Source organism: Lathyrus oleraceus, chromosome 5, assembly GCF_024323335.1.
Source record: "Lathyrus oleraceus cultivar Zhongwan6 chromosome 5, CAAS_Psat_ZW6_1.0, whole genome shotgun sequence".
NCBI lineage: Eukaryota > Viridiplantae > Streptophyta > Magnoliopsida > Fabales > Fabaceae > Lathyrus > Lathyrus oleraceus.
The window spans coordinates 200,185,888-200,246,835 of NC_066583.1; the positions used below are offsets into that span (position 1 = coordinate 200,185,888).

General features: G+C 36.9%; 1 protein-coding gene across 1 annotated transcript; it reads right to left on the reverse strand.

Annotated features, from left to right (window-relative positions):
• Positions 1-49,480: 49,480 nt before the first annotated feature.
• LOC127082823 (aspartic proteinase Asp1) lies at positions 49,481-51,583 on the reverse strand. The gene is made up of 8 exons (XM_051023061.1): positions 51,379-51,583; positions 51,181-51,298; positions 50,862-51,085; positions 50,566-50,784; positions 50,314-50,452; positions 49,997-50,203; positions 49,827-49,884; positions 49,481-49,742 (listed from the first exon to the last, which is right to left on the reverse strand). Exons 1-8 carry the CDS (start codon positions 51,543-51,545, stop codon positions 49,651-49,653), a joined length of 1,224 nt encoding a protein of 407 aa, XP_050879018.1. The 5' UTR covers positions 51,546-51,583; the 3' UTR covers positions 49,481-49,650.
• Positions 51,584-60,948: the final 9,365 nt, after the last annotated feature.

Here is a 60,948-nt window from a genome sequence, read left to right on the forward strand (position 1 = left end):
AGCACAATTAAGATTATTTATCTCCTCTTCAAGTTTTGAAATCATTTTTTTAGAGAAATTTTCTCAAACGCTTTTATGGAATCAACATACATATCATTGGATGCATTCGACAATTCACTATAAGTATACTCATTTTTAGAATCATAATTATATATCTTTGAAGTTCCATATTTCTTATGTGCCATTAAGCAAAAGTTGGCACACTCCATTGACCATTGGAAGACTTTCCCCTTGTCTTATTTACAAAGATATAATAGTGTCTCTATACTCCATTAAATACTTTAGGAAAACCATGTGAAAGTTATCGCAAAACAAAGTTAGGAATCAATGACAATAAATACATAAATTTGCTTGCAGTTATCATACTCACTTTTAATTACGTAATACTATAAAAACTTATTATTAAGTATATAGTAAGAAGGAAGTGATTGATAGTATGAACATAGCAAGTAAGCATGGAAAAATGTAAGGGGAGGCGTGCGTACCTCATTCACGCTTCATAATTTTCCAAGTGACAGTCATGTGACAGACATTGTGATAGTGATGCTCAAGGTGTAGTAATCAATGACTTCAATTTAATTTTATTGGAATAATATATCAATATTCAAATATAGGGAGATGAATTTGAAAAAGTTCCTTGAGTCAAGTCCCATATTGTGTGTTACTTGAAAAAATTCCTTAGTCCTACGTTGCTTAGGTGAGATATATTTCATTCCTCACTTCATTATATAAGGGAATTCCTTGTTTCATTTCAAAATACACCAAAAACTTATTTTGAGTTTTTCCTTCCTCACTCGCATGACTTTGCGTCTTTCGAATTGTCGAAGCGCCAACTTCTCCCCCTTTCTTTCTACTAGTTGAATTTTCTGAATATTTTTTAAAATTTTCTTTGGAGAATTATGTTAATTTCTCCTCGTTTGAGTTGAGAAATTATCAAGTATAATTTTTGGATTCTCTTTAGAGAATTATTCGAATTTATCTTTGTTTGAGAAATCATTTTGAGTGGTCAAATGACCATTATTGAATTCTCTTTGGAGAATTATTTTAAATTCTCGTGGTTTGAGATATTATTACGACTGGTCGTCATGCCAGATACTATGGATGGTATTTATACCATATTTGAATGGTCTTTGTACCATCAAAGGGTGTATTTCTAGACAGACTATCTACCGTGTAAGTAGTAATCGTAGAGTATAGAACTGGGCTATTTTATCCTGGAAGCGGTGCAATAGTTTGATTGCTTTGCATAATTTTGGGCAGTGCCGTGAAATGTCTTAAAGAGAGCGACCTAGTCCGTGACTCGACCTGATAATTTCTTTTGTGGCTGATTTTCAAAAACCGTGAAACAATAATTTTAAGACGCTTCGAACTGCCATGGTTACGGAAGAAATTAATAGTAAAAAAAGTGGATTTAGATGGAACACATAGTAGTATTGAAGCTGAATATGCTGCACATTTTAAAGAGAAAATTTACAACTCAGAAAAGAAATCATGTTATGAAAAGAGAATGATTACAAAATCATATTCTGAATGGACTTGCAGATGATATGTGATTATTACAATAGTTACGATATTGCAAAATAGGTATGGGATGCTCTGGAAAACAAGTGTGACACGAAGAAGCTGGAACAAATGAGTATGCAAGTAGTCGTTATTTCAAGTATCAGATGGTATAGATGAAAAATCAGTGGAGACTCAATGTCACGAACTTCAAAAGATTGCTTATGAGATCATCCTAAAAGGTATGTGTATAGATGAACCATTTTAAATTTCCTTTATTATTGACAAACTGCCCCATAGTTTAAAATTTTTTAAAATTATGCTTTGCTGCAAAATAAAAACATTTTTAATTGAGAGTCTGATTATTCATCTGAAGAAGAATCGTAGAAACATGATCAAAGAGAAAAAATCTTGGTTGTTTTAAACAACAAAAATAAATTCGATGTAGTTCTGAATCCATTTGGCAAATAATTAAAGAATTAGAACCGCAATGTTGTGAATCAAATTAAGAATGAGAACCCTTTAAGGGCCCAAATTACTCCAATTGATAGACAACCACCACCACCATAACTAAATGACATTGATGTTTTCTCTTAATTCAATTGTGAAAAACTAGGTCATATGATTAAAAAATGTAAAATCATGCTTGAACCTCGTGTTGCCCCTAATGCACATGTTAACCTGACTGATGAATAATTTATTGCTTTGATCACTGAAACCAACGTGATTAGTAATTCTGATGTTGGTGGTTAGACATTGGCTCATCTTGTCATGTTTGTTATGATTGTGCAATGTTTAAAACATACATGAATAAGAAAGTGTTGTTGGGAGGTGCCCACATCACTAATATTGTGAGTATTGGAGAAGTGGAACATAGTCCACCTCTAAAAAGACTATAATCTTGAAGGATGTCAATTATACTTTAGAGATTATAAAGAATCTTGTTTCTGGTTTTCTTCCGAATAAGGCATGGTTTAGTCAGTCTATTGGGGTAGATTTGTACACAATCACTAAAAATGATATTTTGTGAAACTGCTATGTTTAAGACTTTTGCGAATGAAATTGAAATTCAATTTAGTAACAAGATTAAGAGAATTCCCAGTGATAAGGGAACTGAATATTATTTCAATTTATTTAATGAATTTTATAAACAACATTGAATTGTACATGAAACGACTGCACCATATTCTCCTGAAATGAATGGTAAAACAGATAGAAAGAATAAATCTTTTACTGAACTAGTTGTTGATATTATGTTGAATTCTGGTGTTGCATCTCACTGGTGGGGGGAAATTTTATTGACTGTTTGTTATGTCCTGAACAATGTTCCCAAGTCAAAAAGTAAGACCTCTCCTTATGATATATTAAAGAAAATACAACCAACCTTGTCTTATTTACAAACTTGGGACTGCTTGGCTTATGTCAGAATTTTGGATCCGAAGCGAGTCAAACTTGTTAATAGAGCCTATGAATGTTTATTCATTGGGTAATGTTGCAAACAATAAAGTGAAGGTGAGAAAAACAAGAAAGGGGGGGTTTGAATTGTTTGGAAAATAAGCGCTTTTTCAAAATAAAAATCACACAAGGAATTTATACTGGTTCGCTTATAACACAAAGCTACTCCAGTCCACCCGGCCAAGGTGATTTCGCCTTCAACAAGGACTTAATCCACTAATCTTGAAAGATTGATTACAAACAACGTCTAAGAGAAAGATCTCTTAGTCCTCTCAAGTATACAGACTGCGCAGAGTCACTTGAGGAAATAAAAACAAGGATAAAGACTTATGTAATCTAGAGTGCTTCTAAGATAAGCAAATATTACAACAGCAAGAACAAAGTGTTTCACGTTCTAAGCAAAAGCTTCGTGAAGATTGAGAGAATAAAACGTGTTTTTGTGTGTTGATGTTTCAGTAAATTCATGTGTGCTCAATGTTGATTTGCAGTCCTTTATATAAGAGTGAAGTAGTCGTTGAAGTTGATGGATAATAATTTGAATTAAAGCCATAACTTATATAGCTTCTTGCCAAGACAACTTTCTCTCCTCGAATGACTACTTTCCAAATATAGTTCCTTTTCATTTGAATTTGGAGTTTAACGTCTCTTTCTGTATTAGGAAATCCATTGCCAAGCCTTTATTTGAAGTTAACGTTATTCTTTCTTTATTAGGAAATCCATGATCAGAGTCTTCATGTTTCTTGGAATCTTGTTATTTAACTTCTGATGTTGATCTCTTTGAGTTCTGATGGTTTCTTCAGATAACGCTGAGAGCTTCTGGATTTTGACATACCGTTGTTCAGAGTCAGAACTTCTAGAGCGTACTTCTTGTTCAGATGCTTCTGATATTTTGCTGTTTTGCTCAGAGTTAGACTTTCTTGAACGTGTTTCTACTTCAGATGCTCCTGGTCTTCTGATAATTTGTATCTGATATGATTCTGTATCTGATGATTTCTTCCTTCTTTCCTTAGAACCCTGCACACTTAGAAACTTTTCGTTAGGGTGCCATTTTTGGTTTCATCCTTTGTTATCATCAAAATCATGGAATCTGTTGTAGAACAATTTTTGTTCTTACAATCTCCCCCTTTTTGATGATGACAAAACAAACTTATTTAGCAGATGAAACATAAACAATATCAGATTAGATAGACAAGAGCTCCCCCTGAGATAGGCTAGGGAGTTCAGAAGTTCTTACCAGAGCTTCCAAGCAATGAGGTTTCTTGATACCTTCTGCAATTTCTTAAGTCTAGTGTTAGATAAATTTATTTTTAAGAAAAATATGTTGCAGAGTGCTTAAGGTATTTAGACAGTATTTTCATCAGAGCTATTAATGACTTCTCCCCCTTTTTGTCAGAATCAAAAAGACATAGCAAAAAATAATTTAAGAGAAAAACATTGGATTCAGATAAAAAGGCAACAGAGACAAGGTCAAAAAGAACAAGTAAACATCAGAAACAAAGCAAGTAAACAAAATCCTAAGTGCCTAGGGGTTAGGAGGCGGAGGCATCCTCTAAAGCAATTGAGCTAGCATGTTCTGAATGTTGTCGTTGACAGTGTCTTGTTTATCCATTCTGGCACGGAGTTCCTTCTGATTTTTCTTCAGTTCTTCCAGCGTCTGGAGAACCATAGGAACAACTGATGAGGACTCCCCCTGAGTCAGAGCCTGCTGTGCTTCAGCAGCAGCCTTTGCTTCAGCTTCAGCAGCAGCCTGTGCTTCAGCTTTGGCAGCAGCCTGTGCTTCAGCTTCGGCAGCAGCAGCAGCATCGGCCAGAGCTTTAGCTTCAGCTTCCTTTGCCCTTAGGATTTCAGCTTCCCTTGCTCTTTCTTCCTCCAGCCTTCTGGCTTCCTCTTCAGCTTCTCTAGCAAGTCTCTCCTGTAGTCTTGCCTCAGCATCTCTGATGTAGCCATTTTTGACTTGCTCAGAGATGTTCTTCAGTTTAAAAGCCTCAGAGGTCATCCAGCCAATGACTCTGTTCCAGTGTGTCCTTACAGAGTCAGGATCATCACTGACTTCAGAGTTATTGGTCAGAGACTTGACTTTTTGTACTGAAGCCCCTGCGACCAGCATTATGGCTTCCTCAAGGGTAGGTACGGAAAGGTTAGTTTCAGAGGTTTGAGGTGAAGAGGTTAGAGGGCTGAGGTTTAATGTTAGAGGTTTAGGTTCAGCGGAGGTGTTTGGAGGGGTGATATCAGAGGTGTGGAGGTCAGAGGGTTGAGTTTCAGAAGGTTGGTCTTCAGAAGGGATGTTGGTTGTTTGTTCTGGGGGAGGTGAAGTTACTTCAGATTGTGTTGGTTGTTGTGAAGCGAGGTTTTGAGCCTGAATTTGGGCTAGGGTTGGAGAGTTAGGGTCAGAGTATTCTGGGTCAGAGGAGAGGTTAAGGTATGGAGGTGATTCTGGGGCTGAAGATGATGAAGAGGAAGTGGTAGTGTGAGCAAGATTAAAATTGGGTAGAGGTTGTGAGGTTCTGGTTGTAGAAGGTGGGGTTTCAGAGGATGTGTATATAGGTGGTGTTGGGAGAGGATTAGAAGAAGCCATAAGATGTTCAGAGGGAATAGAGGAAGCAGACGTACCAGTAGTTACTTGCAGAGGCGCTGGAGATCTGGTTCCAGAAGTTTCTCCTAGCCTTGCTCTCTTTGCCTTTGAAGACTTCTTTGAAGAGGGACCTCTTTTGAACCTAACAAAATCTTCTTCTGAATCTAGACAATCATCCAGTCTGAAGTCAGAGATGTCGACTCCTTCATCCTTCAGACGCTGCATATAGAAGAGGATAGCGTCTCTGGGTTCATTCTTGAAGAACCTTGCAAGACCATGGGGCAGCTTCCTCTGATCTTTCAATGCATCCCAGGAGGTGTCCAGCGTGGGTCTGACTTGAATCTTCTTCAAGATCCCATGCTCTTGAGATTTCTGGCGTTCAGAGGCTTTCCAGTATCTATTGCCAGATCTTCCATAAGCTTGTTCTTCTCCAGATGATCTACAAGCCCATTCTCGATGAAGACATCAGACAGAAGTCTTCCCAGAGGGATGTAGGATCTGGGTTTCATGTTGTTTCTTGTCTCCCTTACAGAGTCTCTGAGATATCTGAAGAGTAGTGCAGGAAGGCAGAGCTTCAAACCCTTGTGAATGCAATACAGAATGCACTTCTGATCTGTATTGATGTAGTCAGAGGAGTTTGATGCTGGGTGATGATGAATGGTTCCCAGAATGATCTTGAGCCATACTTTGAGGTTCTGATGAAGTTCTTTGTTCTTTGAAGGATTGCCTTCAGTGTTGAGTTTGAAAATGGTTGGATTTATTTCCTGAGCAACGCGCCTTGACCTAGGGTTGATGTTGTAGATCCTTATTCCTCCAGTTTTCTCCATGTTCAGTAAAGAAGCAATTGACTTTTCAGTAATCACTATCTTTACCCCCAAAACGTAGGAGACGATGAAATGGTCATCAGCGTCAGCAAATCTCCAGAATTCTTTGATGAGATTTGGGTAAACAGGGCCATAAAGCCTTTGGAAGTAGTTTTCCCACCCTTGTAGACGGAGTTCTTCAGTAAGATCTACTCCATTTCTCCTCATGTTGTCGAAGTCCACCAGTGTTTCACATAACACTTCCAGTCCCTCAAAGGGGGTTGCTAGGTTGATATGGGGTTGACGATCAAGAACATGGGGTTCCTTGTACACTGGAGTAATGGAAACGCCTGTAACTGTTGGAGTGGAAATGCTTGAACTTTGGGCAGTGGTGTTGGATTCCATTTGTTGAGAAAAGTTGAAAACTTGTTGTTGTTGAGCATCCATAGTTGATGAAGAAAAAGATGAAGATGAAGAGTTTGTAGAAATGCTTCAGAGAGGGTTTGAGAGTGAGTGAGAGTGATAAGTGTGTGAAATGTGAGAGGAGTGTTTAAATACCCTAAACGAAAACACATGCAAAACGACACACAATTCAGCGTTAGGACAGAACACAAGTTAGCACGCTTGGGGAAAAAATGATTAAGGCTCATTAATGAATGTCTAATCCCAACAGTATGCACACTGCTTGAGGAGATCTTAAACGTTTGCCCTTTGATTTTTCTTCTGGACAGCTGTCTAGAAGTTCTAGGGTTAGACGCTAAGTGCTCCACGTGTTTTGATGTATCTGATCTTCAGGAATACCAAAGGATTGGTTCCTGGAGATTTCTAACTCAGATATCTTCTTAACTTGGTAGAAGTATCAGAGGCAGAAGCACATTTGTTTATGTCAGAGTCTCATTTTACATCTTCAGAGCCACACTTCATTCGGGGCAATTTTGAATGTTCAGATTTTCTAAGATAAAAAGAAATCTATCTTCAGCTAGAGGCTTAGTAAAGATATCTGCCCATTGATGATCTGTATCAATGAACTTCAATGTTACTATCCCTTTCTGAACATAGTCTCTGATAAAATGATGTTTTATTTCAATGTGTTTAGCTCTGGAATGTAGAATGAGATTCTTACTTAGACAAATGGCAGCAGTATTATCACAGAAGATAGGAATGTTACTCTCGAAGATTTGCAGATCTTCTAACTGATTCTTCATCCAGAGCATCTGAGTTGTGCACAGTGATGCTGAGATATATTCTGCTTCTGCAGTAGATAGAGCAATAGTTGACTGTCTCTTGCTAGCCCAGGATATCAGATTGTTTCCCAGAAGCTGGCAATTTCCAGATGTGCTTTTTCGTTCTAATCTATCTCCTGCATAATCTGCATCACAGTAACCCGAAAGTCTATACTCTGATGTTTTCTCATACATCAGGCCCAGGTTAGGAGTTCCTTTCAGATACTTGAGAATTCTCTTAACTGCTGTTAAATGAGATTCTCTAGGATCTGATTGGAATCTGGCACAGAGACAGACACTAAAGAGAATATCAGGACGAGTAGCAGTCAGATAGAGAAGAGAGCCTATCATACCTCGATAGAGCTTCTGACAAACCTTTTTGCTTACTTCTTCCTTTTCAAGAATGCACGTCGGATGCATGGGAGTTTTTGCAGAGTTGCAGTCAGCCATATCAAATTTATTTAGAATATCTTTAATGTATTTGCTTTGATGAACGTATGTAACTTCTGAAGTTTGGTTAATTTGAATTCCCAGAAAGAACTTTAGTTCTTGCATTAAGCTCATTTCAAATTCTGCCTGCATTAACTCAGAGAATTCTTGACAAACAGAGGCGTTAACTGAACCAAAAATAATATCATCAACGTATATCTGGCATATCATGAGATCATTGTTAAGGTTCTTACAGAAGAGTGTGGAGTCAACTTTCCCTCTGATAAAATTGTGTTCCAGAAGAAAATTGCTTAAACGTTCATACCAAGCTCTAGGAGCTTGTTTAAGTCCATATAAAGATTTTTTAAGTTTAAAAACATGTTCTGAAAAATTTGGATTTTCAAAACCTGGAGGTTGGTTGACATACACTTCTTCTGAAATATAACCATTAAGGAATGCACTCTTGACATCCATTTGATATAATTTGATAGAGTGGTTAATAGCAAAAGATACCAGAAGACGAATAGATTTTAACCTTGCGACTGGAGCAAAGGTTTCATTATAGTCAATACCTTCTTGTTGACTATAACCTTGAGCTACCAGTCGAGCTTTATTTCTGACGACTTCTCCTTTCTCATTCAGCTTGTTTCTGAATACCCATCTGGTTCCAATAACGTGAGTGCCTCTGGGCTTTGGAACAAGATCCCAGACATCATTCTTTGTGAATTGATCTAATTCTTCTTGCATGGCTGAAACCCAGTCGTTATCTTGAAGTGCTTCATCACAGGACGTAGGCTCAATCAGAGACACTAGTCCCAGAGGAGTATCTTCAGAGGTCCTGAAGGTAGATCTGGTTCTGACAGGTTCGTCCTTGTTTCCCAGAATCAAATCTTCAGATACGTTGATACGACTTTTGACTTTCTTTGAGATTTCTGGAGATTTAATTTCTTCAGAGTTCTGAGTGACAATTGCTTCTGGAGTTTTATCAGATCCTGCAAGAGTGATTTCTAAATCTGCAAAATTTTCAACTAGCTTTGACTTTTCAGGGTCAAGCTTATCATCAAATCTGACATGAATTGATTCTTCCACAATTTTGGTTTCTGTGTTGTATACTCTGTAGCCTTTAGAGCGTTCTGAGTATCCTAACATAATACCTTTCTGTGCTTTGGAATCGAACTTGTTCAGATGTTCTTTAGTGTTTAAGATAAAGCAAGAACATCCAAAAGGATGAAAATATGAAATGTTTGGTTTTCTTCCTTTACACAGTTCATAGGGAGTCTTTTCCAGAATAGGTCTTATAGAGATTCTATTCTGAATGTAACACGCTGTATTTACAGCTTCTGCCCAAAAGTGCTTTGCCACATTAGTTTCATTGATCATGGTTCTGGCCATCTCTTGGAGTGTCCTATTCTTCCTTTCTACAACTCCATTTTGTTGTGGAGTTCTAGGACAGGAGAAATCATGGGATATTCCATTAGAGTCAAATAATTCCTCAAAATCTTTGTTTTCAAATTCCCCACCATGATCACTTCTGACTCTAATAATTTTAGAGTCAAATTCTTTTTGCACTTTGGAGCAGAAACTAGTGAATACAGAGTGAGACTCACTCTTGTGCTTTAGGAATTTCACCCATGTCCAGCGGCTATAATCATCAACAATGACTAGTCCATACTTCTTTCCATTGACTGATGGTGTTTTCACAGGACCAAATAAGTCAATGTGGAGAAGTTCCAGAGGCTTAGAGGTAGAAACAACATTTTTCTTTTTGAAAGACGTTTTTGAAAATTTTCCTTTCTGACATGCCTCACATAGAGCATCTGAAGAAAACTTTAGTTTAGGTAGGCCTTTGACTAACTCGAGTTTATTTAGCTGAGAAAGTTTCCTCATGCTAATGTGGCTCAAGCGTCTATGCCATACCCATCGCTCTTTATGAACCGACATCAGACATTTAACATTTTGTTCTTTTAAATCAGAAAGATTAATTTTATAAATGTTGTTTTTCCTCTTGCCAGTGAAAAGGACAGAGCCATCATTCTGATTAATGGCTTTACATGTTTTTTGATTAAAGATTACATCATAACCGTTATCACTTAATTGACTTATGGATAACAAGTTATGCATTAATCCTTCTACGTAAAGGACATCAGATATAGAGGGAAGAGTACCATTACCAATAGTTCTGGAGCCTCTGATCCTTCCTTTCTGATCTCCTCCGAAGCCTACAAACCCAGCGTCTTTAAGTTCCAGACTTTGGAACATAGACTTTCTTCCCGTCATGTGTCGCGAGCATCCAGAGTCCAGGTACCATGACTGGTGTCTGAACTTTGCTGCATAGGATATCTGCAACATAAACAATCTTATCTTTCGGTACCCAGAATCTCTTGGGTCCTTTCTGATTAGTTTTCCCAGAGTTTCTTATAACTTTGGGTTTTTTAGCATTTTCAAATTTTTGTTCTTGTGTGTGTGTATAGTGATACGAAAATGGAGATTTAAGTTGGTCACTAGTAGAAGTTTTATCTTCCTTAGGATCATACCCAATTCCCTTTTTATTGTTCTGACTGACTCCATAAATCATGGATGCCATAATACTCCTACCTATTTCATTTTTCAGAAATTCTTGAAAGGCTTCTTCGTATTCATAAATTAATTTATTTGAAGTTTGTGGTGCTTGAGACAACGCTTCTTCTAATTCTAAGCTTTTTCTTTTTGCTCCATCTCTTTCTAATGTTAAAGATCTGATTGTATCTTCCCGTGCTAGAATTGTCATCTCAAGCTTGCCACATTCTTCAAATTTTGCTTTAAGACAGCCTTTTATGTTTTTAAGCTTTTGTTTTAATTTCTGATATGAGCTAAGAGTTTCTGACAAGCATGATTCTAGATCAGATCGAGAGAGTTCAGAAAATACCTCTTCAGATTCTTCATCTGAGCTGCTCCTGGATGTGGTAGCCATAAGTGCCACGTTGGCCTGTTCATCAGAGTCAGATTCTGATGACCCGGATTCACTATCATCCCAGGTAGCCATTAATCCTTTCTTTGTCCTGAAGGTATTTTTCTTGAAGCTTTCTTTTCTAGAATTGTCTTTCTTTAGCTTGGGGCATTCATTCCTGTAGTGACCTGTTTCTTTACATTCATAACAAGTAATATCTTTGTTAGTTTTACCTTTTGAGGTTGATTCTGATCGATCCCCTCTGGGTCTTGGTCTTCTGAAGTTGTTGTTCCTCTTTTTCCAGAGTTGTTTAACTCTTCTGGTCAGGAGGGACAATTCTTCTTCATCATCAGAATCTTCTGGTTCAGAGTCATCAGTATCTTCAGTTTCTGCCTGGAGAGCTTTGGTTCTCTCAGGTTTGCCTCTTTCATATCTGGATTTTAATGCTACGGACTTGTTCCTTTTCTGAGGCTCATCTTCCTCTAGTTCTATCTCATGGCTTCTGAGGGAACTGACAAGTTCTTCAAGACTGATATTGTTCAGATCCTTTGACAACTTCAGAGCAGTAACCATGGGTCTCCATTTCTTTGGCAGACTTCTGACTATCTTTTTGACATGGTCTGCAGTTGTGTATCCTTTGTCTAGAACCTTGAGACCTGCAATCAGAGTTTGGAATCTAGAGAACATTGCCTCTATGGCTTCATCATCTTCCATTTTGAAAGCTTCATATTTCTGGATAAGCGCCAGAGCCTTTGTCTCTTTGACCTGAGAGTTTCCTTCATGAGTCATCCTTAGAGAGTCAAGTATGTCTTTGGCTGTTTCTCTGTTGGTGATCTTTTCATACTCGTTGTAAGATATAGCATTGAGGAGTATGGTTCTGGCCTTGTGATGATTTTTGAAAACTCGCTTCTGATCATCTGACATCTTACTTCTGGGAACTTCAGCTCCATCCTCTGTGACAGGAGGTTTGTATCCATCTGTGACAATGTCCCAGAGATCAGCATCATAGCCTAGAAAGAAACTTTCAATTCTATCTTTCCAGTAATCGAATTTCTCTCCATCAAAGACAGGAGGCTTAGCATTGTAACTATCCTTTTCATTTGTGTGGGCCATAGTTTTTCTCGTTCTGGATCTCTCTACACTGTTAAGTGTTTGATTAGAAAATCAATAACAGAGCCAGAGCTCTGATACCAATTAAAGGTGAGAAAAACAAGAAAGGGGGGGTTTGAATTGTTTGGAAAATAAGCGCTTTTTCAAAATAAAAATCACACAAGGAATTTATACTGGTTCGCTTATAACACAAAGCTACTCCAGTCCACCCGGCCAAGGTGATTTCGCCTTCAACAAGGACTTAATCCACTAATCTTGAAAGATTGATTACAAACAATGTCTAAGAGAAAGATCTCTTAGTCCTCTCAAGTATACAGACTGCGCAGAGTCACTTGAGGAAATAAAAACAAGGATAAAGACTTATGTAATCTAGAGTGCTTCTAAGATAAGCAAATATTACAACAGCAAGAACAAAGTGTTTCACGTTCTAAGCAAAAGCTTCGTGAAGATTGCGAGAATAAAACGTGTTTATGTGTGTTGATGTTTCAGTAAATTCATGTGTGCTCAATGTTGATTTGCAGTCCTTTATATAGGAGTGAAGTAGTCGTTGAAGTTGATGGATAATAATTTGAATTAAAGCCATAACTTGTATAGCTTCTTGCCAAGACAACTTTCTCTTCTCGAATGACTACTTTCCAAATATAGTTCCTTTTCATTTGAATTTGGAGTTTAACGTCTCTTTCTGTATTAGGAAATCCATTGCCAAGCCTTTATTTGAAGTTAACGTTACTCTTTCTTTATTAGGAAATCCATGATCAGAGTCTTCATGTTTCTTGGAATCTTGCTATTTAACTTCTGATGTTGATCTCTTTGAGTTCTGATGGTTTCTTCAGATAGCGCTGAGAGCTTCTGGATTTTGACATACCGTTGTTCAGAGTCAGAACTTCTAGAGCGTACTTCTTGTTCAGATGCTTCTGATATTTTGCTGTTTTGCTCAGAGTTAAACTTTCTTGAACGTGTTTCTACTTCAGATGCTCCTGGTCTTTTGATAATTTGTATCTGATATGATTCTGTATCTGATGATTTCTTCCTTCTTTCCTTAGAACCCTGCACACTTAGAAACTTTTCGTTAGGGTGCCATTTTTGGTTTCATCCTTTGTTATCATCAAAATCATGGAATCTGTTGTAGAACAATTTTTGTTCTTACATAAAGCATATAGATGTTATGATCTAAATGCTAAAGTGATCATAAAATTTAATGATGTTGAATTCTATGAAGACAAATTTCCTTTCAAATTGAAAAATAATGGGGGCACTGAATCGGATCACATTCATGTGATAAGAAGCACTTAAAGCAACAAGGAAGTAGAAATAGAATTTCGATGAAGTAAAAGAGCAAAAGTTGCTAAAGACTATGAGATCGATTATATGGCTTAAATGTAGAAGAAGATCCAATAAATCTTCAAGAAGAATTGTCATCTCTAGATGCATATTTGTGGCAAGAAGTTATTTATGATAAGTCAGGTTCTATGGAATCTAACATGAACTTGCACTTAGTATACTTGTCTCATGGTTGTAAACCAATCATTTGTAAATGTGTTTTTAAAAGAAACTAAAACCTGATGGAACTATTGATAAGTACAAGGCTCGTCTTGTAGCCAAAGATTTTAGGCAAAGAGAAAATATATATTTCTTCGATACTTTTTCTCCAAACACTTGAATTACATCCATTAGGGTACTTATTTCAATGGATGCTATTTATAACTTAATAGTACAACAAATGTGTGTTAAAACAACTTTTTTTAAACGGTGACTTAGAAGAAGAAATCTATATGGACCAACTAGAAGGGTTTGTAATTCATGGGCGAGAAAAAATGTAAGTTAGATAAGTCTTTGTATGGCCTAAAGCAAGGTCTAACAAAAGGTTTGATAACTTAATGATATAGAATGGGTACAAAATGAATGAGAGTGACAAATGTATTTATTACAAACCTGGGAATCACATTTGCATTATCATATGTCTCTATGTATACGATCTACTCATATTTGGATCAAACATTCAAGTCGTTAATGATGTGAAATCATTATTGTGCAACAACTTTAATATGAAAGACCTAAGAGAAGCGAGCGTGATTCTTGGTATAAAGACCACGAGATCCGAACAAAGAATTTCTTTGGATCATTCACACTATATGGAGAAGATCTTAAAGAAATATAGTTACTTTGATTGTAAATCTGTATGCATGTCATACAATCCAAGTGTGACACTGTTTAAGAATACTAGTGAAAGTGTCAAACAAATAGAATATGAGAGCATCATTGGCATTCTTAGGTATTCCACTGATTGTACTAGACCCGACATTGTGTATGTCGTAGGATTGTTGTGCAGGTTTACGAGTAGACCAAGTAACGAGCACTGGAAAGCTATTGAGCGAGTCATGAGGTACCTTAAAAGGACCATGGATCTCGACCTACATTATCAGAAATTTCCTGCTATACTAGAAGGGTACAACGATGCAGATTGGAACAACTTATCGGATCATTCCAAAGCTATCAGTGGCTATATATTTAGTATAACTGGAGGAGCTGTATCTTAGAAATCAAAGAAGCATACTATCCTGACTCAGTCCAAAGTGGAGTCTGAGATGATAACACTAGCCAGAACTAGTGAAGAAGTAAGTTGGTTAAGATGTTTGCTATCTGAGATCCCTTTATGAGAAAAACTTATGTCAATTGTGTTGATCCACTACGATAGTACCACGACTATTGTAAAAATTGAGAACCATTAGTATAATAACGGCAAGTGACGTCAAATAAGGAGGAAACACGACACTGTTAGAGATTGTATCTAAAAAAAAGGTTGTAAGAGTGGATCATGTACACACTAATAATTTTTTTGCAAATCCTTTGATGAAATGATTAGCTAGAGAAAGTCCATAATACATCAAAGAGGATGTGACTAATGCCTATAGAGAAATGAGTTGCTCATGATGGTAACCCGACCTAAATGACTAGAGATCCCAAGAAATAGGTTCATTGGGTAATAACAAGTTGTGAGTAATATGAGATGATCATGCGAGTATAAATAAGTAAAGCATGAGTCCTGAAGCAATAAGAGGATGATATAATAGAAATTCTTAATAAGATATATACTCTATATGAGGGAGTACCTAGACTACAAGAGTTCTCTTGATGGACACACCTATGTGATTGTGGAACTTATGTCTGTTCCTATGGAATTTCGAGGCATAATTCCTAAAGCCTTCACTAAACTAGGATACACGTGCAGGACCATTAAAGCACAGACTATTAGAATACACCTTATGAAAAGGTTGTGTGCAAGTTTGATGTTTGAGATAGAGTTCAAGACATTTGTGTCACTCTTGTTGAATCGGAATCCTACTTGCTACGTAAAGGTTCAAGTCGTAGACACCTTTGTCTATGCACAACCTTCGAAACGTTTGACGATACTTCTGTAACACTTTTGTAAATTCAAGTGGGGGATTGTTGGAACATTATGTCAATATTCAAATATAGGGAGATGAATTTGAAAAAATTCCTTGAGTCAAGTCCCACATTGTGTGTTAGTTGAAAAAATTCCTTAGTCTCACATGTTTAGGTGATATATATTTCTTTCTTCACTTCATTATATAAGGGAATTCCTTGTTTCATTTCAAAACACATCAAAAATTTATTTTGATTTTTTCCTTCCTCACTGACATGACTCTGCGTCTTTTGAATTGTTGAAGCGCCAACTTCTCCCCCTTTCTTTTTACTCATTGAATTTTCCGAATATTTTCTTGAATTCTCTTTGGAGAATTATGTTAATTTCTCCTTGTTTGAGTTGAGAAATTATCAAGTATAATTTTTGGATTCTCTTTAGAGAATTATTCGAATTTCTCTTTGTTTGAGAAATCATTTTGAGTGGTCAAATAATCATTATTGAATTCTCTTTGGAGAATTATTGTAATTTCTCTTGGTTTGAGAAATTATTATGACGAGTCGTTATGTCAGATACTATGAGTGATATTTATACCATATTTGAATGGTCAATGTACCATCAGAGGATGTATTTCTAGATCGATTATCTACCGTGCAAATAGTAATCGTAGAATATATAACTGAATTGTTTTATCCTGGAGGCGACGCGGTAGTTCAACTGCTTTGTATAATTTTGAACAGTGCCGCGAAACGTCTTAAAGAGGGTGACCTAGTCCACAACTCAACCTGATAATTTCTTCTGTGACTGATTTTTAAAAACCGTCAAACAACAAACTTTCCCTTATTTGTGCTTATATCCCATTTATATATACTTATTCATGTGTGTAATGTATAGAGTAATGAGAAATGCCATGAAATTAACATTCATTTAACCAGTAAAAATTAACACGGTAATTTACTCGTAGCAAACACGATTAGTCAACAAAGAGTTAATTTTGGTTCAAGTGATCGTAAAATATGCACTTTCCATTTTAAATATATAATTTTGTGTGTGCTAAGAATCTAATTGTCTTGTTGAAGGTTGAGTTTTGCCAAAACTTAGTGTCCGGGGAGTTTGGCAGAGATGGTGCGACACTGACACAGCAGAGCGACATCCGGGGAGTTTGGCAGAGATGGTCCGGGGAGTTTTCCCTTATTTGTGCTTATATCCCATTTATAGTGCTATTTTCCTGTGAATGGTCCAGAGGAGTTCAATCTTAATGTTAAAGACTACCTACTCTTGAAACAATCTCTAAATAGTTTTGAAAATTACAAACATAAATATTATTATCTAGCTCCTTGTACAAGTTTGTTACTTAAGTATTAACAGGTTATCAAATCAAAAACATGGCTAAGTTTCTCATGATCAAGATAGATTACTCTTCAGTGCAAACAAAATTCAAATAGTGAACTAAATCAACCAAAACACATTTGCCTTCTAGAAAGAACACGGTTGAGGATTCAACCAAAAGCATCTTGTAAAATATGTTTAAGACCTATCACAGATTTGTATATTTCATGTCTTTAATTATTTCACAGATTTGTATATTTCATGTCTTTAATTATGGCTTAAGCAGTTCTTGTTGATGAACAAGTTCAAGAAGAGTTATAATCTATTCTAGTTTATGCATAATTGTTGATTCAAGCTCTATTTATTAGAAGTAAGAAAGTTTTAATGTTGGCGATTTGATTGATCTTTAAATAAATGCTACAGGTAATTGCATAACATTTATCTCTTTAAGAGGTTGAAATAATCAAAGACACCTTAACATTGATGGATACTGATAAAAAAACACATAGTAACATATGAGGTACTGAGTGCAACTGGCTGAGCCAAGGATAAAGTTGTTGATGGACTTGGTAGGCTTCTGTAAAATTTATATTATTTTATAGTGTAATTGAAGTGGCTAAGCCAAGTATTTTCGAACCATACCCCAAACCACCCGGCAAAACAACATTGACTTCTCCTTAGACTACTTAAACAATTGCAGTCATCGTCGATATCGCTTTAGTTTTGATTGTTTATCAATTTGCGTGCATAATGCATCATTTGATTTATCATGTGTTTGTACCCTTCTCTGTCATATGAATTTATTGGCATTGTTATTGTAATTCATTTAGAGTGATATATTGTATTCATATCCGTTCGATTAGGCTATTTTAGTATTTGTACCTTTAAGAAATCTCTTGATTCATTGACTTAGTTGTTGTATTCATGATTATGTCTCCTTTTTTAGTCTAATAATTGGTTTTGTATCAATATAGTGAGTGTTGCTTTAATCACAAGTTATAACACTTAAATTAAGGCTGGAAGGATGTATGATTCAAATCATACAAAGTGTGACTCGAATCATGAAAAAGTTGAGATTTACCTCTGCCTCATTTTAGTCGAATCAAAGAAGAGTGTGATTCGAATCATATTGACTCGAATCATGAGGTACACATGATTCGAATCATGGTCTCTTTCCCTTTTTTCAACATTTGATTCAAGTTGTTTGTTTCTTTGATTTGAAGCATTACTTAATGATTTGATTAAAAAATTCATTCTCTTAGTAATTTTCAAAGAGAGTAGCATCTTGTAACAGTGTGTCTACCTCTTGCACCTTTTTACTCACTTTCTCCTTCTTTTTGTCATAGAATGAGAGTGTGTCACCCATGAGAGATGAACTCATAAAAGTGTGAGGAATCACCTTTCTTGAATCATTGTTATCTTCTTGTTGAAGAACAAAAAACCAAGACAAAGTGAGAAGATTGATCGATCTCAGAACAACACCAAGAACCTAGAAGTCCATTTTTTTTCAAGAACCTTGAGAGAACCTAATGTGTCTTCTTCATTCATCAACACCTAAGTCCTTATTGATACATTGTGATTAACCTTCTAAATGTGGATCATGTAAGTTTTGTTGTGTGTGTGAGATTCTTCAGATACTCTTCATCATCTTCAACCTTATCAAGAACCATTGTTATGTACCTTAAACTCTAAAGATTCAATATGAGAGGTAGATCAAAGGTACGTTAGGGAATCTAATGTTTTTCTTTGAAGTTGTATTTTTATGTATCAGGTGGAAGCATTGTTTACTGGATATGGATTTTGGTTGTGCGTTGTTCACAAAGAAAGAAGAGTGTCTCTATACTCCATTGAAGACTTTGGGGAAATCATGTGAAAGTTGTCACAAAACAAAGCTAGGAGTTATCCAACTAATCAAGGCTAATGACAATCCCTCTGACAAGTCTTCGTTAAATTCGAGGAAAAAATATTGCAGAAAGGAAGCTTGAGGAAGGTTATTGTCGATGGCAAGATTATTAGATCAAAATCTTGTGTGTAGGAATTGAGTATCTGCATCAATAGAATGAATTATCATTAGATCCATGTGGAGGCTAATGTAGTGTGGCTATTAGCGTTCTGATTAATGATAGTTCGTTGTATCAAAATACTTGTATATTAACTCTTAAAAATAGTGGAAGACATGATTATAATTTTCCAATGGTTTCAAACTATTGAAGAGTGAAATAGTTATAGCAAGGTCGGTTGCCGAACCACTATATATCTCTGTGTACCCTCTTCCTTCTCTACCTCTCTTTAATTTTTGTCATTCTTCATGTAGAAATTAAATCATAGTATAATTTGTTGTCATTTAGTTAGATCATACGTTTAATGATTTATTGTATAAGCATAGGTATGTGTTGCATCAAACCTATCAAATCATGCTTAAGTCGATTGTGTTAAATAACATGTCTATGTTGAGATATTGAATTGCTTAGGTTAAGCAACATGAACGGTCCTAGTCGACTCAAATCACTGTTTGATCATTATATTAAAGATAACATTGAAATACATTGGTATAAATTCATACATACGAGATTCCATACTTCTATTCTATCTTGTTGTAGCTTCCGCATATTAAATTATGATTTTTGTATTGAAAATTTTCAAATTATTTTTAAAGGGGATCAGTCTATTCAACCCCCTCTTCTAGACATTGTTCATACTTATATTCCCAACCAACAAGTGACATCAGAGTTGGATTTTTTTTATCAAGGCTAAGCGACTTCAAAAAATAAAAAATATAAAGTCTTTTCGAGCATAAAATTCTTGATTATGAAAGCTTTCTCATCTAAATGAAAAAGCAAACATATTTCATTGAAATCCAAATGTTTGGTTCATCATTGAATATTCAATAAGAGATAATGTCAAATAATTCTCTACTAGAATATTATTTGATCACTAATTGAACTAAGAAATTCTTTAAGTTTGATTCATTCTTGAACTAACCAATTTGTGGAGATGTGTGTAGGGTTGACCAGAAATCTAGAACTATGTTTCTCATTTTATATTGATGATTATTCATAAAAATTGGTTTTTCAATGGTTCATTGTTTTTTGCAGATACTGTCTGATGATCTTCTAAATAATCCTTCGTGATTATTCGTAAGTTCAATCTTCTATTAGTTGTTAGAGTGGATTATAGTTTTTTTTTTGGCAAGAGTAGTATGTACTTTTATTATTTCCTATAAATTCTTTCTATATATATTTTATAAAACCACTACTTCTATGAGTCAAGTAACTAATGTGATTATTGGATTGGACCCAGTTCCACATCTATCTAGGATGGATTGTGTTATGTACATGCATATCAATTGTTTATTGAAATGGTTTATTAAAAAGTGTTCTTGATGAAATGTTGATTTGGATTGGACCCTTATAGTCTCATACTTATTTATTTTATGATTTATACAGAGGAATTGAGGGAAAATGAAATAGAAGGAGAATTGAAGAGAGGGTTTGAAAGCCTAGTGAAACAGAGAGGTTTTATTATTTTATTTTTTAAGGTATGAAAAATTGTATATGAGGTGTTATTTTGGTGGCAGATTATGTTTCCCAATAGGCTCATCTTTATGTGTCTAACTAAGATGAAGAAACAAACAAAAGATATGTTTTCATTGTAGTATACATTTCCTGTGTGCAACTTCAATAAATTTTCTTTAAAATAAATCCTAGTGAATATGTGTGATTTATGCTTTTAAAAAAAAATACTAATATAAGTTTGATAGGTAAATCTTGTTTGTTTCTCTTTTTGATAGTTGAGTTTTAGTGAATGTGAATTTAAGCTAGTGATTGATTTGATTTTGTTATCTAACTGCTTATCATTTGCTAGATGTTTTAGTGATTTTAGAGAACTAGCAGCCATATATTATCGATGTTGGTATTCATGTCCAAGAGTGATCTCACTAGAAGAGATTGATTTAATGAGAAACGTTTAAGACTGTGCCATATGAGATTATTATTTTGGGTTTTTTCTTATCTGCCTAAGAGTTTGTTTGTTACTTATTTTTAAAAATGTGAGTTAGAAATATGGATTCTCATGTCTGTTATAAAATTACAATAAAACATTTACAAGAATAAGGTAACTGTCAATTTATAATATTTTGTATCCCAAGAAGGGAGTAAAAAAAATAACTACTCTTAGGTATTCCTGACACACAGGTAGTTGTAAGAAATTTCATTAATCAAACATTTATTTAAAAATAATTTTCAAAACCATGAAAAAGAATGTGATTGAAACATTATGCATGTCGTCTTGATTTTAAAAACTTGTGTTTCAGAATCAAGCTATTTAAATGATTTTAGATAGATTTATGTTGTAACAAAAATATATAATGTCAGATTGAGTTGTATCAATACGTTTTCTTCTAGAAAATGATAATTTGATGTTTTATGAAGAAAATGGATCGAAGTTGGATGTATGTATTCATCTTGAAAATTGGTTAATAACCGTTGATCTTTCAAATTTTTAAATTTGGTTATTCGCTTGATCGATTAGATTGATCCTAGGACATATGCTAATTGTTTTTAAAAATGAGTTTTAGTAATCGTGAACACTTCGACATTATTCGTGGGACTAGTGATTAAAACTTTACAGTAAAAGACTAATATGAATTAAAGGGAGAAATTGTAAAAGACTATGATGATAACCAAATGGTAAAAGTAAGTGTTTAAAGCAAAGAAATCTTAAGATTGTGAAATAACGAAGTAAAAGGAGAGTGTTTGGAATAAAGAAGTAAAGAAATGTATTTCTGAAGGAAAAAAAAAGATGAATTTGTATTGCTTTAAAATAACTAACAATGGTGTAAACAAACGTACATTCTGTGATTTACGGTTCTTCTTCACACGGGTACTTGGTAAATTTACAGACTCTGTACACACTTTGACACACACCCAGATCTTAACTCTAAGACCCTTTATTTATACTGAATCGAAATAACCGCTTCTGTCAGCCATTCAATCACATCGAGACACATGACACCTTGCATGGATGTAACTATCCATTATGCTCCACGTGTACCTTTGATAGTTTCAGATAAGAGCAAAGTTCCCTCCTTTATTTGAATTTTGAAACTCCAATCGAAAACTGTCTTCAACCATTTCAAGAAATATTTCGGAAGTCTCAACTGCACACTGACTCTTATCACTCTTATCCAGTCGAAACACCTCTACCTGATCGAAACATCTCCTCCTGGTCGAAACATCTCTACATAGGATTTCCCTTTTGGTAATTCTTTAGTGGCCGTCGAAATTATGAGCTAACAAATTGCCCCCCCCCCCCAAAATGTTATTTTTGACATACGAGAGAAAAAAACATTTTTTGAGACCTTGTTTCAACGCCTTAACAACTCCGACATTGTGCCAAGTGTTCAAATGTTGTAAAACTTTTCAGTTTCTCCAATTGTCTGGTGACGTCAGGGTCATCATTACCTTTTTCCTAACCACGTCTTTTCAGCCCACAACCGAATCTTTTCACTCATCACGTTTCCTAGACTCTAGGAAATCATGGGTTCAGACATTAATTAACATCTCTATCACACCGCCCAAGGAAGACACGTGTCCCACTAACTCGTCAACCATTAATGCTGATTTGAGATGTTTTCTCTTCCAAGCACGCCTATAAAACCCACAAACTTACCCATTTCACACTTTACACTTTCTGAATTCCCAAACGTTATAGCCTTTTCTCTTCAAACAATCTTCAACCAGAAACCCAGATTTTTCTTTCAATCTCCAACAACAATGGCAACTTCACACAAAGCTCCTAAAGAAGTAAGTGTATCCATCAAGACCACAACTACCAAGACAAAAGCTCCCAAGAATATCTCAGAGCTTCCTCCTTTCACTTTATTGTCTGCTCCACTAACGGCAGGCAACCAGCAGTACATCCCAGAGCCAAAGACGGAAGAACAACACATAATCTATGCTTCTCAGGTACTCATTCCCGTTTCTGTTTCTGGAAAGAATCATGCATTATCTGGACCTATAACTGATTTAGACATTGATTCTAGTAAGCTTAGAGAGTTTTTTTCCCTCTTATCACAAATGCAAGCCTATAAGGCAAGCAAAAAACCCTAGGATTGGAAAAACCACCACTGAAAACCCTAAGGCCAGTGAGACCATAAATTTAAGGTTTATGAACAATGGATTCAGAGTTTTCCTTGTTACCCCCACATTCAAAGACCCCACTAATTATCTAGATTGGTTAAAGAAAGTAGAGAAAGCTAAATCTCAGAACTAGAAAGACACTAGCATTTATGACCTAATCATGCTGTCGAAGATAGAGTTGGAGTATAACACCTCTATGTTGATTTCTTCACTGTACTTTTGGGATGGTACACACTATACTTTTCACCTTCCTTGTGGTATGATCACACCAACACTCTTCGACTTGGCTGCTATCACAAGGCTAAAACCTACTGGACATACCTACGATCCCGAAATCAATGTTGTGGACACCATAGCCTTTTCGACCACTCGAGCAACATATTCGACACATATTTCCCATTATCATGATAAAGATACTGACACCGTCTCCGATGTGGAGCACATAGCTTTCTTGGCCTTGTGGTTGTCCCACTCTGTTTTTTGCTCGAAGTCCTTGCAAGTTGCCAAGAAATATTTCACCTTGGCGAATCAACTGAATGCTGGACATGATATTTGTCTAAGCGAGATGATCTTGGCAAGTCTCCATGAGTCATAGAGCGATGAAGTCGCTCAATTGAAGAATTTGGGCAACAAAGGGAATCTTCTCCTTTCTGGCCCTTTTTGGCTATTGCAACTCTGGCTCAATGCCACCTTCGAGGCTAGTCTACCGAACAAAGGCCTCGTTGACGAAGAAGTTGAAGAGATTAAAAACAGAAGGGTCGAAGGCACTAGATTGGCTCAGCTGACTCCCAGTGACGAAGAACAAGCTCTACAACCGACTTTCATGAGCTACATAATGATGTTCGCCAAGTGCCATGTTTTCACTTCGAGCATGGCACCATTTGCCTTCAGAAAGTATGGTCCAAAATGGTTTACCAGGACTTTCCCATCTCCATCCAAGAAACAAGAGACAAAATCTTTATTGACTTGGGAGGCCTTCTTGACCCCCGGGATCCTAACCCTTCGACTTAATCCTTCAAAGGTTCAGGTTACTTTAATCACCTATCAACCTAACCTTGCCGCTCAACAATTTGGGTTCATTCAGGTTCTTCCAAAGTGTCTGTATGACAAAAATGGTAGCCTCCTTCTCTACAATGCAGTCCACAACGAAGTCACTGCCCTTAAGCAGATAGCCAGATACACTGGCAGAACCCAACTTACTCCCTTTAACTTTGAGCCTAACTTCCTCTACACTCGAGAGTTTGGGAGATGGTGGACTAAATACTACATTAAAGAGTTCTTTGATGTCTCTTCCTTTATCCAACTCTTTGACAAAGCTTTTCTTCTTGTGTAGGAAAATACCAAAAAAGGCACTTACACGCTTATTAAAGAAATCCAAGTTTTTCAAAACTACTTTGAAACTGCCTATAGGCCTGATGATCTTAGTCGAACCATCCGCGAAGCAGCTGTCATGCTCAAAGAAATTTTTTCAAAGAAAATGGAAAGTCTAAAGATTCCTTCGTACGTTCCTCATGAGAAACACTATGAAATGTCTCTTGAACTGTTTCCCCCAAAATTTCCTCCACTGCCTAATGCTGAATTTGGAGTAGCCATTGCCCCTCCATTTCCAGATTAGTTTATTTGTGGAGACTCCATTAAAATACTTCGACAATAGTCCAAGAAAAAAGATCAGCGGGTGGTTGCGACTAAGCATACTCTAGACAGTTTCAAAGGGCATCTTCGTATGGGGATTGAAGATGTCTGAATCGAATCGAACATATATGAAGGTGTGACACAAGAGGTTTTCCTCGAAGCACATCCCTTTTTCAGGCTATTTACTCTTAGCTAACAATAACTGTTTTATGTTATTTTTTATTTAACCGTCAGGGTCCCACCTAAGAAATCCACCATCCGGAGACCAGTCGAATCGAAGACTGAGGGAGGTACCAAGCCTGTAAAGGTATAAATTTTCCTTCTCATTTTTTTTTATCTTTAATGATGCTGACATTCCAATTCTTAACTCAGGCTGCTCAAAAACCTCTTTTAAGCCCCATCAAAATCCAAAAACCTGCAGAAATCCCCATCATAATAGAATCTGACGAAGAAGATCTGTCGCCGATACTCGACTTAACTTCCAGGAATAGGAAGCAGTAACCGAAGGCCACCGACACTTTAAGCCAGACTCCAGCAAAACTCCCGAAGAAAAGGCCTTTTGCACTTACTATCCAAGAGCCTACTCCTGAAGAAATGGCAAAGATAGCAGCGACCCAAAGTGAGAGTGACAACTCCAGCTCTGGGGTCGAAGGTGACAAGGTAACACAAACTTCACTCTACCTTACGTAGTTTATTTACCGTCTTTCACCATTCATGGTTTCGTTTGTGTTGATTTCAGGGTGGTGCAAGTACCGTCGTTCGAACAAAAACTACAACTTCCTCCATGCTAGATTCTATAACGGATGTCTTAAACAATGCTGGCGAACCCGATTATCGACCATCATCTGACAAAGGCTCTATGAGTGAGATTAACCAACCTTCTTCTGGTGGCCTTGATGCTTCACCACCGAAGACTGCTACTCAACATTCTCACACTAGCGACTCCGATCATGAAACCGTTTCGGTCGAAGAAGGTGAGGCTGGAGGGAACCCAGAACCCTTGGTGGTGGATGAATTAGTTGAAGATGGATATACTCCTCAAGACGATTTATACAACATTGAAGGAACAATTAATCCCCAAGGGGAGGGTGGAAAAGTCGAGGATACAGTTATGGAGGAAGAGAACGAAGGCAACCAAGTCCCTGGAGATGACGAATGCTTTAAAGGGAGGGAAGCTGATACAGGCGAAGGGAAGGCTCAAAACCAAACTCTTGTCACTCCAACTATTGCAGTTGTTCCGACGGGCGGAGTTTTGACAAGTAATATTGGGGGCCTTTCTGCAGAAAGATTGGCTAAACGAAGCCAACCCCTTGAATATTTGAAGGCTATGTTAAGTTGTAGGGAAAGTTCCTCCGAAAAAAGCTTTAGCACTGCTTCGGTGTCTGAAGATCAACTTTTGAGCACTCCTGCAGATGAAGTGCTTTCCAAGATTAAAGACAAGATCTTTAAAGGCGACTTGTTCCTACTGTTATTGGCTGATCCTTCTGCCCCTTTAACCTTAAAGGCTCTTCTGAATCAGGTCGACCTGCTGGAGACTTCCCCTGAAGTTGCCAATGTTATATTGGAGATAGATACTATGATCAACCAAGTTGTCGCAGATCATAAGTTGTTACCTCAGCTTACAAGGGAAACCGAAAAGAAGTCTGGTTCTGAGGCAGTTGCCTGGGATGCTACCACCGAGTCCACTAACAAGGTGATGGAATTGGAGCAGACTAAACAAAAGAATAAAGAAAAGATCGAAGGCCATGATCATGATATTGCTTCTTGGAGGAAGAAAATAGAAGAACTTCGGGCAAAGATTTCTGATGCAGAAAGAAGCAAAAGCCAACTCTTAGAGTTTGATGATGCCATAATGGATAAAAAGCTAGAATTCGGCATGGAGTTCATCGAACAAGCTCGAAAAATTGAGTCTGACCTCAAACTTCTCCGGTCGAAGAGATCTTTATGGGAGAAACGTCTAGAGCTTGTTAAAGCAAAGTAGCTTCAAATCAAGGTCAACCTTCCTTTCTAATTTTTTCTCCTTTTAATATAATGAGAAATTTTAATTGTATTGAATATTATCCCTTTGGGCTTTTGGAATCTAATGTAACCATTTTGGCATTTTTACCATATTGGCTTTGATTAACTTATATATAACTATTCTTCTCTTATTTTTATCTCTTGGAGTATTGGTCTATATTTTTTAAATATTTCCCATTTACTCTTAAAATCCTCTTGTCTTTGTTAAGCTCTTCAATTTCATAGGCACCATTAGAAAATACTTGCAAAATCTGAAAAGGACCTTCCCACTTTGGAGACCATTTCCCTAAGGTCCTATCCTTTCGATCCATTGGAAGGATCACTTTCCAGACCAAGTCTTCAAGCGAAAACCTTTTGACTTTCACCTTCTTGTTATAAGAGTTATCTACTCTTTTCTTCTGTCATTGTAATAACTCCAAGGCGTTTAACCTTTATTCATCTAAATCAACTAATTCATCCAGCATCATGCTCCAATATGACTCTGTTGGAATTTCATGATGCCTTTGAATCCTTATAGATTGTAGGTGAACCTCTACTGGTAAAACAACATCATGGCCAAAAGTTAGTCGAAAAGGGGTCGACTTAGTGGCTTCTTTGGGAGAGGTACGACATGCCCACAAAATCTGATATAGAGTTTTGTGCCAATTTCTAGGCTTCTTCCCCACATGCTTTTTAATCAAGCCAATGATCATTTTATTAGCAGCTTCAACTTGTCCATTAGCCTGAGCATAATAAGGCGTCGAAGTTAATTGCTTAAAACCCATTTCTTTAGCAAATTCTTGCATCTTTTAACCAGTGAATACTGACTCTTGATCTGTTGTGATAGTCTCTGGGATTCCAAATCTATAAATAATATGCTTCTGGATAAACTCGATCACATCCTCCTGATTTACATTTGGTAAGGGTATATCTTCGATCTATTTCGTAAAATAATCAACGCCCACCAGTATATATCTTTGACTTTTAGATGATGGTGGTCAAATTTCCCCAATTAAATCTAAATCCCAACCTCTAAATGGCCAGGGCTTGATAATAGAATGCAATTCGCTTGCAGGAACATGTTGTATGCCTGCATGTATCTGACATTCATGGCACCCCTTTGCAAATTCGATGCAATCCTTCAACATAGTAGGCCAATAAATCCCTTGGAGAAATAAAAGCCATTTCATCTTATGACCAACTTGGTGTGCCCCACGCGCCCCACCGTGGACAGTCGAAAGAGCTAAGTACGCCTCAGACTCACCGAGGTACTTAAGCAAAACTCCCTCATGATACTTTTTAAACAACTCTAATCCCAAAAGAACATAACTTAATGCTCGATACCTGGTTTTTCGATCAGCAGATGCCGTTGGATTCTATAGATATACAACTATTGGCTTCCTCCAATCTTCATCTGTCAGATTGTCTACTGCCAATATTTTGAAGTTCCCCTCGTCAGCGTATCCCAACTTTGTCTTTTCTAAGTATGGAGGGGTTAATCTAGTTGCCACGACCTTTCCTCTAACTTCGATGACTTTTTGCAATCTTTCTTTTGAAATTTTATATCTAAATGCAATCTGAGCCAAATTTTTAGCCACTTGATTTTCTAGTCGAGGTATGTGTCGAATATTAGTCATTTCAAATCTTTTTAGCAATCGACTGGCTATTATGAAGTACATGATTAAATTCTCCTTAATACATCTGTATTCCTTTGTGATCTGTTTTATAACTAACTCTGAGTCACCCATTATTTCGACTCGAGTTGCCCTAAATTCCAACAATATTTCAAGTCCGACTATGAGGGCTTCATATTCAGCCTCATTGTTTGAGCAAAGACCCTCCACTCTGTACTTGAGTCTTATTGGAATTTTATTAGGAAAATAATTAGAACTCTTATGCCCGTCCCATCCTTGTGACTAGACCCATCGAAGTATAACTTCCAAGGTTCTAATTCGAGATAGTATAGTGCATTCACATCTACGGAGTGGTCGACTATAAAGTTTGCTACCACTTGTCCTTTAACAGCCCTTAATGGCATGTACGTTAAAGAAAATTCGGCTAATGCTAATGCCTATTTCTCAATTCGACTATGCAAAATCGGTTTGGATAACATGTGTTTAATAACGTCAAAATGAGATGAAACATAAACATCAACAAGTTTTATATAATACTTCAGATTTGTATAAGAGAAATATAAGCATAAACACAATTTTTCAACTATGTTATACCTAGTTTCTGCATCATTTAAGACCCTACTGAGGTAATAAATGGCTCTTTCGACACCATTATCATCCTCTTGAGCCAACATGCTCCCTAAAGTCTTGTCAGACGCAGATATATACAATCTCATACTTTTATTTCTAAAAGGGGCGTCAGGATTGATGGATGGTTCAAGTATGCTTTAATCTTATCAAATACTTCTTATTGAGCCTACCCCCATTCGAACCCTTCCTTGTTGAGTCGAAGCAATGGTGAAAAAGCTTACGTCTTCCCACTAAGGTTTGAGATGAATCTCCTCAGGAAGTTGATCTTGTCTAGTAGTGACTGCAATCCTTTCTTTGTTGATGGCGTTTTCGCTTCCATTATGGCCTTGGTCTTATTCTGGTTTATTTCAATCCCCTATTTTTGGACCACAAAGCCTAAGAAATCCCCATCCTGCACACAAAAGCGCATTTTAGAGGATTCATTTTCAGACCATGCTTTCTCATCCTTTCAAAAGATGTTCGAATGTGACTCTTCCATGAAACAGACTTAATGACAATATCATCTATATAGATTTGCATAAAAGTCTCTATAAAATCATGGAAGATCGAATTCATCGCTCTTTGGTAGGTTGCCCCAGCATTTTTCAAACCAAAAGGCATCACCACCCATTCGTAGGTGCCTAAGGCTCAAGGGCATCAAAATTCTATTTTTGGGACATCCTCTTCTGCAATAAATATTTGATTATACCCAGAATATCCGTCGAGCATGCTTAAATATTCATAGCCTGCAGCGTAATCGACTAGCATTTCTGCCACTGGCATTGAATATTCATCCTTTGGGGTTGCAGTATTCAGGTCTCTAAAATCTATGCAAACCCTCAAAGTACCATTCTTTTTTACATCAAGCACAATATTAGCTAATCGTTCGACATACTAGGTTGTGCGAATGAAATTGCAGCAAAAGAGCCTTTCGACTTCTTCTTTAATCTTCGAAAGTATTACTGGTGCAAGTCGGCTTGGGTTCTGCTTCACAGGCTTCTTTCCAGGCTTGATTTACAACTTCAATTCGACCAACTCTCTACTCAAACCAGGCATTTAATCATAATCCCATGCGAAACAGTCTTTGAACTCTCTCAACAATTGGACTACTTCGACCTTTAGTTGAGGGTGGATATTGGCACTAATGTAAGTTGGCCTTTTAACCAATTCCTCTCCCAAGTCTACTTCTTCAAGTGGATCCTGAGCCAATATTTTAATGTTTGTTGCTAGCAGATCCTTCTCGAAACCTAAAGGCTCATCGTTGTAGATAACATCGAGCCTCTGGTTTTTCTCTTCGTTCTGACCCATGTCAGGTGGCATTGGGTCAAAGTTCTTTTCGGGACCTATTGGATGAGAAACTTCACTGGCTTCGACAACCATGTTTTTTACTTAGGCCTCGAAGGCCAATTGTTGCTTGTTTTCGGCCATGTAAGCTGAAATCCTTTTTAGCGCCGCAAACTCAATCATCATTACTGAATTCACTTCCCCAACCCGTGGGTTCAATTTCAGACGCTCCTAAATATCCAAAGTCTTCTTCGCCTACTACTTCTCCGTCCCAGCAAAAACCATCGTAAGGGTGCAGTGACAGGGAACCATAAGCGTTGTCATCAGGGGTGAATGTAAAATCGGCCGAATTACTAGAAGCTATATTGTTCAAATGCTTGTCAAAATTGCGCCTGTCGGTATGATTTATAGGGTTTTAAAGTACCCTTGATCCGCCTCTATATTTTCCAGAATACCATCTGGACACCAAATTATTATCCTCAGGTGCATTGAGGATGGGACAGCTCTGACCACATGTATCCACTCCCTTCCAAGCAACATATTATAGTTAGCATTCGTTTCCACAATCATAAACATTATGGATCTTATGACAATTCCTACTGTTAACTCGACTTGGATGACTCCAAGGATGGAACCCACTTTACCTTCGTAGTTGGTAAGCACCATATTATGAGGTTTGGAATCAGTGTCGTACTTGCCAATTTTCCTCAGCATGTGATGAGGAATTAAATTCACAGTCACTCTACAGTCCACCAATATTTTATTAATGGGGACGTCTCCGACTTTTCCAGTAATGAAAAGGGGCTTGAGATGACTTTTCATGGCCTCATTGGGTCTCTCGAAGAAGGCATTTTTCTCTTCAGCGCAGCCATTATTCATCACGTAGTAACATACTGGCTTATGAGTAGCCATTTCTCACTCCGTGATACTGTCGGTATCTTCGACTTTAGTAATCCGATCGAATTCCCTGGGCATCACAGACACCACCCCGACTAGAATATCTAGAGAAGCCTCCGACCCTGAGTCAAAGTTATCAGCCAACATTTCATCTTCAATAACCACTTGATTGTATCTTTCTCTGGCCGCTTCTGCTATATCATTAAACTTTCTTTTGACGAAGCTTGAGTCTTCCCTTTGCTTCGCAGGCACATTGGTGCTTGACTCAACTTTGTCTTTCTCACCAACCTCTCTTTGGGATTTCCTTCTCCTCTACTCCCTCCTCCATTGAGACCTTGTCATAGGGTTTTTCCCTTTATAGTTCTCAGATACATGGGAGGTTCTTTTATCAGCCCGAAATTCCTTACGGTAAGCTAATGACGAACCCCTTTCGACTTTGAAGCTTTTCCATTTCCCTTGATCGCGTTTTCTATCATCAGTTGGATTGACCTACTTACCATTCGACCCTTTAGCACTAGGTTTGAAGGAAATGGGTTTAGTAGCCGACCCTATTTGCTTGGCTTCACCAAGTTTCACCATCGGCCGTCTTGGATCACAGTATCTCTTAGGGTCGAAAGCCCTTATGGGCTGAACAACCTGTGGATTTTGAAAAGCTTTACGAACTTCTTGGTGATGCACTCTCCTTACCCCTTCGATATTTTGAGTCACCTTCTTGTCGAACACAACACTGCACTGAGGGAACAACATGACTTCCGACTGCTTCTTCTGACACCTTCGGAGGAAGTCAAACAACATTTCCTCCTCTTTAGGGAAGGCGATTTTGTTATATTCTTCCTATCGACATTCATCGTCAACTTCCATGGAGGTATTCTGGGATATCTCGACCATATTGACCTCCATGTTGACATCTTCAGTGATGTCCAACTTTTGAAATTGTAATTGAAGGCCCTCGGTGGCCTTGTCTATCTGTATGAAACCATCAGCGGTTTCCTTGGTGATTATCATTAGCTTGGAATCTTCAGCTTCCTCAGCGTCAGAGACATCGGCGTTTTTGTTGGTGGTATCTCCCACAACTTTTTGAATGAAATCATTAATGGATTCATACTCACAATATTCAGAAACCTTAGTGAAATTCTGGTATCAAATATGAGATGCCGAAGATAATGTCACGACACTAATATCTGAGTTACACAAACATAAGAAAGATATAGAATGGTAATGCAAATGACACAAGCAATTGTTAACCCAGTTCGGTGCAACTCACCTACGTCTGGGGGCTACCAAGCCAGGAAGGAAATTCACTAAAATAAAATCAGTTCAAAGACTCTCCGTACACTTTAACAAGTTACAGTCTTTCTCACCTAATCTCTACCCGTGCAATTTCTACCTAAGCACTCTTAGATATGAGAACCCACTCACTTCCCTACAATCACACCTGCGATCTTAAACAACAATCCCTTGAGAAAAGAAAACACTTTTCAATAACACACTCTTGATATTACTTCACAGTTTCAATCAAGAAGACACACACTTGATCTTGCTTCATAGCTTTGATCAAGTAGGCACACACTTGATCTTGCTTCACAACTTTGATCAAGTAGACACACACTCTTGCTTAACAGCTTTAGAGTGACATATTACAACCACAAATCAGTCCAATTCAACCATCAAAAGATGACTTGAATGGCTTACAAGTTTCACTACTAAATAGACACAAACCCTAGCTCTCTCTCTATATTTCGCTCAGTATTGGTTGTGTTGTAAAACAGGTTTTCTAAGTCCCTTTTTATAGAAGCTTTCAGCTGGGCTTGGACATCTTGAAAACCCTAAATCTATTTTCCAATTAAATCTTTTCATAACAGCTGGTTAGATCTCCTTGGAAAATAAGTAAATCAGGTTGTAATCCATGATTGAATGCGCCTGCAAATCAAATCTTCAATCATACATAGATTGCCATTAATTGTGCAATCACAAAACACCAGACATTCATACTGAATGTTCTGTGTACAGGATGTCATGACATCGGGCCTGACATCCTGGAAATATCCTGCATAATTCCATAATTCCTTTTATAACTTCCAGTAGGTACACAAACATCAGATGCCATGACATTGTGTATGACATCCTGATACAATCCTGCATGATTATGTTTTTCCATTTTAACTCAAGCAGGAACACATTATCAGAAGCCATGACATTGTATATGACATTCTGAAACAATCCTGCATGATTACGTTCTTGAACTCCAGCAGGTACATAGGATATCTTATGTTAAGACATCACACATAACATCTTGTGAACACTCTTTGTTTTACCAAAATTACTGCCAACACATAGAACCAACAAACTCCCCTTTTGGCAAATTTTGGCTAAAACATATATCTATCCTTTTTGTTCACAAGAAAACTATCAGCAGTTAAACAACAGTTTAAACAGCAGCAGAAGCAAACACAATTACTAGATATAGCTACTAGTAATACACACATGCACAAGGGTACTTCTCCTCCCCCTAAATTTGTGCAACAGAAACAGAGTTACTAGTTATGGATGTAACTAGTAAGACACACAAATGCATAAGGGTACTCCTTCTCCCCCTAAATCTGTGCACACATCTTCCATGAAAATAACATCTACTGTAACCACAACACCTGTACTAGCCAGAATGTCATTCTGACATCTGCTTCAACATCAACAATTGTGCACCACCAGCCAGAATGTCATTCTGACATCTACTTCAACATCAACACCTGTGCACCACATCAGACATCCCCTTTGACATCTGTAAATAGAACACCATTCTGTTTTAACAACAAGCACATCTCCTTCAATAATAGTTGTCCTTCTATTCAGCTACATACATCTCATAGCTCCACAACTTTAACTGCTTCCACATCAACACTTCTCCCCCTTTTTAGTCAAAATTGACCAAAGGTGACGAATTAGACAAAATAAATGTCAATTAGCCTAGCAGAGAATGTCAGATCAGATGTTATAACATTAAAAATGTTAAAACATAAAAGTTAGGCAGTACAAACCATCATCATACACAGATGTGATAGCTGGGATAATGAACAAATACATGGAACTCATTAAGAGCCCAAAATATTACAAACAGACATCAATGAGGACTGCCACAAATTACACATTTTTAAAAAAAAAAACAATAAAACTTCAGCATCCAGACACATCAGCACCTAAACAGCTTCCAAAACATCAACCACAACAGCCACACAGTCTTCACAGCACACCTCACACAGTCTTCAACACAAAAGGGGGGAACCATAAATCAGAGGAAGAAGTATTACCTTCACCGTCAGAGCCTTCAGAGCTTTCAGAGCTGCCACTAGATTGAGCAATTGACCTCTCACTTGAGGTATTGACATCTGACTCTTTTGTCTCATCAGCCTTCTCCATTTCTTCCTTTTCCAGACTTCTAATAAGAACTTCCAAAGCTTCTTTTCTTGCCTTGGCTACCCTTATACCATTATCCAGTTCTTTGCAGGTATCCCTTAATTGATCAATTAAACTCCCTTGAGATGCAGGCTCCTTTCTGGCAAATGTCATGACAACATCATTGACATGACTTCCCTCAAACAGCTTATAATAAATGGATAAAGGGGGTTTTCTTATGCTTTGCATGTCACTTGTATTAAGAATGCCTGGTTGTTGACTTAAGATAATACCACAAATAGTGGATGGGAAGGCAATGGGCAGCTTCACAGCATTTGTGGAGGCATGTCTGATAGTTTGATCAAATACAAACCTTCCAAAGTCATAATTTATCCTGGTTCCAATTGCATGAATGATTCTTCCAAGACCAATGGAGATGGTAGAGATATGATTAGTAGGCACCCAGTTGGCTGAACCAATCTTATGTAAGATGACATATTTGACAGTGAGCTTGCCAGCTGATAGGTGATTCCTACTAGGATATTCCTTAACTTGGCCAGCTGTAATAATCCTGCAGACCTCATTGTTTGTAGTCTCTAGATCCACTCCTCCATCAGTTCCTCTTCCTAGGAACTTGTTGGTAATGCTTGGTGAGAATTTCACACATTTACCCCTTACAAACACCTTGCAGAACTCCCTGTTGCTCCTTTCATAAATATCCTCAGGGATATTCACAATAAACTCTTTTACTAACCCCTCATAACATTGGGGTAGAGCAACCACAGTCTTCATTAGTCCAGCATTTTTGATCAAATCAATTACTTCCTTTACCTCTACAGCCTCTTTTCCAAGCCCTCTTTCAATAACTACCCTCCTCTGAATGACAAATTTCCATTTTGCAGCACCATCTTCTAAATGGAAGGAGATATTTTCTAGGTGCACAACAGCAACTTTTCCAGGAGACTTCTTAACAGCCTGCCTTTTTGCAGGGGAGATGTCTGGGACATCGTCTTCGACATCCTCATCAGAGTCAGAACTGTCTCTTTCTTTCCTTTTCCTAACCTCAACTTTACTCCAAGATTTGGAGGGTCCTACACCAACAACCTTTTTCACTCTTCTTGCTGTTCTCATTTTAGCCACACTTTTCCCTTTTCTAGTCCTCAGTTTCTCAGCTACACTTGGTTTTACAAGATGGACCAAAGTATCATCCTCTTATTCAGAGCTTTCTTCCTCTAGGTCAATGATATTCTCCTGAGACATATTTGCTGGTTTCTTGCTAGGTAGGGTTTTACCTAGAGAACATAGCCCCTCAACAGCCACTTCCTTTTCTGATCTAGATGAGTCATCATCTTTCTCAGCTTGGGGTTCCTCCTCAGGTGAGGGGTCCCTTCTGGACAGAGGGGTAGAAACCCCCTTGACTTCATGCCCTTCACTTAGAATCCTAGTAACTAGGTTTCTAATGGCACGATCAGCATAATGCATGTCATTTGGAAGAGGAGATTTATCAGGGATATTACCTTGCTTATTTCCAGCCATGGAAGAGGGACCTGGGGTGTCACCTGGTATCACACAAAGAGGAGTAACGTCCAACACGTCTTCATCTAGAAACTCCATGGAGGGAGTCTTTGCATGATGAGAGGGTTTTGAACCAGATGATGATGGATGTTGAGACATGTTGTTGAACTTTTGACAAAAATTTCTTTGCCCTAGCAGAGTTTCTTTGAGGAGTTGGATGGAGATAGAAATTGTTGTGTTTAGGTAGCGTGTGCTAATGGCATAGATACTATTTTCAATGCTATGGAATGATTTATCATTAATGTGGCTCTTTCTTTTAAGTGGGCAGACACTATTTTTATTTCCTTTTCTTTTCCACTTTAATTGCCATAATTTCACAAGAGTCCAAATCCCTAATTTCCCTCTTTCATATTCAAATTGAATATCACCCAAATTCCTTGCAACCTTGTCAGCTAGTTCCATTTCAGGCTTTAGACCTATGAATTTGTCTTCCACGAGTTTTCTAATGGAGTGATGATAGCAAAAGCTGTACTTGGTCCACCTGTGCTGAATATGATTTTTGGACCTAGTTGCAGCATTCAGGTTGTCATAATACAATGTCATGACATCGTGTGTGACATTATATGCAATCATCAGTTGTTTCATCCAACCCAGTTGAGACCAACTGCTTCCATATTCTATATATTCATTATGAACACCATTTTCACCTTCCACATGTGTAGGAGTCGGTCTCATCCCAATCTTCTCCACATTGTTCTTGGCATTTTTGCTTTGAGATAGACACATAGTCCCTTGTGGCCTAGTTCCAACAATGCTCTCTCTAGTTCCAGACTGCATATGACTAGTCACATGTCCACTTATTTGATCTAACCTCTCAGTTGTTTGGGCCATCATGACCTTTTCTCCTTTGGAAGTGAGGTTAAGTTTGAGCTTCTGGTGTGACATCCTTGTCTGACATTTCCCACAGACTTGTCTCTCATTACTCTTGAGGGTTCTCCTAGCAGCTATACTCATCTTCATCTCTTCCTCTTTCACATAGGAACACTTTGAGGAATAACACATTTGAGAGCTCCACATGTAACAATTGTCTTTGGTCCTGATTCCTTTCATAATCACTTCACTATCTTTGTTAAAAATTAGACATTCAATTTTGGTGAAGTTAACATTCAGACCTTGATCACATAGTTGACTGATGCTTATTAGATTTGCAGTCAAGCCCTTAACAAGTAGAACCTTGTCAAATTTAGGAACTCCAAGACAATCAAGCTTACATGTTCCCTTGATTTCACCTTTTGCTCCATCTCCAAAGGTTACATGGCTTATGGTATGATGATGCAAGTCAGTTAGCAGGTCTTGGTTTCCAGTCATGTGTCTGGAACATCCACTATCAAAATACCACTCTTCTTTGGCTGAGATTCTGAGGGGAATGTGAGCTATTAGACTTGTAACATTAGTCTTAGGAACCCATTGCTTCTTGATGATATGCCTGTGCTATTTGGGTCTGGGTTGATAGTGATTCTGATGATGAACAGGGCTAGGATAACCATATAGCTTATAGCAGAAAGGCTTTAGATGACCAAATTTCCCGCAGTAATGACATCTCCATCTTTGGTGTTTCCCCTTATGCTGTTTTCTCTTCTGGTGTTGTGACATATGATGTGACATCACATGTTTACTTTTATTATGGATGCATTTAGGTTTGGCTTGAGGTTTGGCACCAGTGTAACTGTTCTTAGGCTTTGAGTCATTATGTCCAATGCCAGATTTATCTCCTGTTATTTGTCCAGTTTGGAGAATCTTGTCTAAGGAGTCAGATCCATTGCTTAACATCCTTACATACTTGGTCATCTCTTCTAGTTTAGAATTTAGGAACATGGCTTCAGTTTTCAACTTAGAGATGGTTTTCACATGATGTGCTTTCTCACTCTCCAGCTGTGCTATCTTTTGACTTTCAGCTTGTTGATTTTCATCTAGCTTGGCATTCAGAACCACTGCTTCTGTTTGTAATTTGGAGTTGGTTTCCAAGTATTCTACCTTCTCATCCTCAAGTTGAGTTATTTCCTTCTTCTGGCTTTCAACCTGTTTACACAGCTCTACACTTTTATGACACGACTTTCTGTAGGTAGAGGCCAATTCTTCAAAGGTTACTTCATCATCACTTGAGTCTTCATAAGATCCCCATCTTCCTGTCAAAGCAGTCACAAGATTTGCAGCTTCCTCTATTTCACTCTCATCAGACCAGGTGGCAGCAAGACTCATCTTCTGCTTCTTGAGGTAGGTTCCACATTCAGTCCAGATGTGTCCATACCCATCACATTCATAGTATTGTACCTCTTTTCCTTCTTTGAGCTTCTCATCTGATCTTGCTCTTCTTCCAGCATTGTTGGATTTACTGATGTCAGATGAGATGTTCTTTACATTTGCCTTAGATCTTACATCCATCTTTTTCAACAGTTTATTGAACTGTCTTCCCAGAATTGCTACTTCATTGACCAAATCTTCATCAACCTCCTGACTCTTTTTCTCTTCTGTGTTTGACATAAAGGCCATGCTCTTGGTTTTCTTTTCAAAACCATCATTTAATCCCATCTCAAATGTTTGGAGGGAACCAATTAGCTCATCAAGCCTCATGTTGGAAATGTCTTGAGACTCTTCTATGGCAGTCACCTTCATAGCAAATCTCTTAGGGAGTGACCTGAGTATTTTTCTTACCAGTTTTTCATCTGTCATCTTCTCTCCCAGGGCTCCTGAGGCATTAGCAATTTCAAGGATACTCATGTGAAATTCATGAATGTTTTCATCTTCTTTCATCCTTAAATTTTCAAACTTGGAGGTGAGCAACTGAAGTCTAGATATCTTTACCCTAGAGGTGCCTTCATGAGTAGTCTTGAGAATGTCCCAAGCATCTTTGGCCACTTCACAATTGTTTACCAACCTGAAAATATTCTTGTCTACTCCATTGAATATTGCATTCAATGCTTTAGAATTTCCAAGGGCTAGATCATCCTCCTCCTTGGACCATTGTTCTTCAGGCTTCTTCTCAGTAGTGGCTTCTACTTCTTTAGTAATTACAGAATGCACCCAGCCTGTTAACATAGCCTTCCAAGCCTTGTTGTCAAGAGATTTTAGAAAGGCTACCATTCGAGGTTTCCAATAGTCATAGTTAGAACCATCCAATATTGGTGGCCTATGAACAGATCCTCCATCTCTCTCCATTGTACCAGAAAGTGTTGTGCCTAGATCTCACCCAGAACCAGAGCATGATGCCTGCTCTGATACCAATTGAAATTCTAGTATCACATATGAGATGTCGAAGGTAATGTCACGACACTAATATCTGAGTTACACAAACATAAGAAAGATATAGAATGGTAATGCAAATGACACAAGCAATTGTTAACCCAGTTTGGTGCAACTCATCTACGTCTGGGGGCTACCAAGCCAGGAAGGAAATTCACTAAAATAGAATCAGTTCAAAGACTCTTCGTACACTTCAACAAGTTACAGTCTTTCTCACCTAATCTCTACCCGTGGAATTTCTACCTAAGCACTCTTAGATATGAGAACCCACTCACTTCCCTACAATCACACCTGTGATCTTAAACAACAATCCCTTGAGAAAAGAAAACACTTTTCAATAACACACTCTTGATTTTACTTCACAGTTTCAATCAAGAAGACACACATTTGATCTTGCTTCACAACTTTGATCAAGTAGGCACACACTTGATCTTGCTTCACAACTTTGATCAAGTAGACACACACTCTTGCTTAACAACTTTAGAGTGACAAATTACAACCATAAATCAGTCCAATTCAACCATCAAAAGATGACTTGAATGGCTTACAAGTCTCACGACTAAACAGACACAAACCCTAGCTCTCTCTCTATATTTCGCTCAATATTGGTAGTGTTGTAAAACAGGTTTTCTAAGTCCCTTTTTATAGAAGCTTTCAGCTGGGCTTGGACATCTTGAAAACCCTAAATCTATTTTCCAATTAAATATTTTCATAACAGCTGGTTAGATCTCCTTGGAAAATAAGTAAATCAGGTTGTAATCCATGATTGAATGCGCCTGCAAATCAGATCTTCAATCATACATAAATTGCCATTAATTGTGCAATCACAAAACACCAGACATTCATACTGAATGTTCTGTGTACAGGATGCCATGACATCGGGTCTGACATCCTGGAAAAATCCTGCATAATTCCATAATTCCTTTTATAACTTCCAGCAGGTACACAAACATCAGATGCCATGATATTGTGTATGACATCCTGATACAATCCTGCATGATTATGTTTTTCCATTTTAACTCCAGCAGGAACACATTATCAAAAGCCATGGCATTGTATATGACATTCTGAAACAATCCTGCATGATTATGTTCTTGAACTCCAGCAGGTACATAGGATATCTTATGTTAAGACATCACACATAACATCTTGTGAACACTCTTTGTTTTACCAAAATTGTTGCCAACACATAGAACCAACACTTAGCCATAACAGGTTTATTGACAAAGTCCTTAGTGACTTTAGTCATGTCAAAATCCTCAGTGACTACGACTAGGTTCACTTCTTCTGGCTCCGTGTAATGGGCATCAGCTACTTACAGAGGATCAGAGTCGATCTTCATCTGGTTCCGTGTTTTGTCTATGAATTTGAGTCTCCCTTCCTTGATGACATTTTGCACAAGATCCCTGAAAAGAAAATATTGAGACGTTTTATGACCCAGAAAACCATGGTATTTGCAAAACCCTTTTTTCTTTCTTTGTTCTAAAGGAGGTACTTTAGCACCCGGAGGTACTATCAAGTCGAAAATTTCGTCACACTTTGTAACATCGAAAGTATAAGTTTTCTTGGGAAATTTTCCATTCTTTTCTGGTTCGACAGGGTTTTTCCCATTCGAAGGCGCCAAAACCTTACACGCGTACGGTGGCCCTTGCTTCAATTCAGCAAGGTCGATCTCGTTATCGTCGAAGTCTGAAAGTCCATGACGGGAACCTTTATCATCATTTCTAAAATCGACATAGGCTACCCTTTTACCTTTATTTGCCCCAGCCTTTTCTTCCTTCAAACGTTCTAACTGTCGAACCCTATAAGCCAATTGGACCATATCTCTCATATATTGGGTATCTAATTTCTTCCTAATCGAATAGTCAAGGGCCCCAGCGGCCATTTTGACCAGTTCATGCTCTAGAACTTGTGTAAAACATCTAGCTTTGAGTAATCGAAACCTATTCAGATAGTCATCAATTGGCTCAGTAAACTTTCGTTTGATACTTGCCAATTCCTTCAGACTTATCTTCGTTTGTCCCATGTAAAACTGTTCATGGAACATTCTCTCTAGTTGATTCTGAAGGAGAATTGCGATCCAAAATGCAACGGAAATTAAAATTTCTCCTTTAGAGATCCTTACGAATGGTCATGATCAGTGATAAAATAGTTACCTCTTGTGACGATTGAAACCTTTGGTGCAGATCTCTTGTGACGATTGACACCTTTGATGCAGATCTACGGAGCGATCACAAACGTTGAACTATGACAACGTCTCTACTCAGTCCATACGAACAGATTCCTTCAATCTCAGTGCTAGCTGGTATGAATGAAGGCTTTGAGTGAGAGAGAGAGAGAGAAAGAGAAAACGAAAATGCAACCGCAATTAATGCTTCTGCACAAGGGTTCTATTTATAGAACCACTTGTGTGGGCTTCAAGCTAAAAGGCCCACTTAAGTGTATTTTGGCCCATATCTTATAATATGCCCAAAATCACTTAAGCGTGTGGTACCTTACCATATTTCGTATTCTACTTAAGTACACCGTACCTTACGATGTTCTATAATTCACTTAAGTGCACCGTACCTTATGGTGTTCCTTAGTTACTCTATCTTTCATCAATCCGTCCTTTGTGTGTGACCCTGTAGATTTTCGCGACATTGACAATTATATTAAATCACACATTTAACATAATAAACAGTGAGCAGTATCTAGCAACACATCACTGCTACCCAAGACACGAAAATGTCATGTGATCTGACAAATCCTTCTGTGATAATACTTATGTGTATAATTATCCTTTTTCCCTTATGTCTATATTGAACACAAGGCATAGACCGTGTCATCCTTGTCCAGTTCAATATTGGGCCCATAGACATTTATCCTGTTATGCAGGATGGGCAAATTCCATCTAGGTCACTCATGTCCCTCAGCATGCTTCGTGGAGTACCCATCAACTGTCTTTATGGTTATCCAATTACGGACAATGTTTGATCAGCAATAAAGCACTCGACTCTACATCTAGGATCCATAGTGGTTTTAGGTCGAAGGGTGGTATACACCATTATCACCATGAGAATAACTTATGACACTTTGCATAACATTCTATACAGTATTCTCATAGCGGGTCAATCCAGTATAAATATTACTCTTAACATTCATACCTATGTTCAAGACTTGATAACTCCTTATCCATGATCCATGAGATGTGATCATCAGTCTATATACATAATAGTCTTAATGCTTTAATGTTATCCCACTTCACAATAAAGCTCGACTACAGATACTTTAAGAATAATGTCCTTATGTTTAGAGTGATCTCATGATCAAGTCACAATTGATACATTAAACGGACTAGATATTCTAGGGACTTTATTAAACAAACGTAATAAAGAAAAAACCTTTTATTATTAATAAATAATTCGATATAAGTACCAAAAGTATTGGCCTCTAGGGCTTACACCAACAGATTCCAAGTGTGGATCTAACTTTGGGGTAAGGTGGTGAACCATGTGAAGGCATTCTTTATGAGAGAACTTGGAAAAAACTTTATCCTAAGGCTCTCATTGTTTGACATATCTCCTGCCTCAATTAAATATCTAGCCGCGTGTTCGACAGTGGGTTCAGTGGTATCCCTAGAAAACTTGGTGAATTTGGGGATTTTGGTTCTAGGGGGTGCTTCTGCCTGTAAGATATATTCTGACAGAGGTGATGTATAATTTGGCCTTCGAAGGCCGAAATTTACCCCATTTAGAACCATAATCCTCTCGACCATGGCTGCTAGATTATTATCTGCTGCCAAATCGTCATGTCGAACTTGCCGTATGATATCATCTATATTTTGGTTTCTATTAACCATTACTACCCTTGGTTCCCTGGGTATTTATGGTTCGATCCTAGGGGGTACTACTCCCCCCCTCTAATTCCGCATCTCGGGTTGCAGTTGATTTTGTGGGATCTGGTTGATAGTAAGATCTTTTTCAAAGGTGGCCTCATAGTTTTCTCTTACCCAATCCCTAAGAGGGTGTCGCTAGGGCTGTGGTACACCCAGGAATTCAGACATTCGTGCCACTTGCGATGTCATCTGTTGATTCGACTGAGCCGTATTTTGAATCAGAGGATTTAATACGGTGGTCAAGGTTTGGGTTAACATTTGGACCATCTCATGGTTACTTTCGTCCATCTGTTAGCTCCACGCTTCTGCGGAGTTATTGGTAAGACTAGGTGGTTGTGTCTGGTGTCTCAAACCTGAAGATTGGTTAGTTCGACCCATGTTAACCCCAGACCCTTGTACTGGAGAGTTTATGTTAACCACTGGTTCTGAGTAAGTAGAATCAGCGTTGTGTAAACTGGCCATCACGTAAGTCGACATTCCATATGGTTGTTCTCGACTACCAAATGGTATTGAGAAACTAGGGGGTACCAAAGGCCTGTTTGGAATATCTCTAATTAGTGGGGGAGTATGAGGAGGTCCCCTAGGCCCGATATAAGTTAAAATTGGTTCAGTATGGGAGATCGAATGCGTAGGCATTGAACTCACCATAGATGGAACTATTTCGGACACATGCACTATGGTCGTGTTCGCCCCTATCGAAGATGAAGGGAGCGTTATGTTACTGGTTGGTGGATTTTGAGAGTTTTGGTTATTTGGCGCATTTACATTTGCCATCCTCGTATGGGATTCTCTCATTGGTCATTGTTTGTTGTTTATGGCTACTTTACCACTCCTTAATAACATACAACAAATCCTTTCCCAAAAAAAGGGAAAATGACTTAACAACCAGAACTAAAAATAATTCAAAACGCTAGCACAGTCCCATTGGGCGTGCCAATTTGTTTACCTTAAAAGTTGGTAAACAGCCGCTGATCTTCCAAATTTCTAAATTTGGTTACTCGCAGGATCGATCAGGTTGATCCTAGGACATGTGCTAATTGTTTTTTAAAAATGAGTTTTAGTAATCGTGAACACTTTGACAGTATTCGTGGGACTAGTGATTAAAACTTTACAGTAAAAGGCTAATATGAATTAAAGGGAGAAATTGTAAAAGACTATGATGATAACCAAATGGCAAAAGTTAATGTTTAAAGCAAAGAAATCTTAAGACTGTGAAATAACGAAGTAAAATGAGAGTGTTTGGAATAAAGAAGTAAAGAAATGTATTTCTGGAGAAAAAATAAAGATGAATTTGTATTGCTTTAAAATAAATAACAATGGTGTAAACAAATGTACATTCTGTGATTTACGGTTCTTCTTCACACAGGTACTTGGTAAATTTACAGACTCTGTGCACATTTTGACACACACACAGATCTTAACTCTAAGACCCTTTATTTATACTGAATTGAAATAACTGCTTCTTCCAGCCCTTCAATTACGTCGAGACACATGGAATCTTGCATGGATGTAATTATCCATTATGCTCCATGTGTACCTTTGACAGTTTTAGATAAGAGCAAAGTTCCTTCCTTTATTTGAATTTTCAATCTCCAATCGAAAACCGTCTTCAATCATTTCAAGAAATATTTCTGAACTCTCAACTGCACACTGACTCTTATCACCCTTATCCAGTCGAAACACCTCTACCTGATCGAAACATCTCCTCCTGATCGAAACATCTCTACATAGGATTTCTCTTTTGGTAATTCTTTAGTGGGCGTCACAATTACGAGCTAACAATATGATAGAGTAAACTTCAATAGGTGTGGTTTGAAAGATGATTTTGTTAGTGGAGTTGAAGATTTTGTCACTAAAACCATGAATCGACCATAATTTTTAAACGAGGGAGGGATAATATGTCCTTGTGTAAATTCCGACTGTGTTTGCTTTGAAGACGCCTAGTAAGGTCAGACATCACTTGCACAAAGATGGTTATTTTTCCAACTATTATACATGGACAGATCATGGAGAAGAGAATCAGAATGCAGACCTTGATGGTCATTCTAGTAGTGGCGAGAATGCTGGTGGGAATAATCCTGGTGATGAACAACAATTTGGTGCAATCAATGAAATTGTCTATGATACTATTATGCCATTTGTTAATGTCCCAAATGTGAATGCTAATATGGAAAATGAAACATTTAGTAAGGGTGAGGCATCAAATGAAAAAGTTCAACAATTTTATGATGGATTGATTTCTGCAAACCAACCCATTTATGAGGGAGCTTTAGAATTCAGACTATCTATTTCAGTTAAGTTGTTGGATGCCATGTCTAATTGGCATGTTCCTCAATAGGTCATGGATGTTTTCTCTCAAATGCTTATCGATGTTTGTCCAACTAAAGAAAGTTTACTTGAAAACTATTACCAAGTGAAGAATTTGGTGTCTAAGTTAGGATTGGAGGTTGATAAATTTGATTGTTGTGTGAATGAATGCTTATTATATTTTAAAGAAGATATCACTTTTACTTAGTGTAAAGTTTGTGGAGCTACCAGATATGTTCCTCGAAAGAGTGGAATGGGAAAATACAAAGATATGACAATGAAGGGAATGTTCTAATTTCCAATAATTCCTAGGTTACGACAAGTTTATGCTTTAAAGGATTATGCAGCTCAAATGAGATGATATCGTGAGAGCACCGGCAATTCAAATGGTTTGCGTCACCCTTCTGATGGAAAAACATAGAAACACTTTGATGAAGTTTATCTCGATTATGCTAGTGACCTAAGAAATGTAAGATTGGACTTATGTACTGATGGATTTACATCTTACATTCAAGCATCTAGTTCTCCATATTCATGTTGGTCAATAAATCACATCCTACAATCTCCCACCCAAAATATGCATGACCAAACCATACATATTTTTTACTTGTCTTGTACCATGACCACACAGCCCGAAAGTTAAAATACATGTCATACTTGCAATCTTTAGCGCTTATGTTTTCATTACATTTAAGGCTAACAATATTTGAATTATAAAAATGTTAAAAGATAATTTTGACATTACTGATTGCAGCTTCCTTTGGTCTTAGCCATGTTCTTTTGGTTACGTGGATAACATAATAATTATTGTAAAAGCTCTAAAAAGAACCTGAAAAACTTGTTGGAAATTCTACAGGAAAATTTTCTTGTCATTAACTTCGCATTTGAAAATAAATATTCTATGCGCATGATCTATGTCTCTAGAAAAGTCATTGAATTTCTTCTAGTCTACAGTGGCAACTCATTAGAAGTATGAAGTCAAACAAAAATGTAATGATTTTGTTTAAGGCTTCACTCATTAGAAGCATCAAGTCAAACGAAAATGTAAATTATTTAAGTTTCATGCCAATTGGTATGATAAAGATAAGTGATAAACATTAGTACTTGAAAATCAATATTTGTTGAATTGAACCACAAGACTCTGTCAGTCTCAATATTATGAATTATTATATGCGTTTTCTCTCTAAATTCTCATTCATGCGTTGATCCATAGATCTGAGATTTTATGCATACTCAATGAATATTATATAAACAGCTCGCGGAATGGTTTTATTAATCTTCGTTTTTTGCATTTTGTTATTTGTGATTTAATTTGTTGCATGATGCTATCCAAAGTTGAATTGTTTATTTATTTATTTTGTTAGAATTGAATTGAATTGGTTTGAAGGTTGATGATTTATGTTATTTGGATGCAGATCGAACAGTTGCTATTAAAGAATGGCAACAACAGCGGCTGGGAACTCGACATGGTATAAGGCAAAGGTGAAGGTTGTTCCTTCTAGGGACAATGTTGTTGTTTCCGTGATAGCCAATTTTAAATTCGGTGTTCTTCTAGAAAAATCCATTACTTTATTATCTGGTTTTCTGTGTTGCCCAATTTAATTTGATGATATGAAACAATAATGTATTTTTTAGCATTTTACATCAGAAAATGGAACAATTGTACCTTTGTATGTTCTCGTGTTTGGATGAATTTGCTTTCTTGTCATTGTAAATAATTTGTTAAAAAAGTTGTTACTTACTTAGCTTATTGATCGTGATTACAGAAGTCAATATAGTTTTTTTTTGTTACACAACCATATTTGTTTTCTACTCAATTTAATTGATGTTGAAAACAGAGAAATCATCGTGATAGTTAATGGACAACAAATGGTGTTTAAGGTTTTAAATGCACTAAAATAATCTTAAACACCATTGGTTATCCATTAACTTTCATGATGATTTGAAGTGAAAATGTTGTTACTTATTTAACTTATTAATCGTGATAAAATACTCACCTGCATGATCACACAATCATACTTGTTTTTTACTCAAAACTATTACCAAAAACCCTTTCATTCTCAATCCACATTTTCACTCCAAATCTTCAATCTTGTGTTTCATCACATCAAAGTGAGCAAAAGAAACTGAAATTCCAGGTAAAGATCATTTACTTCAAGCCTCGTTACTCTCATTCAAGAACAAAAATCGAGACTTGGCCGGACCAATTTGTGGAAAGGATGCAGGCGTTCGATAAATTGAGCAACATTGAAAGAGAAACAAATGCACAAAAGTCAAAGGGAGTATCACTCATACTTATAGATTTAGCCGGCGATAAATCTTTCGATTCGTTTTAGTTTTTTGTCATCAATTAAGTTTATTTAATTGAGTATTAATATTAACGAAGTGTAATATATACAATTTCAAATATCTTAATACATTTTGATGTTTGTCAAAAAAGTTATCCATTTGTCGAACAAAACTCACATGTTCTATTTTCCCTCAGGTTCTGGATAGGTTCCAGAGATATATCTTCAGAATAAGATAATAGGGTGGTACCAGAAATGTATCTCCAAAACAAGTACTGATACATGATAGAATTTTTTAGGTCCACATTTGTTTACAACTTCTATAAATTTAGGGGCTCTTGTTTTTGATTTCATACAAACAGAAAATGTATCAAATGTCACAAATAAACATCATTTGGTATGTTGCAAATGTCTTATTCTCCAGCGCGACATTCGAGCGAAAGTTTAAGTTCAATGAGTACATCTCTTATGCAAATCTGCAATATGAAGCGCATAATCTCTTACCTTACAGAGATAATCGAAAAATTGTGAAGCTCGAGTACCGTTCTCTGCCAATTAACAACGAATGCAAGATTGAGTTCAACAACTATGAGTTCAAGAAGGATGCATATGTAAAAGCTATCTGAAATACATTTTTTCGTTCTAAAACAGAAGTTTTGTTCGAGTTGGAAACTGAGATTTTAAGATCGATCAAAGATATTGTGAAGATGTTAAAGCGTCCACCTGAATACTGAAATGTAATGTTTCATTTTATGTTGACTTCACCTATGTAATGTTGATTTCATGTTATGAATGGTAATTTTATTTTTTCAAAATACAACTTTTTGATTTTCCGCTTCTGTTTTTGTTGCACATATATTACGGAGATGCATCTACAGACAAATTTCGAAGATGCATCTCTGAGTTTAAAAAAATTCAACTCTTAGAACATCTCTCAAAATTGATATTTATTGTGTATGTTTGAATACGTCCGTCCGAAGATGAATATTCAAAATCTAAAAATATTTTAGTATTCTTACAAAAATGAATTAGTAATATACAATATATAGGATAAATTAAGAATTTCTTTTTTGAAAATGCATTGCTAAGATTTTTATTTTATAGATCGGGTGGAATCTATACTCAGAGTCGTAGTCTACCGGTTTAGGACTAACAAAAGTGCATGATAGAATGAAAATATATAGTTCTATCTCCATGTATTAACAAATTTTTTTTACCTTTAAAAATCTCTTTGTATGCAATCTTTGCAATGGCGTAATTTGAACTGGAAAAACAAGGTGATGAATTCAAAATTATTATTAATAATAATTATTATAATAAATGATTTTATTAAAAAAATAATTAAAAAATAGATAAATTACAGTAGATCTGTTTGATCTTTTCTTAGTTGTCTCATCTATTTTTTCTCACGTGTAAAAATAGTGAATTTTCTTTTCTACTCAAATACTAAAAAAATATTAAAAAAATTTATGATGTAAAATTATGATTATTAAATTATATTTTATTTATCATCACTTAATATATTCTATTAATAAATAAAACAACATTAAAAAACTATCCGTCTGACCTCAGTCCAACCTCCATTAAATTTTTAAACTTTAAATTTATGTCTAATGTGATTTATCGACCAATCCGGTGGTTTTATGATAAAAAAAAATTATCATAGTAATTTAGTATATTTTTAATTTATGATGAAGTTAAAAATTTGAGTTATCAATCATTTATTATCTATAACTATTTTAATTTATGATAAATTCAACTTGTCAATTTGCATATTTATGAAAAATTTATTTGGATTTCACGCCGTGGAATCCTACGGTCACACATTGGAGCCCTTAGATTTCATTTTAATAGTTTAAATTTAAATACCAATAAATAAATAACATAATAAATTGATAGTTTTATTAAATGGCTGATATGTAAATTACAAGCACCGTTGTGTTAAGATTCACAACTTGACAATGTGATTTTCAAGGAAGAAAGTCATATCCACCATTACATTAATAATATATATAATATACTTTATTAGTAAGATTTATGGAAAGTATTATCAATGAGGAACTTGATTACAATTAGCAGAGGCCCATCCAACCTGTTGTTTCTCATTGTCATAAATCACCACTTTATCTTGCATAAAGATATCTGAAAAAAAATATTACAATAAAATTAAAAAGAAATTATAGAAATTGAATTTTTACATATTTTTTGGTTTCATTAATGTCTTACCTCCAATTATGTTAGTGCTCATGTGATCAAGAATTCCGAAGCAGACACTACCATATTTCTGAAAACAATAATAACCATTCTAAATTAATATAGCAATATACATGTTATGTGTTATTTTCATTATAAATATGATAAGATCATAATGTTATATAGTCTTAAAATGTACATACTGAGATTATTAGATAATATTCCGGTGGTATTTGAAACTGCAAATTCTTTGATTTTGTGAAGATTAAAGTCAAGGGTTTAAAAAAGCCTTTGACTTCATTCAAAGACTTGAAATGCTTGGGTGGTTTCAGATTACTCTCCCAACAAACTGGTAACGTTTTGTCCTCAATTGATCTACTCAGAGGCTTCCCTTTCAAATTAGCAGTCACCTGAATCATGAATCTCTTATTAGTAATGAAATATAGAAGTTGATTATTATCGCAACAAAGTTTAACAAGATAATGAAATTTCTAGCATTGGTTTTTAGTTTCCATCTAACCTGGTTAAAAATAGCATTATAAATCTGGGGAGTGAAGTAAGTGTATGTGCTTCCACTATCAAAGGTAAGTTGAAGACCTTTGACGGAAGTAGGGTTTCCGTCAAAAAGCAGGTCCGCCGGGCCTACGATGTAGTGTGGTCTGAAAATAATATAGGTAAAATGATCAGATATATCAATTATAGTAACGGTTATGATAAGTGATAAAATATTTTTACACTGTGCTGCATTCATAAAATTTAATTAGGCATTTACCCATTAACTATAGGTGTCCAAACAAGTCCGGATCCAGGAATAAATTTGTCCCCAAAGAATAAATATCCTCCTTCTCGTGAACTTAAACAATGACCCAACACTCTGCGAGTAAGCCCTAGGGAGTTAAGCTGTGACACAATGCTTATCTTTCCGCCTCCGAGGCCGAGGACTCCTACCGATGGGGGTGTATTAGAAGGAAATCTCTGGTCAGTTCCACACCTAACATGCAAAACACAAATAAACTCAATTGAACAGTATAATTTGAGAGTAAAAATCATGCATACACATGCACTTACCCGAATGCGAGTAAAGGTTGAGTTGCAGGGGGTTTGATGGTTGCTATGGGTATATAGTCTCGGACTAATGCACCAGCAGATGTTCCTTGATCTGCATATTCAAGCTTATATTTACATTGGTCATTTGGCTTAGGACAAGTACCTCCTATTGGCGGAATTAAAGAACACATTGGATCGGAACATTTTACATAGTTGTCATGGGGTTTATAAAGTTTTTCTTTAGGCTGCAAAAACCATGTGAAGGAAAAAAGTTAAGGATGCTTGTAAAACAAGTGGATGCAATTAATGTAATAACCGACACTTCAGATTGAAGACATACCACTGTGCAATGAGTACAAGGTGCATCGCATTGAATCCACGTTAAATCACTGCCGGTGTCAATGTCAAGCTCGTAAGGTTTGGGGGGATTGCCAATGTTGATGGACGCGACGTAGATCCTGCATCAAGAGGAGAATACATGTTATAAGAAAAAAGAGTTATCGAGGAAGAAGAAAGACGATTGATAAGATGAACATACCCACGAGGGAATACATTTCCCTTAAGTGCATAAGCAAATGAGGAAACAAGGGAATGAAAAATGGGGGGGTCTGTTTCATTCTTGTGGATGAGTTGATCAGCTGCTGAGAAAATAGCAGAAGAAAGTACTAAAAAGAGTGAGAATGTTATTAGTGAAAGTCCTCTCATATTTGATGAAATGAAAAAAGAGAAGGATTTGTGCAAAGTTTAATATTGTGACAATGTATTTATAGGGAGAGAAGTGCCTTAAATTTTCATGGCTGTCATCCAATATAAACTTTATGTAAATACTACTATCCATAAGGTAAAAAATAATTGAAGCGTTGGTATATACATTGATTGAACACTCTCCATTGAAAATTTTACTTTAAAAATATTAATTATTTTTAATTAGTATTAGTGTTTTTATTTAAAATAGAGAAAAATAATAATAATAACATCTTCAATTATTTATTTTGGGTATACATGTCACATAATTCTATTAGTATTTTTATTTGTATTAGTTTAATAATAATAATAATAATAATAATAATAATAATAATAATAATAATAATTATTATTATTATTATTATTATTATTAAAAAAGTGGCTTGGTCTAATTAATATTATTAGCTACTTTGCACCCAAAATTATGCAAACAAGGATAAGAAGATCTTAATAAACTCCTACCAAATATCACAAAAAAAACGTTTCAGAAAAAGTTTACAATTTAATTCCAAATTCGAAAGAGGGAAAAAAGAATAATAATAACATTTTCAATTGTGTACTTCGGGTAAACATGTCCCATCATTCAGTTGGACCATAATGAATTGAAGATCAAACTAAGAAAATAAAAACAAAAATAATAGATTAAAGGACCACTATTTATGCCAAAAATGTAATGATAAACATTACTTAAAAAAACATGTAAATATCTTTACTTTGAATATTGATTTTGTTGAAAAATTTATTGTCTTTAAACAATTATTTTATATTTCTTTGTTTTCTCTTGTTAAATTCCGGAGAAATTTAACAATAAAACATTTGTATATGATTATGAATGTTCAAAATTGAATTTTAACCCATTATTGTGTTTTTCTATTCATATAAATTTTAGAAGAACTCAACATTCAAGTATCTATGAATGATTGTGCAAAAAATTATTTTTTAATTATTATTTATGAAAATGATTTTTGATGTAGTTCTTGTAGATCTAAAATTTAAGATTAAATCATCTAGGAAGGATTATTGAAATACTAAATTTTAATTGATTATTGTGTTTGTATATTGTTTTAGGTCACTCAAAAGGTCATATCAAATCAATAGACAAGTAGATTTTCTCTAGAAAGAGGATGCGTATCTGAATCAAGTCATTTATTTATTTAAAAACTTTGGATTCAATCCAAATGTCTTTGGCAATCCACATTTGTCCATTGAAGATGGTTTTAACAACCAGCCAAATATTACCTCACCCACGTGCCTTAACATGTACTTTTTTCATTCACTCTTGAAAATTTACACCTCTCTGCCCTTACACCTCCATTCCAATGTACCCGAAGACTTACACCATAGTATCTAGAGGCTCACATCAACATGTCATCACTTTTATGTTCCAATCCATAATATTTGTGTCGTTTGTGGGAACTTCTTCTTGATTCTCACGAAATTCCATGTTGAATTCATTAGATCCTTTTCACTGTGATCGCAACCGCTCTATCAATCGATCAAATTGTTGGTAATTCCCTCAATCGATAACAACAAATTCCAAACAAGCTCGATTGAGCCATTATTGAAACGTTGACCTTGCGATCGAAGTCATCACGCTAGTTATGAATTCCTTGCATGACCATCTCCTCCCATCTCCTTGATTATCGAAAGATATCTTTCTTGAAAGAGACGACAAAGAGATATTCAAAGAGAAGTGAAGGTAGAGAAAAACAAGAAAGGGGTTTTGAATTGTTTTTGAAAATAAAAACTTTTTGAGATATCAGACACACACAGAATAAAAAGGAATATGACACATAATTTTATACTGGTTCGCTTGAAATTCAAAGCTACTCCAGTCCACCCTGCCAAGGTGATTTCGCCTTCAAAAAGGACTTAATCCACTAATCTTGAAAGATTACACAAACAACCGTCTAAGAGAATAATCCCTTAGCCCTCTCAAGTATTCAGACTGCAGAGAGTCACTTGAGGAAATATCTTAGCAAAAATATGATTTGTAATGCAATATGCTTCTAACAAAAAGCAAATATTACAGAATTATAAGAACAATAGCTTTTCACGTAAGAGCAACAGCTCGTGAAAAAATAAGAGAGAATGAATGAGAGTTTTTGTATTCTTATGTGTCTCAGGTGTGTCTTCTTGTGAAGTATTCAGTCCTTTATATAGGCGTTGAGAAGAACCGTTGGAGTGATGACAGGATCTTGGTCATTGAAGAATGTTTATTATCATTACTCTCCTTGTTTCTTTCTAAAACAGTTTTGTATGCGTCATAAATACTTTCTTTCCAAAACCAGATTTCTTCATGGTTACACTTTTTGAACCGGTGAATTTGTATCAGAGTCTTGTTCGTCAGAGTTCAACTTCAGATATTGCTTTCATCTGACCACAACAAAGTTTCTCTTTGCTCTTGGCTTCTTCAGATTCAGAGTCTGGATTCAGTCTTCTTTGCCAGAGTTGTTGACTTCTTCCTATTTTGTTGGTACCTTTGTTGAACAGAGTCAGAACCTTCTGGACACGTTTTCTCTGAGCAGTATCTGATAGTTGAATTTTGTATCTGATGTACTTATCTATCCGATTGTTTGATCAGTGCCCTGTACATTTAAGAATTTTTTGTTAGAGTATCATTTTTGTTTCATCCTTTGTTATCATCAAAATCTTAGAGATACATTGTAGAACCAATTTTATTTTACAATCTCCCCCTTTTTGATGATGACAAAACAATACAGAGTAGAGGTGAAACAATACAAAATTTCTTAGATCAGATAGGGAAGAGGACTCCCCCTAAGTCAGATTCTTAGATAAATAAGAAGTTCTTACCGGACCTTCCTTGGTTTAGTGCTTTAGCTACTTTCCTGCATATCTTAAGTCGTTGATTTAGTAATAAGTTTTTAATAATGTTTATAGTGTTTTGAGAAGATTTAGTTATGTTTCCATCATAGCTGTTTTAGTTCTCCCCCTTTTTGTCAGAATCAAAAAGACATAGTAAAAAAAATGGTTGAGATTAATAAAGAGAGCAGTTACAGATAAGCAACACATAAGTCAGATATCAGAAAGCAAAAGAAACAACAAAATCAGAAAAGCAACAAGAAAATATCCTAGGTGCCTAAGGGTTTAGAGGCGGAGGCATCCTTTGGAGCAGCTGAGACAACATGTTCTGAATGTTGTTGTTGATAGAATCCTGTTGATCCAGCCTTGCTCGAACCACTTGATGTTCTTTCTGTAGTTCCTCCAGATTCTTCAAGACCAGAGGGACGAACCCAGAGTAGGAGTGCTCCCCCTGAGTTAGTGCATCAGCTTTGGCCTTGGCAGCTGCTTCTACAGCAATGTGGGCTGCTTCTTCAACGTCGGCTTTAGCTTTTACCTCAGCCTCAGCAGCAACAACAGCAACAGCCTTTTCTTCAGCTTCCCTGATCCGTTATTCTTCAATTAGGCGTGCTTTCTCTTCAGCTTCCTTCCTAGCTCGTTCCTCAGCCTCTCTGGCCAAGCACTCTTGGAGCCTGATACTAGTGTCTCTGGTGAAGTCGTTGCTGACTTGTTCAAAGAGGCCTTTCAGTTTGAAGGTTTTAGAGGTCATACAACTGATCACTCTGTTCCAGTGGACCCTTACTGCAAAGGGATCATCACTGATGCCAGAGTTGATTGTCAGAGACTAGACCTTCTCCACTGAAGACTGCAAAAACCTGTATTGCTTCTTCTAGGATAGGGAGGGTAGTCTCTGGTTCAGTGCCAGATGCTGGGGAGGATGGAGAAGGTGAGTTTTGGGCACTGAGATTTAGTGTGAGAGTTATGGAGGCAACATAAGTTATGGGTGTGGGAATGGCAGAGGGTGATTGTGTTGTTTGTTCAGGTTCTTGGTGTGGTTCAGAGTGGATTGGTTGTTCAGGAGGTGGATTTGGTTGTTGTGTAGGTGATGGTGTTTGAGGTTGTTTAGATGTAGTTGGGTTTGGAGGTTTAGGAGGTGGGGAAGTGACTTCTGGTTCAGGTTCAGAGTGTGATGGTTGTTGAGAGGCCAAAGCACGGGCTTGTAGTTGAGCCAGAGTGGGGGATTGGGGGTCAAATGGTTCGTTGTCGGAGGAGAGTTCGTAGTATGGTGGGGATTATGGAGATGGTGAAGTGGTTTCATTCAACATTTCTGCTTCTAAAATGGGTAGTGTGGTGGTAGCAAGGTTGAATTTAAGTGAGGGTGGGTTAGAGGTTCTGGTGGTTGAGGGAGGAGTTTCAGAGGTGGTGTATATTGGGGTGGTTTGGGGAAGAGAAGAAGCAAGAGGTTTTATTTTAACAGAGCGAGAGAGAGGTACAAACTTACTTGGAGAGCCAGCCAGAGGGACTGGAGGTCTTGACCCAGAGGATTCTCCCAACCTTTCTTTCTTCTCCTTCTTGGACTTCTCAGAGGGCTCTCGCATCCTCTTCATGAAGTTTGGTGGATGCTCAGGTAGCCAGTCCATTGTGAAGTCAGAGATGTCCACCCATTGATTGGCAAGGTCCTGTAGATAGTAAGCTACTACCTCTTGAGGGTCAATCTTGGAGAGCAGGTAGAGTCCGTTGGGAATCTCCCTCTGATCCCTGAATGCTTCCCAAGAGGTATCAAGTGTTGGTTTGGCTCTGACTTGATCAATGATTCCCATGCTCTTCAGATTCCGAGCATTCAGCGGTTTTCCTGTGTCAATGGTGACATCTTCCATGAGCCTGAGCTGAATCAGGTGATCCACTATGCCACTCTCAATCATCACATCTGATATGAGTCTCCCTAGAGGGATGTAGTTCATGGTCTTCATGTTGTTTCTGGTGTCTTGACTGAGTCTTTGAGGTACTTGAAGAGGAGTGCAGGCAGACAAAGTTCCAGACCCTTGTGAATGCAATACATGATACACTTCTGATATGTGTTGATGTAGTCAGAAGAGTTTGATGCAGGGCGATGATGAATGGTGCCTAAGATGATCTTCAACCAGACACGGAGGTTCTGATGTATCTCCTTGTTCTTGGAATGCTTGCCTTTAGCACTCTGTTAGAAGATGGTAGGGTTGATTTCTTGGGACAAGTATTTTGCCCTAGGGCTTATGTTGTAGATGCGTCTTCCTCCTGTCTTCTCCATGTTCAGAAGAGAGGCAATAGATTTCTCAGTGATGACTATCTTGACTCCCAGAACATAGGAGACAATGTAGTGATCATCTGAGTCTGCGAAACGCTAGAACTCCTTCACCAGATTTGTATACACATGGCCATAGAGACATTGAAAATAGGTTTCCCACCCTTGCATTCTCAACTTTTCAGTTAGGTCTACGCCATTCTTCTTCATGTTTTCAAAGTCCACTAGCGACTCACATAGAACTTCCAGTTTTTCAAATGGTGTTGCTAGGTGAATGTGAGGCTCACGATCGAGGATATGGGGTTCCCTGTAGATTGGGGTTGAGACGACGCCGGTGGTTGTTGTAGTTTGTTGACTTGAAATGGGTGTTTGCTCTGTTGAATTCATTTGTTGGGAGAAGTTCTAAACTGATTGTTGCTGAGAATCCATGAAGAACACTGTTGAAGATGATGGTTGAAAGATGAAGAGCTTGAAGAAAACTGCAGAAATATTTTGAAGGAGATGAAGAAATGAGAGAGAGAGAGAGAGAGAGAGAGAGAGAGAGAGAGAGAGAGAGAGGATTTAGTGTGGTTGTGTGTGTAAAGTGTGCAAGTGTAATATATGAAATGAATTTATACACATTTTGGATGCATGTAAAACGACAATAGAAAGAAAGTTTAATTGTTAAGATATTAAATGCAGCACGTTAACCAATTAAGCACGTTTGGAGGAGAATGATTACAGCCCATGATGGAGGTCTAATCCCCAAATCAACATACTGCTCGAGGAGATTTCAAGAGTTTGTCGCTTGATTTCTGCTAGACAGTTTCCTAGAAGTTCCAAGGTCAGACGCAAGATGTACCACGTGTTACTTTATCTAATCTTTAGGAATACCAAAGGGTTGGTTCCTAAGGATTTCTGATTCAGATAGCTTCTAACTGGTAGTAGCATCAGAGTCAGATACAGATTCCAGATGTTTACTTTAGAGTCTTATTTTGCTATTTCATAGGCACATTTTATTCTGGACAATTTTGAATGTTTAAGTTTTTCAAGATAAAAGCGAATTTATCTTCAGCAAGGGGTTTGGTAAAAATGTCATCCCATTGATGGTCTGCATCAATAAATTTTAAAGTGATTACCCCTTTCTGAACATAGTCTCTAATGAAATGATGTTTTATTTCTATGTGCTTAGCTCTGGAATGCAAAATAGGATTCTTACTTAAACATATGGCAACAATATTATCACAGAAAATAGGAACGTTACTCTCAAAAATCAGAAGGTCTTCAAGTTGATTCTTCATCCAGAGCATCTGAGTAGTGCATAGTGATGCTGATATATATTCTGCTTCTGTAGTGGATAGAGCTATGGTTGATTGCCTTTTACTGGTCCAGGATATAAGATTATTTCCTAAGAACTGACAGTTCCCAATTGTACTTTTACGTTCCATTCTGTCCCCGACGTAATCTGCATCACAATAACCAGAAAGTCTATACTCTGATGTTTTCTCATACATCAGGCCCATGTTAGGGGTTCCTTTCAGATACCTGAGGATTCTTTTAATAGCTGTTAAATGAGATTCTCTAGGATCTGATTGGAATCTGGCACAGAGACATACACTAAACAGAATATTAGGACGTGTAGCAGTCAGATAGAGAAGAGAGCCTATCATACCACGATAGAGCTTCTGACAAACCTTCTGGCTAATTTCTTCTTTTTCCAGAATGCAGGTTGGATGCATAGGTGTCTTAGCAGGTTTGCATTCAGCCATTTCGAATTTCTTCAGAATGTCTTTTATGTATTTACTTTGATAAACGTAGGTAGCTTCTGAAGCTTGTTTGATTTGAATCCCTAGAAAGAACTTTAGTTCTTGCATTAAGCTCATTTCAAATTCTGCCTGCATTAGCTCAGAGAATTCTTGACATACATAGGGATTAGCTGAACCAAAAATAATGTCATCAACATATATCTGGCATATCATGAGATTATTTCTAATGTTTTTACAGAAGAGTGTGGAGTCAACCTTTCCTCTAATAAAGTCATGTTCCAGAAGGAAGTTACTTAATCTATCATACCAAGCTCTAGGAGCTTGTTTTAAACTGTACAGTGATTTCTTGAGTTTAAAAACGTGTTCTGGACATTTAGAGTTTTCAAAACCTGGAGGTTGATTGACATACACTTCTTCTGATATATAACCATTAAGAAATGTACTCTTGACATCCATTTGATATAGTTTATAGAATGATTTACAGCAAATGAAACAAGTAAGCGAATAGATTCTAACCTGGCGACTGGGGCAAAGGTTTCGTCGTAGTCAATGCCTTCTTGTTGACTTTACCCTTGTGCCATCGGTCGTGCTTTGTTTCTGACTACTTCTCCCTTTTCATTTAGCTTGTTTTTGAACACCCATCTGGTTCCAATAATATGAGTTCCTTTAGGCTTTGGAACAAGATCCCAGACGTCATTCTTTGAGAATTGATCTAGCTCTTCTTTCATAGTCAGAAACCAATTATTGTCTTGAAGTGCCTCATCACAGGAGGTAGGCTCAGTCAGAGATACTAGTCCTAGAGGAATTTCTTCAGATACTTTGAATGTTGACCTAGTTCTGACCGATTCATCCTTGTTTCCCAGAATCAAATCTTCAAAGATGTTGGGGTGACTTCTTGATTTCTTCTGGATAGTTGAGGCTTCAATTGTATATGGACTTTGTTTATCAGTTACTTCTGGTGCTTTAGTCTTTTCGTCAGAACCTTCAAGAATGATCTCCAAATCTGCAAGTTTCTCAACTAGCTTTGACTTTTCAGGGTCAAGCTTATCATCAAATCTAACATGGATTGATTCTTCCATAATTTTGGTTTCTGTGTTGTATACTCTGTAGCCTTTAGAGTGTTCTGAGTATCCTAACATGATACATTTTTGTGCTTTTGAACCAAACTTGTTCAGAAGTTCTTTAGTATTCAGAATAAAGCAAGAGCATCCAAAAGGATGGAAATAAGAAATGTTGGGTTTTCTTCCCTTGCACAGTTCATAGGGAGTCTTTTCTAGAATAGGTCTTATAGAGATTCTATTCTGAATATAACACACTGTATTTACTGCTTCAGCCAAAAAGTGCTTAGCCACATTTATTTCATTGATCATGGTTCTGGCCATCTCTTGGAGTGTCCTATTCTTCCTTTCTACAACTCCATTTTGTTGTGGAGTTCTAGGACAGGAGAAATTATGGGATATTCCATTAGAATCAAATAGTTCCTCAAAAAATTTATTCTCAAATTCTCCTCCATGATCACTTCTGACTCTGATGATTTTAGAGTTAAATTCGTTTTACACTTTAGAACAGAAGCTAGTGAATACAGAGTGAGACTCACTCTTGTGCTTTAGGAATTTTAGCCATGTCTAGCGACTAAAGTCATTAATAATAACTAGTCCATATTTCTTTCCATTGACTGACGCTGTCTTAACAGGCCCAAACAGGTCAATGTGAAGAAGTTCCAAAGGCTTAGAGGTAAAAACAATATTTTTCTTTTTGAAAGACGTTTTTGAAAATTTACCTTTCTCACATGCCTCACATAGAGCTTCTGAAGATTACTTCAGTTTAGGCAGGCCTCTGACTAACTCGAGTTTATTTAGCTGAGAGAGTTTTCTCATGCTAATATGGCCCAAGCGTCTATGCTATACTCATTGCTCCTCATGAACAGACATCAGGCATTTTACATTTTGTTCTTTTAGGTTTGAAAGATTTATCTTGTAAGTATTGTTTTTCCTCTTGCCAGTGAATAGGACTGTTCCATTGTTCTGATTAATTGTTTTACATGTTTTTTGATTGAAGATTACATCATAACCGTTATCACTTAATTGACTTATTGATAACAAATTATGCATTAATCCTTCTACATAGAGAACATCAGATATAAAGGGAAGAGTTCCATTACCGATAGTTCCGGAGCCTCTGATTCTTCCTTTCTAATTTCCTCTGAAACCTACGAAGCCAGCATCTTTAAGTTCCAGGCTTTGGAACATATGCTTTGAGCATCCAGAGTCCAGGTACCAGGATTGGTGTCTTAACTCTGCTGCATAAGATATCTGCAACATAAACAATCTTATCCTTTGGTACCTAGAATCTTTTGGGTCCTTTATGATTAGTTTTCCCAGAGTTTCTTAGAACTTTGGGTTTTCTAGAATTATCAAAATGTTGTGCTTGTGTATGTGTGTAGTGATAAGAAAAAGGAGATTTAGGTTTGTCATCTGTGGAAGATTTATCTTCACTGGGGACATACCCTATTCCTCTTTTATTATTCTGACTTACT

Bases quoted from the DNA above. Each gene is read 5' to 3' on its own strand.
- LOC127082823 (XM_051023061.1), bottom strand. From the start codon at position 51,545: ATGAGAGGACTTTCACTAATAACATTCTCACTCTTTTTAGTACTTTCT. The intron at 50,453-50,565 runs GTAAATGCCTAA...TATTATTTTCAG, and splicing joins TGGACACCTATAGTTAATGG to ACCACACTACATCGTAGGCC. The intron at 49,743-49,826 runs GTAAGACATTAA...ATTTTTTTTCAG, and splicing joins GAGCACTAACATAATTGGAG to ATATCTTTATGCAAGATAAA.